This window comes from Eretmochelys imbricata, chromosome 3, assembly GCF_965152235.1.
Source record: "Eretmochelys imbricata isolate rEreImb1 chromosome 3, rEreImb1.hap1, whole genome shotgun sequence".
In the NCBI taxonomy this organism is placed as follows: domain Eukaryota; kingdom Metazoa; phylum Chordata; order Testudines; family Cheloniidae; genus Eretmochelys; species Eretmochelys imbricata.
The window spans coordinates 28,246,668-28,318,756 of NC_135574.1; positions in this window are offsets into that span (position 1 = coordinate 28,246,668).

Genomic DNA, 72,089 nt, shown 5'->3' on the forward strand with positions numbered 1-72,089 from the left:
TGTAAATAATCCTTTTGACTTCAGTGCAAGGTACACAAAAATCAATGATTTTTTAAAAAATAAAAAACACTTTTGTTATTTAAATCAGATTTATTTAAAATTTTAATTAAATAAAGGTTTGGGTTTTTTTTAATAAAACTATTTAAAATTAAATTTGAAATTGACAACCTATATATATATATATAAGCCTTAACATAGGTTGTTAACATAGATTATATATATATAATATACAAAACAACCTATTACAATTATTTAAATTAAATTTTAAAAAAATTGAGTCATATATATTGTTTGCCAAAGTTTTAAAGAGAGTCAAACCACTGAACTGGTGGAAGTCACTGGCTAAGCACCTGGAACCAGTTTGCTAAAGTGCTAAACCAGCTTTCAACAGCAATAGCCTCTTCTGCAGGTGCAGAGAGAATATTTCCTTCATTTCAGTTTATTCACCTAGTTCAGGTCAATGACTAGTTCATTCAAAGTTAAAAAACCAATTGGGACCTGAAAAACAGAAAAAGCTCATTTTCCTCTTTCGATCTATGAATATAATCTAGGTGTGAGAGGGTGAGATTGACCAGTTGTAAAATCTTGAAGGACATGGTGACCAACAGCAAAACATTCAATTTTTTAATACAGATAATACTTCATTTATTTAATAAATCAGTTTGTTTTAAATTTAAAACTTGTTTTGATATACTTTTTGATAAACTCCCCCCCCCACGTATCCAGAACATCTAAGTTAGTTTTATTTAATAAAAAAAGATAAAATGCTGTTTTGTGCATATTTAATTGATTTTTAATTTTAATCCAAAGATCTTGACAAATCACCAGTAAAAAATTAATCATCTAGTAAATAAGAAATGTATCATTCTCCATTTTTCTAATATAATAAAAATGCAAAAAATTAAGACTCTGAATAAATGCAAGTTAAGTTATATAATAGACATAGTGTATTCACCTGGTTAGAAAAAAGAAGCACCAAATTTAGCATCAAAGCTATTGTTAGTTGCAAATCAATATGTTTTAATGGTTACACCAATCAAAATCAACCTTTTTTTAGGAAAAAAAATACAAATACAAAACATAATTGAAATCAATGGTTTAAATCTAGATATCCTGCTTACTGATTTAAAAGCATGATTGAAATCTGTGACTCAGCTTGCTTTGATTGGTCCTGCTTTAATAAAGCAATTCAAATGGTGACGTGCTTTGCTGTATTAAAGCCTAAGAACGTATGAGGACCGATGTGTATGGTTGATGTCATCCAGGATACAGGCATCTATTAATGCTTCTTTTTCAGCATATTTGTGACCCTTTTTGAGGAGAGGGATTCAGCCATTTCCCCTTAGTCTATCAAAATAGCTTTTCATTTGTTATTCTTCTGTACTGAGACTTAGCTAAGACAGAACAAAAATAATATTGATTATCAATAGGGCTCCACCATTGCACATGGGCACCATGCTAAAGAAGCAACAGATCGCTGTCTTGGTAGAATTTGAAAACATGCCTGCATGTAGCATTTCAGTAGAGCTGGAGGAAAGCCACAAACCAAGTTTCAGTCATGTTGGGACCTGAACAGTTAGCTTTCAACCCATCTCTAAGTTCAGAAGCAAAGTTAGTTAATATTAGACAAACTACCCTAGCTATTTACAATGTAGTGCTTGTGTGGGCATATGGGTGATTGATGTTGCCCTCCAGTGGCTGACATAAAGAGAATAATGACAGGTTTCAGAGTAGCAGCCGTGTTAGTCCGTATTCGCAAAAAGAAAAGGAGGACTCGTGGCACCTTAGATGAAGTGAGCTGTAGCCCACGAAAGCTTATGCTCAAATAAATTTGTTAGTCTCTAAGGTGCCACAAGTCCTCCTGTTTTTTTATAAAGAGAATAAGGGACTTACTCCTCCTGCAAAGAAAAAGCTCAAATAATAGGAGCTTGTGCTTTGGAGAAAAATGGTTAGAGTTCTAGTCTCAGCTCCCTAAGAGATGTGTGAGAAATATATAGCACTCATCCCTGTTGTCTGAAGATGTACATTTACATTAATAGGAGGTACATCTTCTGAGAAAATACTGTCTGACATCTATACCAAAGGCAAATCATGCTCTTGCTCTGAAGCAGAAGGCAGATAACGTTCAAAATATAATACGAATAATCGCTCACGGTAAGGGAACAGTTTTGGGAGACTAACATAACTGGTGCAGACACAGATGTGCCTAACTAATCTCACAGGCAGTATAGCTGGATGGTATTGAAGCAAAAACATGCCCGGGTCAGCCAAAGAGTTGCTAAACACACACGGAACCCCAGGAAGTAAGTGCAAGACCATCACAGAAAGTACCAGCAGCAAGCAGTGACTCACAACTCTTTCTCTCAGCCCTACACATGGAATGATGCTTCTTTCTCCAGCTGGCGACATGAAACTACCATCCTGGATGGCATGCTGTCACCTGCAATTCTGGATGGCATCAGCACAATTCAGCAAGGAGGGGTATCAAGGTTCCTCCCCCACTCTGAACTCTAGAGTACAGGTGTCGGGACCTGCATGAAAAACCTCCTAAGCTTATCTTTACCAGCTTAGGTGAAAACTTCCCCAAGGTACAAAATATTCCCCCCGTTGTCCTTGGACTGGCCACTACCACCACCAAACTAATACTGGTTACTGGGGAAGAGCTGTTTGGACGCGTCCTTCCCCCCAAAATACTTCCCAAAACCTTGCACCCCACTTCCTGGACAAGGTTTGGTAAAAAGCCTCACCAATTTGCCTAGGTGACTACAGACCCAGACCCTTGGATCTTAAGAACAATGAACAATCCTCCCAACACTTGCACACCCCCTTTCCTGGGAAATGTTGGATAAAAAGCCTCACCAATTTGCATAGGTGACCACAGACCCAAACCCTTGGATCTGAGAACAATGAAAAAGCATTCAGTTTCTTACAAGAAGACTTTTAATAAAAATAGAAGTAAATAGAAATAAAGAAATCCCCCCTGTAAAATCAGGATGGTAGATATCTTACAGGGTAATTAGATTCAAAAACATAGAGAACCCCTCTAGGCAAAACCTTAAGTTACAAAAAAGATACACAGACAGAAATAGTTATTCTATTCAGCACAATCCTTTTCTCAGCCATTTAAAGAAATCATAATCTAACACATGCCTAGCTAGATTACTTACTAAAAGTTCTAAGACTCCATTCCTGGTCTATCCCCGGCAGAAACCAGCATATAGACAGACACACAGACCCTTTGTCTCTCTCCCTCCTCCCAGCTTTTGAAAGTATCTTGTCTCCTCATTGGTCATTTTGGTCAGGTGCCAGCGAGGTTACCTTTAGCTTCTTAACCCTTTACAGGTGAGAGGAGCTTTCCCCTGGCCAGGAGGGATTTCAAAGGGGTTTACCCTTCCCTTTATATTTATGACAAGGGGTCTGTATGTTACATGGAGTTTTACACTTATTGCAACCACAGTCAACTTCACCCACTTTAGTGGATTTAAATGTAGCTTTCCTGACAAGTGTTTATTTTCCCCCTTCACACTATGCAATTCTGAACAAATGCTGCCTTAAGCTCCTTTTTTTGTCAAAGCCAAAAAAAATTATGTGAGAGACTTCTCATGTGGTGTATGCAGCACTATCTGCCTTTACCCAGGAAAGTGAGGTTAGACACTTTATCAGGCAATGTCCTGGTAATAAAAGATGGCATGGAGCCCATATGCAATGCAGGCAAAGGTTATTTTCCAGAAATGCCCTATTACAGAACATGCTGACATTTTATGGATTTTATTAGAAATGCATAAATTGTGAACATGAAATGTCAGCTGAGACATTAAGAAAGAGCAACTATGTACTCTTTCTAAAAGTAAAATAAAAACTCTTTTATTATTCCTTGATCCAGCAATAGGCAGTATGTAGCTGGTTTGTTTTACTTAGTAGCCACCAATCTGTTCACTAAACAAATAAAACAAACAAACAAACAACTTTGATATTTCCCAACCAAATATATTCAAATGCCCTCCAAAGTGTAATAACGTATAGTTTGAAAACTCTAGCTCATACACAGTCATAGCTTTTGAATTTTAAACAGACTATGTATCAACCCAAAACCATTCTAAGAAAATAACATCTTCTTTCAGTTTGGGAATTGCTCCCAAAATAATTGCTGAGTAAGATTCACTGTGAAAAATGATGTGCAGATTTATGGGGGGGAAAAACAGTAAATTTTGTGTGTGACGGTATTAGAATTGTCTACATAATTATCCTAGCAGATATAATTGTTGGTGTATGTATATCTATAAACAGATTGTCAAATATATTCATACGCACAGTATTTGATATAATGTAAAAGCTTTTCATTAAAAAACATTTTACTTACCACAACTATATTTCACATAGAAAGGCGATATTTAAGGAATCATTAAGCATCTGTATTGTTAAGTACTGTGACAGGGCAAGGCCAGATGGCTATAGAAAAGGAGTGGGAGATAGATATATTAGCTCCAGGCTAAACAAAGCCCTTGTACCAGGTTAAGTGAAATGGAAGCTGCTCCAGGTCAATTAAGACACCTGGGGCCAATTAAGAACTTTCCAGAAGGTAGGGAGAATGCTAGGTTGATTGGTACATCTGAAGCCAATCAGGGGCTGGCTGAAACTAGTTAAAGCCTCCCAATCAGTCAGGTGGGTGGGCACATCAGGAGCTGTGGGAGGAAGTTGCGCTGTTGGAGAGGCTGAGTAGTACACACCATATCAGGCACAAGGAAAGAGGCCCTGAGGTAAGGGTGAAGTGGAGCTTGAGGAAGTGAGGGCTGCTGTGGGGGAAGTAGCCCAGGGAATTGTACATGTCATGTTTCTAAAAGGTCAGCTACCATAGCTGGTACTATTAGGGTCCCTGGGCTGGAGCCCGGAGTAAAGGGTGGGCCTGGGCTCCCCTCCCCCACCTTTGCCCCCTGATTAATCACTGAGACTGGGAGACAACAGAGACTGTGCAAGGAAGGATAACTTCTCCTCACCTCCCTCGCTGGCTTATGATGAAAATGGCTCAGTAGACTGTGACCCTTTTCTCTAGAGAGAGAAGGGTTACGTGGAGGGTCACAGTGAGTCTCTGAGGCTAGCGAAATCTGCCAGGAAACGTGGGACCCATGGAGGCAAGGACAGAGCTTTGTCACAGTACTCAAAAGTTAAAGAACTCCAAATTTAAAGTGGTATGCACATGCAACCTTAAATCTGTTCCTTGGCATATGCTTTGTGACATCAGGAACAAATTTTTAATGTGTTTATGTCCCAGGGGGGCTAAATCCCATTTTCAAAAGGGATTTAGGAACTCCAAAACCTATGACTCATTGAAAGTCTGTGGGACTTATGCTCATAAATCACTTTTGAAAACTTGATTTATGTTCCCAATGCTCTTTTGAAAATTTAACCCTTAGTTAATGGGGCTAGAGTGCCTAAATCATATAAGCACTTTTGAAAATGTCACCCTGTCTGTAATTTAGGATAACATATTTCTCAATTATACACTGTCTGATTTTTCCCTGCAGCTTTAGATATCTATGTGTAGTATGTTCTATTACTATGTGAATGAGAAGGAGAAGAAATCCTATGATTTGTTAATCTGTGTTGGAGAGATTTAAAATACTCTGATAGAAAAAAAAAGTAGAGGCATATTACAATATGTACGATGTGTATGTCACTCCAGAAACTAACCCATTATATGTGTGCTATAAATTTTATAATCAGACACAAGATTCAAGTGAAGCCACAGAATAATTTGTTACAACATTAAAATTGCTGGCCAAGGACTATTTAAGCCCCAGTCCAGCAAACAATTTAAGTGTTTGTTTAAACTTTATGTCCCAAGGATATCAACTGAACACACACACACACACACACACACACACACACACAGAGTATTTCACTGGGGTAGGACCCTACCAATATTAAAGATGCGCTGATTTGGAGCAGGATACCAATTGGAACATATTCATTTCAGAACCACTGAAGAGCTGAGAAACCGGTGACCTAACTCAATTTAACAATATACTTTGTTCAGTGTGATATAACACAATTCCAGCTAAAATCTATGTCAAAAGAGAAGGCAGTATATGGGGTAGCAGAGACTCGCTGTGCTTCCAGGCAACCACACCAATATAAAATACTGTATTGCATGCACATAAGCAGGCATATTACAAACCTAGACACAAAGGGAGATTCTATTTCAAATGTGGGAGAACACACAAGTCAGATGAACATCAAGCAACCCCACCCCGCACATATGTCACAGATATAAAAAAAGACAATTACATAGTCCAAATGGACAAACAACCAAAATAGAACACAGATGAGGTTTATGTGGAAGCAATCAATCATGCAAGGGCAGAGAGAAATTATTTCAGCTACCATGGCCTAAACAGATCAAACATTCACCAATGTTACCACTGGGGGGGGAGAGGGAGGGAAGACATAGAGTCACACTGGGAACTCATGTTCAGCTGATTATCCACAAGGACCCCCAATTTTTTTTGTCAGTTACTGCTTCTCTGGAGAGAGATTCCCCATCCTGTAAGTACAGTATGGCCTACATTCTTTGTTCCTAGATGTATACAAATAATGTTTTATAAATGTGAAGTACACTGCTTCTTGAGGTGAATTGGAGTTAATTTTACTCAGTTACTCAGTAGGTGCAGCTCTGACATTTGCAAATTATTTAAAAAATCTGAATATGTAAAATATACAGTATTTACCATATTACATATTCAATTACATTTGTGTGTGCTGCTTGCAAGTTTTGATTCAAGAGTGTGGGTTGTGTACCTGTGAATTTCTTTCAATGGGCTGACCTGCAAGAAGGGAATGAGCTACAGTTAGGGTTGCTGTGAGCATATTACTTTGCATTTTTGCCATTCTCGGTGGATTTCAGTTCTTGCTCTCATGAAAGAATCTGCTCAGGAGTATACACAACACGATCATAATGAATTTTAGAGCTAGGCTAGATTAGATTAGATGATGGTCTAATACATGGATAAGAGACGTGGCCATATTTATACTAGATTTCTTGGAGTTTAAAGCCAGAAGATACCATTAGAGCATCTGTAGTTTGATCTCTTGTATATCACAGGTCATTACATTTCACCCAGATACTTTATGCTGAGTGCAAGGAGATTAGACAAGATTCTCTGATCCACCTCAGAGCAATGACAATCCCTCCCTCTCTTCGGCACCCCATCGCTATCTGTGGCCAATCTCTGATGCTTCTGAAGCAGGTCAAAAAACAAACAAACTCATAATACATCTGGACAGTTGTGCCTGGTGCAGGAGAGGAATTCCTTCCTTGCCAATACAGTCAAATGGCTGAAGCTCTGTATCATGAGATTTTATTATAATCAGTGTCTTAATTCAGAGCATTACCAATGGATCTCTGTTGCTGTCAGTGCTTTTTTATCATGGACTGCTGCAATCCCACCCTAGAGATATTACAGTAGTTAATGTGAGATGGATTCAGTCCTTCCTGTCAGGCCATTCCCAGAATAATGACAGACAATTGCTCCTTTAACGCCATGTGCCAGAGGGCTGTATTCTCTCTCCCATCACATTTAACAGGTATATGAAGCCACTGGGGAGCACTTCCAGGCATCACCAATTCAAGACAAGACCCATCTGAACATCTCCTCCACATCTAATGCTCACAGAACTGTCTCCCAGTGTCTATACTAGTGTCTCACTAAGATCAGGGCACAGGTGACAAAGCAGTTAGCTGAAGCTGAACCCAGGCATCACTGAGTTGATTTGCAGGGAAGAAATGGCACTTTTCAACTTTAATTCAAAAGATAACAACAGATTTTTCATTAAATTCTGCAAACTTTTTGAGAGGAAGTTCCTAAAATTATAAAGTGGAACAAATACCATTTCATTTAATAAACACATAATGTACTTTCCTGAAAGATTATTTGTCTGATTTAATCATGCAAATGTTTCAACTGAATTTTAACTTCATAAATCCAGTGAACTTTCAAGAAAATTCAAGAAAATACATCACTCAGCTGCCACAAAAACATGCAGTAACACAAATGTAATGGCAGCAGTGCATAGCTGAACTGACTTGTGACATCAATGCCACTCAAGCCTCTACTGCAAAAAAAGGTCCAGTAGGGACATCAAAATCCACAGCAGACACTGAAGTATTAAAACCCGCTCATATCAAGTGTTACATTTGACTTCCAGCATCATTACAGCTGTCAGAGCCATATCTTATTTTGAGAACTCACCTGCATTTCTTGGTGCTTAGGAATGCCAGTGATTGCTCATAAAAAAACCCTCCACAACACTCAAACAGACAGAAAACAAAAAACAAAACAAAACAGCTGCATCTGAAAAATAAACTTGACTTTTCTTAGACTAGCCAACTTGCATCCAGATGCATTCTGCTTATGTACCAGCATTAATATCACTTTGCTAACAGGACTCTTTGTTCTGTTCCACTGAAGAGGCCTCCTTCATTACAACTGCCCCATTGAAGAATAGACAGTTTACTGCTATAGGAACATTCCCCTTAATGTTTTCTATTAAAATTTACTTTTAAATGGTTTTTAAGCATCAAGAAATAAAACTAAGATAAGCTACAAGTTATCAAGCCTGGATTGCATTTCTTACTTACAATGCTTTGGTGTAGCGAGTGAACTCACTCTACAGGATAGACCACGTAATCCAAGCAGCACACATTCCATTGCAGGGGAGTCCTCTAGGAAATGCATATTTTCTCCTCTCAGTTACTTCCCCCTGTAATTTGGTCTCCACAGTTCAACAATCGTCTGTCGACCGGCACGGCACAGGATGTAGCTCTGTTCAGAGCCACTGCTCCTTGCAGGAGTCACCTGAGAGGAAAGCAAAGCTTTCTTTGCCCTTTGCCATTCCATGGCATTTGGGATGGATTTTACACCTGGTCATCTACATGGTACCACAATGTTTATGCGCGAGCTCACAACGACAGCTGCTCAGAACCCCCACAAAATACAATGAAAGAGGCACCTAGTCTGGAGAGAGCCAATCAACTAGTCTAGAACCCTCAGTGGTTTCTCCAGCAATCATGCAGTAGGAAGTGAAACCCTATAATTCTTTATGTGACTTTTGGGATCACTACTTTCCCTTGTGATATAGCTCAGATATATCACAGCATATGAGGGAGTGGTCCCTTCCTATTGCCCTATTGTGATAGCAGTAGGTCGGCTACTTTAGGGGGAGCAAGAGACCTGCATAACACCTCACCCAGAATGAAGATAAAAGACGAGGGGAATAGTTATGCTATTCCCTTTGGCCCCAGGAAATGGCAGGAGAGGGAGAAGAACCACCAGCCTTCCTTTCTGAAAGCAGCTGGGGGTACCCAGGGTTTTTTTGAGGAAGAGGAGGAAAGAAGGCCATTGGCTAGTTGGCTCAGAAGAGGTTGCTGTAGTGAGATACATTTCTCTGTAACTGCTTTCATTCAGGTATGCAATGCATAACAAACCTCAAAGTCCAGTCTCCATTTCAGTGGTTTTAAGATTCACTGTAAACACATCAATGTCAGACCACAACCTTGCTAACCAGTACAAGGTACCCAATCATCCTTTGGTGGTTGTCTATATTTTGTTAAAATACATTCTATGTTCCAATTAAGTTTTCACCAGAGTGTGTCAGTATTTTTATCAGAAAGGGTTTTGGGTTCTTTTTCAAACTATACAATTATTTTCACAAAATTGTTTGGTTTTCTCAAAATTTTCTAATTTTTCATGAAAAAAATAAAATTGTGCCGATTCAATTCCAAATGAAAAATTTCAATTAGCTTTGAACAGAAAAGAAAAGTTTTCAATTTGCATTCCCTTCTACTTCTCTCTTTTCCAATTTTCTTTTCCCACTAACTCCTTTTCAGCTAAAATAAAACCCAAACCAAAAATGCTTTAATTTCAGTTCAAATCAAATCAAACTGTTGACATTTTTCCAAGGAAAATAATTGCCACTTTCATCCAGTTCTACTTTACTTAATTGCACCCTTCCCCCCACACTATATTTTTTCTTATTGTCCTTCTCAGAGGCTAGATTTTCCAATAATCTCTTTTGTAGGTGCTTGCTCATTTTGGTCCTGATTCTGTGAGGCATGGTGTAACTTTAATGGGAATTTGCAGAATCATGATGTTTGAGAAACGCATCCTGAAGTGAACTGGTCCATGTTACTTTTTTATGTTATGTTTTATTTATATTTTGTTTGATGTCTAGAGGTTGTCAGTCACAGGCAGGTGATAAAATACAGTAATATCTCCTCACATAGATTTTGATATTAAATGTTATATTTATTACTAATTGGCATATTCAACCTTTACATATGCAGTATGTTTTTTCTAAACAACAGTGTTCTCTCCATCTCTATTTTCCCAGCATTTTGCCAAATCTGATTGCTTTATTATATCCCACATTTCTTGAAAGTTTGCCATTTCCAAACTGAATGTCTTTCTCCTGCCACTTTTTAGCCTTTACATAGGACTGCTCACTGTTTCTGAAAACCTCCTCCAACTGTGTGTTCACCCTCTACTTCACTTAATACCAGTTCTGAGAATGATTCTTTGACAGTGGATGTAGCTATTAAATTAGAAAGCATGGTAGATCAGGTCCACAAATTTAATGCAATCCTTATTTCTTCCAATACATATGTTCTAGAAAATTGAAATATCATGTGACTGCTGTTCCCATTCCTACACAGGATTTCATTTTGTGGCTAAAATGTAATGCCACTGTATTGGGTATTACAGAATTCTAATTAAAATGAAGATTGTTGAAAAGCATGTCACTATTTCATTAAACTCCTTTGAGTCACACTTTGAAAGAATTGCAAATTATTTCAACAATACTTATCTCATTTCTATTCAAGGGAGTTGATGGGTGGACACACCAAAACATTACACAGACCAGTGGTTTTCAACCTTTTTACATGTTTGGACCCCTATAAAATTTCAAATGGAGGTGCAGACTCCTTTGGAAATCTAAGGTCTGGTTTGCACTGAGGAAAGTCGATCTAAGTTATGCCAGTTAAGTTACATTACCCCTGGTCTACGCTAGGAGTTGAGGTCATATTTAGCAGCGTTAAATTGATCTAATCCTGCACCTGTCCACACGACGAAGCCCTTTTTTTTCGACTTAAAGGCTCTTAAAATCAATTTCTTTATTCCACCCCCGACAAGGGGGTTAGTGCTGAAATCGGCCTTGCCGGGTCGAATTTGGGATACAGTGGATGCAATTAGACGGTATTGGCCTCCGGGAGCTATCCTAGAGTTCTCCATTGTGACAGCTCTGGACAGCACTCTCAACTCAGATGCACTGGCCAGGTAGACAGGAAAAGGCCCACAAACTTTTGAATTTCAATTTCCTGTTTGGCCAGCGTGGCAAGCTGCAGGTGACCATGCAGAGCTCATCAGCAGAGGTGACCATGATGGAGTCTCAGAATCGCAAAAGAGCTCCAGCATGGACTGAACGGGAGGTACGGGATCTGATCACTGTATGGGGAGAGGAATCCGTGCTATCAGAACTCCGTTCCAGTTTTCGAAATGCCAAAACATTTGTCAAAATCTCCCAGGGCATGAAGGACAGAGGCCATAAGAAGGACCTGAAGCAGTGCCGCATGAAACTTAAGGAGCTGAGGCAAGCCTACCAGAAAGCCAGAGAGGCAAACGGCCTCTCTGGGTCCAAGCCCCAAACATGCCACTTCTATGATGAGCTGCATGCCGTTTTAGGGGGTTCAGCCACCACTACCTCAGCCGTGTTGTTTGACTCCTTCAGTGGAGATGGAGGCAACATAGAAGCAGGTTTTGGGGAAGAAGAAGAAGATGATGATGAGGTTGTAGATAGCACACAGCAAGCAAGCAGAGAAACCAGTTTTCCCGACAGCCAGGAACTGTTTCTCACCCTGGACCTGGAGCCAGTACCCCACGAACCCACACACAACTGCCTCCTGGACCCGCCAGGCAGAGAAGGAACCTCTGGTGAGTGTACCTTTTAAAATAGTATACACGGTTTAAAACCAAGCATGTTTAATTATTGATTTGCCCTGGCATTTGCAGCTCTCCTGGATGTACTCCCAAAGCTTTTGCTAAAGGTTTCTGGGAAGGGCAGCCTTATCCCGTCCACCATGGTAGGACACAAACCACTCCAGGCCAGTAGCACATACTCTGGAATCACTGTAGAACAAACATTGCAGTGTATGTTTGCTGGTGTTCAAACAAAATCCGTTCTTTATCTCCCTGTGTTATCCTCAGGAGAGTGATACCATTCATGGTCACCTGGTTGAAATAGGGTGCTTTTCTTAAGGGGACATTCAGAGGTGCCTGTTCCTGCTGGACTGTTAGCCTGTGGCTGAACAGAAATGTTCCCCGCTGCTAGCCATGGGGAAGGGGGAGGAGGGAGGAGCCAGCCACGCGGTGGGGGGAAGCAAAATGCGACCTTGGAATGAAAGCACATGTGCTATGTATGTAATGTTAACAGCAAGGTTTACCGTGAAAGAGTGTACCTATTGTTCTATAAAATGTGTTTTTAAATACCACTGTCCCTTTTTTTTCTCCACCCAGCTGCATGTGTTTCAAGGATCACAGGATCTTCTCCTTCCCACAGGCTAGTGAAGATTAGAAGGCGAAAAAAACGCACTCACAATGAAATGTTCTCTGAGCTCATGCTGTCTTCCCATACTGACAGAGCACAGACGAATGCGGGGAGGCAGACAATGTCAGAGTGCAGGAAAGCACAAAATGATGGGGAGGAGAGGTGGCGGGCTGAAGCTGAAAGATGGCGGCAGTGTGATGAGAGGAGGCAGGATTCACTGCTGAGGCTGCTGGAGGATCAAACTAATATGCTCCAGCATATAGTTGAGTTGCAGGTAGCTGGAGCACAGATCGCCACTACAGCCCCTGTGTAACCAACCGCCCTCCTCCCCAAGTTCCATAGCCTCCTCACCCAGATGCCCAAGAAAGCGGTGGGGGGGGGGCCTCCAGCGACCCAGCCACTCCACCCCAGAGGATTGCCCAAGCAACAGAAGGCTGGCATTCAATAAGTTTTAAACTTTTAAACTTTTAAAGTGCTGTGTGGCCTTGTCCTTCCCTCCTCCATCACCCCTCCCAGTGCTTCTCTCCTCCACCACCCCTCCCCGGCTACCTTGGCAGTTATCCCCCTATTTGTGTGATGAGTTAGGAAAGAATGCATGAATGTGAAGCAACAGTGACTTTATTGCCTCTGCAAGTGATGATCGAAGGGAGGAGGAGAGGGTGGTTAGCTGACAGGGAAGTAGAGTGAACCAAGGGGTGGGGGTTTCATCAAGGAGAAACAAACAGAACTTTCACACCGTAGCCTGGCCAGTCATGAAACTGGTTTTCAAAGCTTCTCTGATATGCACGGCGCCCTCCTGTGCTCTTCTAACCGCCCTGGTGTCTGGCTGCGTGTAACCAGCAGCCAGGCGATTTGCCTCAACCTCCCACCCTGCCATAAATGTCTCCCCCTTACTCTCACAGATATTGTGGCGCACACAGCAAGCAGTAGTAACAGTGGGAATATTGGTTTCTCTGAGGTCTAAGCGAGTCAGTAAACTGCGCCAGTGTGCTTTTAAATGTCCAAATGCACATTCTACCACCATTCTGCACTTGTTCAACCTGTAGTTGAACAGCTCTTGACTACTGTCCAGTCTGCCTGTGTATGGCTTCATGAGCCATGGCATTAAGAGGTAGGCTCGGTCCCTCTATAGCAAGGATAACTATAGGCATTTCAACATCCCCAATGGTTATTTTTGAGTCTGGAAAGTAAGTCCCTTCCTGCAGTTGTTCATACAGACCAGAATTCCTGAAGATGCGAGCGTCATGTACCTTTCCCGGCCATTCCACATTGATGATGGTGAAACATCCCTGGTGATCCACCAGTGCTTGCAGCACTATTGAAAAGTGCCCCTTGTGGTTTATGTACTTGCCGGCTTGGTGCTCTGGTGCCAAGATAGGGATATGGGTTCCGTCTATGGCCCGACCACAGTTAGGGAATCCCATTGCAGCAAAACCATCCACTATGACCTGCACATTTCCCATGGCCACTACCCTTGATATCAGCAGATCTTTGATTGCATTGGCTACTTGCATCACAGCAGCCCCCACAGTAGATTTGCCCACTCCAGATTGACTCCCGAGTGACTGGTAGCTGTCTGTCATTGCAAGCTTCCACAGGGCTATTGCCACTCGCTTCTCAATTGTGAGGGCTGCTCTCCTCTTGGTATTCATGCACTTCAGGGAAGGGGAAAGCAAGTCACAAAGTTCCATGAAAGTGCCCTTACGCATGCAAAAGTTTCGCAGCCACTGGGAATCGTCCCAGATCTGGAACACTATGCGGTCCCATCAAGTGCTTGTGCTTGTTTCCCGGGCCCAGAATCTGCGTTCCACGGCATGAACCTGCCCCATTAGTACCATGATGCCCACATTGCCAGGGCCTGTGCTTTGAGAGAACTCTGTGTCCATGTCCTCATCACTCGCGTCACCGCGCTGACGTCGCCTACTCACCCGGTTTCGCTTTGCCAGGTTCTGGTGCTGCATATACTGCTGGATAATGCGTGTGGTGTTTAATGTGCTCCTAATTGCCAAAGTGATCTGAGCGGGCTCCATGCTTGCCATGGTATGGCGTCTGCACAGAAAAAAGGCGCGGAACGATTGTCTGCCTTTGATCTGACGGAAGGAGGTGCGACTGACAACATGGCTTACAGGGTTGGCTTACAGGGAATTAAAATCAACAAAGGGGGTGGCTTTACATCAAGGAGAAACAAAATCAGCTATCACACAGAACGGCTCCCTCAAGGATTGAACTCAAAACCCTGGGTTTAGCAGGCCAATGCTCAACCCACTAAGCTATCCCTCCCTCTTGTATTTCAGGCAGGACTGAATCTCCATTAAAGTTTTCAAGGTGCCCCGACAGACCTCACCAAAACGATTGTCAGCTGTTGATTTCATGGAGGGAGGGGGGAGCAAATGAATACAAAACAAATCTGGTCTATTTCTTGTTTTGATCCACTCCATCTATCTTTTACATCTTTGGCTGGCAGCAGACGGTGCAATAGGACAGCTAGCCATCCTCATCTCCTGCCTGCTCACCATAAGACGGTACAATAGGACTGCCTGCAGGACTAAAGAGAATGACCTGGTCGAGTCACTCCTAATTTAGTCCCTGCGCCCATGTCTGCCCAGGCGCTCCTGACTGACCTTACCGAGGCAGCCAGGAGCACCTCGGACACGATGACTTTGGTTTTCAGGCCTATTGCACCGTCTGCTGCCACAAGGCAATGGGTTGCTGCTGCTGTGTAGCAATGCAGTACCGCGTCTGCCAGCACCCAGGAGACATACAGTGACTGTGAGCTGAGCAGGCTCCGTGCTTGCCGTGGTATGGCGTCTGCACAGGTAACTCAGGAAAAAAGGCACGAAACAATTGTCTGCCATTGCTTTCACGGAGGGAGGGAGAGAGCGGGGGCCTGACAACATGTACCCAGAACCACCCGCGACAATGTTTTTTGCTCCATCAGGCATTGGGATCTCAACCCAGAATTCCATTAGGCGGCGGAGACTGCGGGAACTGTGGGATAGCTACCCACAGTGCAACACTCCGGAAGTCGACACTAGCCTCAGTACTGTGGAAGCACTCCACCGAGTTAATGCACTTAATGCACTTAGAGCATTTTGTATGGGGGGACACACAATCAACTATATAAAAATGATTTCTAAAAAAACAACTTCTATAAATTCAACCTAAGATGAGTAACATAATTTAAGTTGACATAGCTTAGATCGATTTACAGCAGTGTCTACACCACACTACATTGATGGGAGACCCTTTCCCCATAAAAGAGCAATAAAGAGGTCCTCCAAGCTGCCTAGGCAGCTGCAGGGAGCAGTCAACCAGGGCCCCGCAGGATTGTATAAAAGGAGCTGCAGGGTCAGACTGAGTTCATTCTGCTAGCAGGGACCAGGGGAGCAAGAGGTGCTCCTGGCTGGCTGCAGGAGCTGCAAGGGACAAAGCAGGCAGCTACTGGCAGGGTCTGGGGGAGCAAGGAAGGAGCTTCTGGCTGGCTGTTGGGACTCAACTAAGATGGGCAACAGGGAAGTGTCCCAGGGAAATGTACAGTGGCAATTAGTAAAGGGACACAGCACTATACTATACTGCTATACTCAAAGGGTCCCTGGGTTGGGACTTGGAGCAGTGGATTGGACCAAGTCCCCCCACCAGCCATGAGGGGAAAGTGGCTATGCCCTAAGGAAGGGTAGTAGACTTTGGCACCTAAGGCATGGTGGCTTCAGTGGGACTGACTCAGCAGGAAGCTGTGGTCAGTGAACTGAGTCCAAGAGGAGTGGCTCAGCAGGAAGTCGGGTCACTGAGGACTCAAGTAGAAGCAAGGAGTCTCCAGGGAAGAAGCCCTTGGGCACTGCTCAGTTCCAGAGTAGGAGCCTAGCTGGACCAAATGAGGGTATCATGATGGAACCTGATGGACTGTTTAAAGACTGAGCCCAGGGAGCGCTGTAGGACACTGGGGACATTTTGGATTGTGTATACCAGATGGGGTTTGTTTGGTTTGCACATGGACAGAGTGTGACTTGGCTGGAGGACTGAGTCACCAAAGACCCACCTGACAAGGACAGCAACCAACAGGGGTGCTGTGAGTGGAGAAAGTTGAGAAAAAACTGCAGGCACACACACACTTGACAGGGGTGCTCATGAGAGGTGAGTGCACCTCATTACACCTTGTTATTCCTAAACGCTTCCTGATAGCCTAAACTCTCATTTAATCAGTTTAATTCCATCATCTTTTAGTCAATACCATGCCATTTGTAACTATAATACAGCCCTTCCTCTTTCTTACTGAACTTGACTACTTATGATGTCAAAATTTCACAAGTTCTCTAATCACTATAGAATTTTCCAACATAAAGAAGAGCAGAATTATTCAGTGCAAAAAACAAAGGAAAATTTTTATTTTTAAATATGCACATGCACACCCATTGTAGAGAAGCCAAAAAGGGGCATAAACATTCCACCCACCCAACCACTTTTAGCTTTCTAGCTTTTCTCTTTTGGAGTCTGCAGGCTGAGACATTAGCATGAGGAAATGTGTGAACATCAACTTTCAGATGAAGAGTATGCTAATTCTCAAGTTTAGTTATGAACACAGAACAGAAGAGATTTCTTTGTATAATCTTGGTACCAGCAAAATTAATAAAATATCTGCAATCACAAGCAATGACTTCCACTCCAGCTTCTATTTGTTTTGTCTTTAAAAATAAAAGCCAGAAAACCATTACTCTGCACAGAAAGCTGCCTGTGTTTCCATTTCTGCTTGTTATTGGTACATCCCTGTCAAGGCTTATTGTCAGCCCTAGCTGTGTAAAGTCTAATTTAGACCATGATCCTGCAAACACATACTCACATGCTTAAATGTAAGCATGTGCATAGGTCCATTGAAGCCAAAAGAACCGCACATAAGCATATACTTAACTTAAGCCTAAGTATTTGCAGGATCACAGTTTCAGATTGTAAATTTTGTACCATTCAAGTGTATATAAAGCACAGTACAGAGCTTTGGCACTATGCAAATAATATTTCCACTTTATCACACATAAAGGCACAAATATACAAGCAGACAGCTGCTACATCAAAGATCTAACAATCTAAGGCAGTGGTTCTCAAACTGGGGGTCGGGATCCCTCAAGGGTCACAAGGTTATTACATGGGGGGTCGCAACCTGTCAACCTCCACCCGAAACCCTGCTTTGCCTCCAGCATTTATAATGGTGTTAATATATTTAAAAGTATTTTTAATTTATGGGGGGTCGCACTCAGAGGCTTGCCTTGTGAAAGGGGTCACCAGTACAGAAGTCTGAGAACCAATGATCTAAGGAAATGGGCAACATAGGAAGAATGGGAGACCAGGAAATACATTTCTGTCTGTGTGTTTATATATATACACACAGACACAAATGTATTTCCTGGTCTCCCATATATATATATGAGCTTCAAATTAGTCCTGTGCCTTGATTAACTTGTCCATTTAAACACCTGTTTTCAGATTCCATGGGCATAATTTTCAAAAGTCTCTTAAGCATTTAGGAATTTAAATCTCATTGAAAGTCAACGTGATTTAAGCATCTAAGTCTCTAAGACACTTTTGAACATTTTACCCAGTATCTTCTAAGGGAAGGAGTTCCATCTGGAAGCCAGGAAATCCTGGTGCTAATCACGATCCTGACTCTGGCACTGATTCATGGTGTGCCTTTGGGTAAGTCACTCAACCTTCTTCACCAGTGTCCCCATCAGTAGAAAGAGGACAATACTGCCTACTTGTTTCAGAGTGTTGTCGTGAAGATTCACTAGTTAATGTTTTAACTGCACTTAGAAAATGTCAACTGCTATAATTGATAAATATAGCCATTTGTACATAGCAATGTTATGGGGTTGAACTGATATGTTTCTAACACAGAAAATGATTTGGATCAGTTTAAATTAATTCTGTCTCATCAATGTCAGAGAGGAAAAGGGGACAAAATGGAAAGGAGGTATGGAAAAGAAAAGCAGATTCTGATGCTCTTTTTCTGGCAGCAATGCAATGCCACAGGCTAAGCCACTGAAGAGTGAGGTCTTGTCTACACGTAAAATGCTGCAGCTATGCACCTGCACTTCAGTGAGACACTACCCATGCTGATGAGAGGGCTTCTCCCATTGATGTACATACTCCACCTCCCGGGGAGGCTGTGGCTGTGACAATGAGAAAAGCTCTCCCATCAATGTAGCACTGTCTACACCAGGAGTTGGGTCAGTACAACTGCATTGCTCAGGGGTGTGGATTTTCCACAACTCTGAATGATGTAGTTATTCCAACCTAAGTTGCTAGGGTAGACCAAGCCTGAGTGACTATTTCACATCTCAAGCTACCACACTTTCCACAGACTTGAAAAGCAGAAGGAAGTTATGATGCACGTTTTCTGATCTTACAGGTACTTTCTGCAAAGAAATCTTTTTATTTTTCCTGCCATAGAGCAGCACAGTGAATGTTTATCATGTTCCCTGTAGTTTGCAATAATTTTCTTAGCTTAAAACTGTCATTAGTTAAAAAAAAGTGATGCTAAAGCAAGTAGATTATAAAGGAGAAAACCAGCTGTGACTTGCCTTATGTTATATTCACAAAGCAGAGATGTCTAGTAGGCACTACTTTGTAACTTCATATGAAATTATGAGTGCATCTGTCATACACTGAGTATGTTGTCACTTTACCACTATTCTGTAAGGTAGCCTGAGGGTATTGGCTATTGGCTTCTACTGTAAAAGTATAAAATATGGGTTGTCATTAATGATGAGGATGATAATTATGATATTAGTGGTGATTTATTTGTATGCATGGTGATGAAATGTGCACACTTTGTATTAGTGTCTTTCCTTTTACTTATTTGTATGTGCGATTGGATGTGGATTGACAGCTCTGGAATCATAAATCTTTATCTGCACTACAGCTATTGCACTTTGTCATACCTACGATTACGTACTATCCTTTTCTTTTATGACTTTTACATCTTGACAAGCCTACCCAACAAAAGGGAATTCTTCTCTCTTGTGTGAGGAATGTTCATGTAGAAAATTCATTCGGTTCCTATAATTCTAACCTTGTGATTTTCTAAATTGCTTTGATTTCTTGTAGCTGTACCTTGACAATAGCCTTTCATAGTAATAGAGTCCTGTCACAGCAATTAGTATAGTGAATTATTGCTGAATCGAATCAGATAGAGCTTGTGTTAGTAATGGGAGAATAGGAGTCGGGCTAGGCAGTGTAAAGATGTCTGTTGCCTGAATAGAACATTTTGTATCAAAGTGAAAAGTGAAAAGGTAGAAGATATTGCACAAACTGGATTTATTCAATGAAATCCTAGCTCCCGTGAAGTCAAAGGGAGTATTGCCATTGACTTTAAAGGGGCCAAGATTTCACCTATGGTATTCTGGTGGGCTATGGAAATACATAGGGCAGCCAGGGATGGCACAGTATAGGAATGGCCCAGCCACACTCCCCTTCTTACAACTGCATTTCCTATTCCAGCCATGGGTGTGGGGGAGGTCATGAGAGCACCTACAGGAGCCTTCTGTACTAAACCAACTTTTGTACAGCTTTGCAACAATGGAGTGGAGAAAATATCAGGAAATTCCTGTGACTGATAATTTCTCCATGTAACAGTAGAACAATAATGTTGATGTTGCAAAATTACACTATGAAAAAACTGAAGCTCTCATCAGTATTACTTATTTGTAATTTATATTGCACCATTGAACTGAATATTAAGAGCAAGGAGAATGGCACAATTTAGGTGTATCTAAATCAAATAATCATATTCATTACATTTCTATAGTAAAATTAAACTGTTTTCCCCATGCAAACTTTCCCCCCATGCATCGACATTAATCCCTGATTGAAATGAGTTAAAGTAGCACATTTTGGATCTGGAGAGATAAATTTCCCTAAATTTCAAGAAGATTGGGATCTGGTGTTCCAAGTTGGGTCCACTGTACTGTCTGCTCCAAAGTTCCCATTATTGCATCCCCTTTCTTCATGTATTCATTGCTTTACACTTCTACTTTTAACACATTGCCAATATTCAATTTTGTTTTTTGCATCCATTCTTACTTCAAGAGACTTTTATGTTTCTTTCACGTATCATTCTCCCCCACCCTCCTTTTGTACCTGCATGTTTTCTGATTGCTTTTTCTTTAAAGTAGTTCTGTAGTCAGGAGTCACAGGTGTTGCATCTACATCTTCCCATCTTATTCCATTTATGCATCACAAGGGGGGTTTTGTCTTTTAATGTACTTCTTGAATTATGTGACTAAGAAGTGTGAAAGTACATTCGTCAGATTACATCCCTTCTGATTTCTTCTGCCTGACCTCTCTCCTAGTTATCAGATTTTATACTCTTTGTTCTGTGCAGTCATCTTTCTGTCATCTCAGTGATGTATGACTTGGGTGTTTTACATTAAAAACACATTTGTTGCTTTCCATTCTTCTTTCCTCTGCTTTCCAAAATTGTTTTCTTCTTTCTCTTCCATGAGGGGTGAAGAAGACAGGAGGTTGTTTCATTCCTTTATATCATCACTTTGTAATGACCCCCAGAAAATAGCTAGAGCACTGTTTAAATTATCTGGGAATAAAATAAAATGTTAAACTGCTCATGCTGGGGAATGTTGAAAGAACCTTTGCAAAAAAACACCCCAACTAAAGAACACATTGGAATCTCATATAGCTATGTTACACTATACTTTAAAAAAGCCACACACATGCACTTAAAAGAATGGACATTGTGAAATCTTCACAACCATAACCACCTTAACCCTTCCTGTTAAAGAGAATAGCAAGAAACACTGAGACAGCCTCATCTGTCTATAATTTCATACATGGGAAGGCCAGAAGGGACCCATTGTGATCAGCTAATCTGATCTCCTGTATAACACAGCCCATAGAACATACCCAAAATAATTTCAAGAGCAGATCTTTTAGAAAAACATCCAGTTTCGATTTAAAAATTGCCAGTGATGGAGAATCTACCACGCCCTTTGGTAAATGGCTCCAATGTTAAGTTACCCTCACTGTCAAAAATGTACATCTTATTTCCAGTCTGAATCTGTCTAGCTTCATCTTCCAATCATTAGGTCATGTTATAACTTTCTCTGCTAGATTGAAGAGCCCATTATGAAATATTTGTTCTCTGTGTATATCTGTGAACACAAATTCAATCTCTTTGGTATTACTGAAACCTAATAAGATAATTCCCATTATTTGAATGTTAAAATCAACAATTATCACATATTTGGGAAGGATCAATTGAGCAAAAGGAGAGAGGGAGTGGCACTTTACATCAAAAATGGCATTACCTGTTTCCAAATAATTGATTTTGAATGTTTATGGGTCAATGTCCTAACAGATAAAGCACAAGTTGGATCACCAAAGCACATTAGGAAACAGGAGGAAAAAAAGATGTGTGTTCATGGTGGACTTCAGTTTGAGTGACATATGCTAGAGGTCTCATACTGCCAGTACTAAAACCTCCTTGGAATTGTTAAACATTATAGATGACAAGTTCCTAATTCAAAAAGTGTTGTATTCAACAAAGAGGAATTCTTTGTTCGACCTCATTTTAACAGAGGAGCTATCACAGAACTAAAAATTAATTGTTGCTTAGGTATAAGTGATTGTGATTTTGATCATATTTATAAAGTGCATACAAAATAAAGTCCAGATCTGTTGTTATATATATATATATATTATATATATATATGGTGTTTAAAAATATCTAATTTCACAAAGCTGAAAGCAATTACGAGTCAGATCAGCTGGGAGAAAGAATTCAATCCGAAAAATGTGAATGAGAACTGGGAATTGTTTTAGAACACTTTGCTAGATGCCCTGGAAGAAAACATAAAATCATCATCAAAGTTTACAGATGATACAAAAACTGGGGGGAGTGGTAAATAATGAAGAGAACAGGTCACTGACACAAAGTACTCTGTATCACTTGGTAAGCTAGACACAAGCAAATAGTATGCATTTTAAGATGGCTGAATCATAGAATCATAGAATATCAGGGTTGGAAGGGACCTCAGGAGGTCATCTTGTCCAACCCCCTGCTCAAAGCAGGACTGTAAGAGCATACTTCTAGGAATAAAGAATGTAGTCCATACTTAAAGGATGGGAGTCTCTATCCTGGGAAGCAGTGCCTCTGAAAAAGAATAGGGGGTCATGGTGGATAATCAGCTGAACAGGAGTTCTCAATGTGATACTGTGGCCAACAAGGCTAACACAATCCTTGGTGCATAAACAGGGGAATCTCAAGTAGGAGTAGAGATGTCAATTTACTCTGTATTTGGCACTGGTCCAACTGCTGCTGGAAAACTGTGTCCAGTTCTGGTATCCACAATATGAGAAGGATGTTGGTAAATTGGGGAGGTTTCAGAGAAGAGCTGTGAGAATGATTAAAAGATTAGAAAACATGCCTTTATAATGATAAACTCAAGGAGGTCAATCTATTTAGCTTAACAAAGAGAAGGTTAAGAGTTGACTTGATTACAGTCTGTAAGTACCTACATGGGTAACAAATATTTGATAATACAAAGGTGCTTATCACCAGAGTCAAGATAAAGAGAATATCTTACTCTCAATTATACAGAGTAATATTGTCAAAAGTGCCTACGTCATTCAAAAATTCCTCACTTCTTACTGCTTTATTCGTGTCTTTGGGGGTCTGTACCAATTCTTATTCAATCTCTTAAAGGTTTATGGTTATGGTTACCACTGAGTTCACTCAATTTTAGTTTCTTGCAGGCTTATTATCACTTTCAGTTTTTCCATTAAGTTTTTCACTGGGTCCCATAATGGTACCCATACCTTTCCTCAGCATATCAATTGCTGCTGCTGTTATTTCAGAGTTGATTGTTGTGGATATAGTTTCCTGGTCACCTCCACATCCCTTTAAACATATTCTGCTATCCTATAAGTTTCAGTATTCTTTTCATATTGACTCTTTGCTCTATGTGTACTTGTTATTGCTAGCAAACCCAAAATCATTTGCAAGTCAAACTCCACAACCTGAAGCTCTGCATTCTCTGTTGTCCTTATAAACACAAATCAAGTTGCATTGCCACATGTTTGCAGTTTTTCTACTGTTAGTCATCTAAAGCCAGAGCTTGTAAAAGATTCTACTTCTATTGCTTCTTGCAGAAATAACTGCCTGAATCATATATTTACTTTCCATTTCTTTTTAGTTTCTTTAATTTCTCCCTTTCAGTTGTGTATTTTGTCACATTTCCTTCAAAGCCTGATTTGCCTGGAGTTGGTCCATTTTTAAGTCTTTATTTAGATACCATGTCTTTGTTTCTGGTTTACCTAGCAGAGAAAAAGAAACTTTGGACTTGTTTTTTAATATATATTATTTTATCACATAAACAGAAGGAATAAACAGCCTCTGCCTTCCTGTATTTTTGTCTAGCAGGCCACATGGTAAACTACCCACATGACCACTAGATCTTCATCTGGTGTTCTAGTAAAATTGTCCCCCCTTTCCTTCCAAGTAGACTCTTTGCTAACTAGAGTACCTAATTTAAAGATCTTACCAGAGTGATGAAAAAGTAATGAGATTTTCTTTACATTTTTTATGAGAAATTGCACCATACTGATCTGGATCACAATCAAGAAAAGTACATTTTTTTAAAGTCAGAATGTCATTGAAATGGGAGCCTTCACACCAAAATAATGTAAAAACACAATTTCCACATGCTTATCATCCAACTCGATTATCAGCTAAAAGAAATTTCATAGCATTCATGTCGTGGCCCCTGTCAGATTCTCTGACTCTGCAAATCCTGCAGAACATCCACCACTATAATATGACCAAAGACTATATCTGTGCCTGCGGACTGATGCAATTGTTAACATAATTGACCAACTGTACTGGAACGTCAATGCAGTCATCAGTGACATTCAGATAGGTCCTCATCAGGGCTGGCACTGCAATAATATTAGCAAATAATATCATGGGTGCCAAATAAAATCTTATAGCCAAAAATATGCACTAACGACAATTGCCAGGTGTTATGACTCCAGGAGACACACAGAAGGATTAACAACAACTGCCCCAGATACTTGGGATGAACTTGGCCATCAAAAGACCACATGAGCAATACGTCAGCACTATTTTTTTTAATGTTGTCATCAACACAGCATCTATGACTGATAATAATGACATTGAAATCCTGACTGTAGACATTGGTGGCATTTCCATCATGTCTGTCTACAAAATTCCATTTGTTGTTAGTGGAAAACAGCTTTTCCTTTAGAAATGTAAGACAATTATAGTAGAAAAATCCAAACGATTCAAAACAAAAAAGCTGAAATTACATTGAAACTGTTCAGCTGGTCCCCCACCCCCAAACAGTCAGATTGTTGATTTTTTTGTGAACATTTTTGAAAATTTTGAATTTTTGTCCTGATTCAGGACAAAGGTGACAAGTGTTATTAAGATTTGATGGGAAATAGTGCTCTAACTGAGGCAAGAGGAGCAGAATCTTTCACAAGCTCTGGCTTTAGATGAAGAAGTTATTCAGCAGAAAATTCTGAAAACTAAAAAATGTTCCTGGGATGGAAAAATTATTTCCTGCCCAGCTCTGTTTCTGATCCACCTTTTCAGAAGCTGGAGTAAAACTGCTGAGTCATTGTAATTAGTGCAACTTGTTGACTCCACTTAGAATGTAAAGGAAATGGCAGTAGTTATCTAGATTGAAGGAGCTAGAACAAAGGTTGTCCTGGAGGGAACCCTAGGTTCAACTAGGGAAACTTAGGCTGAGGTTTATGGTTTTTTAAATCTTATAACTTTAGTATCTATGTATCCTTATAAAGAGTGGATAGGGACGCCATCATGTCTTAGGTATGTTGCAAATCTGAAATTTATATTGAGGAATGCAAATTGTGTTTTAATCCCTAGAAAATATTCCAATTGTTTGCATAAATCTAAGACAACTAACTTTTTATATTATTCTGATACAAATAACTTAGAATGTTTGAATTACAATTAACACTTATCTGGTTCTTCAAAACGTGCAAATATTCACTAAACAAGTAAAGTTAAAGGTGACATGGAAGAGGCAAACTGATTCTTTTTCAACATCTTAATGACAATGAAAATAGCCATCTTAATAGTTTAAGTAGCTTTATTTTCAGATATATTTCACAGGTTTGCAATAGTGAGAAGTGCTCCTCACTACATGTATTTCAGACCACTGTGCTGAGCCAAATCGACAGTTTCCTTCAAATCAAATGACTGTATCATAATGATCTGTGACTTTAATTTGATCTTAGATGAGGTGCTCTATAAAAGCTCTAAATATTGCGCAAGACATTTAAAAATGACAAGTGTTATTAAGGTTTGGTTGGAAACAATGCTCTAATTGATGTTTGTTCTCATCTCCAGTAAATTAGGCCATAAAGTAGACAGGGATTATGCATTTTATTTGGGGCTCATTAGCCTTGCTCACATATGGATTTCTTCACCCTTCAGTCTAAGACACGATAGAAGTAAAATACTAATTGGAAACAAGACTTTTATAGACTATTTTCCAATTTCTAGCATGTAATTTGGGAGATAGAAAGAAATGGCCAGCTAGACAGAAATTAACTGTTTCTATTTTTAGAGATTAACATTTTACAGCCATTTTAAAAATATTAAAATTTGGGGAGATTAATATAGGTTCAGTACAGTCATCTCTTACACTTTAGCATGTGATCAGATGTTTCATTTGGGCTAGATAAATTGGCCATATAACACTTTAAAAGAAGCTACCAAGGATATAGATCATTGAGTTTGATAGGGCAGTAAGGCATCTAGAGGAGTTATAGTAGTCATTGTCGGCTTCTTCTGACTAGCCAGAGTTAATCAAGTTAATATAAGGGAAATCCTTACACAAGTGGGATGCATTGTCTCTGCACAAGTTTTGTCTTAGAAGGACAGAGAGAGGCCAAAAAAGCACTTTTGTACCAAATGATTAAGTTAGGATATTAGAAGAAAGAACTATGCATAACAGTCATTAAAACTTAAACAAATTCTTGCCTCATTTTATCTGGTATCTTGTCCCAGAATATCCTATAGTAGGTGCATCAAAGAGTGATTCTTTGACAGTTCAGGGCCTCATTAGCAGAACCTCAACAATTCCACTGCACATGGGAGATGGGAATGGTTGAAGAACCGGAGGCCATTCAAAAAGTCCACATATCACACACAGAATGGAGCCCAGAGGATCAACTGCTTCACAGTTACATGAGTCAGATTCACCAATGGAATAATGTTACAGATATATTATCCTGTGATGCCACTCTGTTCAGCTTTCTTTTTTTCTTTCTTTGCCATTTTAAAGAAAGTCTTTGTGGTGGTGATGAGGTGACTGGATGGGGAAATGGATCCAAAAATAGCCTTGAGTAAGATTTGCCAAGAGATCATTCGCTCTTTTTCCTGAAATTGGCAGAAAATAATGTGTTCTTCTGTTTTTGTTGCTTAAAATACTTTGTGCTTGAAGGAGCACGCATGGCATTTAAAAAGAGCTCTTCATATCTCCTTTACTTATAAAATCTTTAATATTTGTTTCTGCATCTCTACATGCCTATAGACCAACATGTAAGAGAAATGAGAAAGCAGCACTTGTACTGTTAATTATTTCTTAACAAAAACATTTGTTAAAGTAAACAATGTTTTTGCAAGCTATTTCTGTTTAAAGCAAAAGATTCATATGTTGTATGAAGACTTTCAGAGATTACACTGCAAAATTGTTAGGGACACATAGTTTTGCAAATCTGGAATGACCAGTAGTGGTTTCAAAACTTCCAAATGAGGAAACAGACCTTTCATGGAACTGTCTGAGGAACTTGCACCATGCCTCCTGTGCCAGAACACTGGAGTCAGGAAAGCCCTACCAGAGTGCAGAAGAGGGTAACTATTGCCTTGTGGAAGCTAGCAACACAAGACAGCTGTCTGTCAGTTGCAAAGATGGAAATTCCACAGTTGGGGTTGTGGCTGTGCCGGTTTGTGAGGCGATTAACACTGTGATCTACCCACGTGAAGTTGGTATCAGAAAAGTTCCATAAATAATAGCTGGATTTGAGAGGATAGGGTTTCTGAATGATGCAGGGGCCACCAATGGAACCCATATCCCAATATTTTGCCCACCAAAAGGGATGAATGAGTATGTAAGCTAAAAAGGTTACTGTTCTCTCATTTTCCAAGGCTTGGTGGACAACAGAGGCAGATCCATCAATACCAACATGGAACACACACACAAGGGATTTGAGAAGATTAGGATTATACTGGAAAGGGGGAAGGAGAGACTTTATCCCCTAGAAATGATATGGTTCTCTACAGTGTGTCTGTGCCCACAGTTACTTTGGGAGACCCCACTTACCCATGGCTAACTTTGCTCATGAAACCATACCCCAGCATCAATGTCCCTGGAAAAAGGGAATTCAGTTATAAACTCAGTAGCTGCAGAATGATCAGTGGCTGCGTTTGGTAGGCTGAAAGCTCATGCGCACTACCTACGCACCCATCTGGATACCATCATGGCCAGTGCATCACATAAGCATTGCCTGCTGCGTGTTGCATACCATGTGTGAGGGTAAAGATGAGTGTTTCTGTCCAGAGGGGGCAGAGAACAAGTCGGGTTTACAGACTCTGTACAGGAAGCCAGATCTCACCCACATGCATGCTGGTCCTGGTTCCCAGCAGGCAAGGGAAATCAGAGAGGCCATATGACCACACATCTTGGAACAGCAGGGAGGCAGAGAGTGATATCTGCCTGTGCCGAGGGACACCTTCACAGCTGCTGGAAAAGCAGAGAAGTGAACACTGGCACATACTTGTGGGGGCTATATAGATTTGAGGGGTTTGTTCCCTTTTAGCCAAAGGGCATTCACTGTTTGTTCCTGTTCCTCCTCTGGGTAACACCTTACAGGCTGGGTTTATGCTGTGGAGGGTGATGGCTGAGCTGTACTGCAATCATTGTGCAATGCTTTTGTGTCAGTGCTCACACTTGTTTGCAAACATCTCATTGGAAGCACTCAGTCTGTCTTAGCAGCACTTGGTTTGTGGGGAGGAGGGTGTTTGCCCATTCTTTTTCCCCATTGTTCATTGGGGAGCTATTTGCACCTACGGGCTGTTATGGAACACTAAACCCAAGGTTGAAACTGGTCAAGTTTGGAGCGGGGGGAAGAGGGGCTGCTTAATCACTGAATACTGGCAGTTGCCTGTATTGTTACTTTAATTGTGTTTTGTTGTTCTGTATAGAACCAATGCATAAAGACATTTATCTACCTATTTTCTGTGTTGTGAGTTCTGCTGCTTTTAATACTGCTGGCGCTTTCTCAGCCCATAACCATGCATTTTCATCAGCCCTCCTGTGCATTTGTGGAATTTGGGGTTACGTGGGTACATGGCAGACAGAGAACATTTGCAGTGTGATGGCCCCAGACAGTTACACTATTTCAATTGATATGCTATGAATCATGAGGTCCAATGCTGAACCTGAAAACATCTTACGTTCATCATACTTAAGAAGGAGAGTCTACACACAAATCAAGGAAACTATAACATTTATTATAGCTGGTATACCAAATGTGAAATTGAAACTCTTAAAAGGAACTGTAAATCAGCAAAACACAGAGACTGAATCCATGAACAATGGCCAAATGTCAATGTCTTTGAACTTGTCTCCTTGCTCTTCCCCTCCCCCTGACAAGTGAGGTGAGGGGAAGTGTTCTGGGGGACAACTGGGCACATCTCCTGCACAGAGTTTGGGGTGAGGGGCAGGCACATAGTGGGCTTCAGGGACTCCCATGGCCTCATTGTTCCTTTCCTAGATGCTCAGTGGTGTCACTCTGTGAAGGGTTTCAGGTGCTGGTGGAGGATATTGTCCTAGGACTTCTGCAGACTTCTCAAGATCATTCAAGTGGTTTGAGTCCTCCGCCTCATTAGCACCCTGTACAGCAGAGGAGGAGGTGGTGGTTGTGTTGCTGGTTGCTGGAGAGGTGCAGTGGCTATTGCAATATGTGGAACTCATTTGGCCATCAGTTCAATGAGCCTCTCCATTAGGACATGCTCCCTTTCCCTATAGTATTTATCCTGCTCAGGAACTGGTTTATCAGTGTCTCTTCATGATGAAGAGACCCATCATCCCATTCTCTGTGGAATTGAAACTGCTCCTGGTTCTTCCTAGCCATGCAAACGGGAAGGTCCTCCAGGATCCTGCTATCTCTGGGGTGCTGCTCCTGCTCTCTATGTGGAATGGTTTCCCCCTCAGGAGCCAAAAGTCCTGCCAATTCAAAGAGAAGAGTAGCATTATTTTTTCCTTTGGAAGAAACCAAGAAATCCCCCTATATTACATAATTTTGCTGTGGAAAGCAACAATATTGATACCTTTCAGCATTCCAGGAAAACTGTTACACTACACTTGATTCCCTGACAACTTTTGTAGTCCCCAAGGAAGCAGCAGAGGCTAATAACAGTAAGATACATGTACTAATGTTTTTTAAAAAAATAAAGTTTGACAATTGTCTCAAGGTGGTAGAAGAGTCAATTCTTCCCAGGAGCTATTTTACCAGTTTGCAATTTATTCTTTTAAGGCTTTGGAGAACACACTGTTTTTTGAGGTAGCAGAATGGAAAAGAGAGGTGGCTTTCCAGTCCTGTGGAGTACAGCCAGTAATCTATGCTAGAGAAATATTTCTGCTAATGGTCACCCCTTTATATATTGCTGAATGCAGAGGTGTGGCCAGCTATGAAGGTGGACCAAGGATATTTGCACTGCCATTGAATCTCCAGACCCAGCAAGAACTCCAGCTAGACCAGAAGTTTGCTGAGATATCCTTACATGACTGGAAGGCAATTCTACTTGAAATTAACAATATTTTCAGCTAGCATACAGAATTTCCATAGAAAGGGAGAAGCAAACAACAAACGCTGCCTACTCTCCATCCCCCTGGCACCACCGGAAAATCCAGCATCTGTGCCTGGCTAACAACAATGAAATGAATAGGGAAAGAAAGAGACACATCGCAACATTATTTAATTCCCAGAAATTTCAGATCAGCACTGCAAGCCTCTCGCCTCTCCTCAGCAAAGGAACACAACACCAGACTGAATCCTTCTCCCACTCCTGTTTCCCCCAGTTCAGTGTGGGGTGAGTCCACGCACCATGGACAGTAACAATTTTTGTACTCTTCCAATGATAAATGACTGCTGTGATATTTCTCAGACAATTAAAGGGTTTCCTTCACAGACCCAGACCCCTGTCCCTCACCTCAACAATCCCCTGCCTCACAGCTCCCATTAGTAAGGGGATAGCAAGATTTGGGGGAAGAAGCACAGACATTATGTAGTCCTCCAAGAAAAAAACACAGCTGTTAATAACTTTTATAATCAACTATATGTTTCCTACAACTGCCCCTCCCCAACCAGGACCTTTCTAAACCTGCCCCCTACCTTCCCCCTGTCTGTGCAGCCCCTGGACCATCGCTGTCTGTGTGCTGGCCAAGAAATGCACAGTGAGGGGCACAATTAATATCCCTTAATAATCTGTTTTATAGCTTCTGCCAAATGTGTAATAGTGGTTCCTGGGAAATCAACAAAACCTTTGATTTATAGCCACATCTTCCTCAGGGACCATTTTGAGGTGCAGCAGCATGGGGCTGGGCTTAAAATCAGGAATGTAGCAAGAGGTTATATTTATGTGGAAGAGCGGGGCCCATTGTAATTTACCAGCTTTGGGTTATGGTTACTGCTGCTGCTTGGGGTGGTCCTCAGATTCATCAGGGGACTTGCTCTACTGCCTCCTCTGGATAAAGGTGCAAAATTACATGCTCCTCATCCTCCAGGTCTTCTGGGGCACTCTCCAAGGTCCCTGCTGCATCCTCACTCTGGCCCTCATTGGCATCCAATCCGACAGTGAGGCCAGCGGGGTTAAGGAAGGGGTCATGAGCCACCCTGTACTGGGAGCCCTTAACAGCACCTGGCCCAACTCCTCCTAGAACATCCATGTCCAAGGATCCCTCCAAGAGTGACTGTTCGAGCCTTTTGCCCTCCAGTACAGCTGCCTCAGATGCTTGATGCATTCTGGGCACTGTAGTGCAATCTGCTAGATACCTGCCTGCTCCAGCCTCTGTAAAATTTCCCAGTAGAGATGATTGTTCCTGCCAGTCCAGAAGTTGTGGAGCCTGGAGTATTCTGATCACCCACTGATCAGCAACTGGGTGTGGCAGCAGACTACGAGGCTGCTCACAGGAGAGGATCCATATTCTCCTGTATGGATCAAAAAAGGGCAGTGGAAAACTATTCTGATATGCTAAGTACAGCTCCCTTCTACCAGTGAAATCAGGGACACAGGGGCCTTTATAGATTGGGTAAGGGTCAGGCAGAAAAGAGTTCAGTGAACTGTGGCAATGGATGTGGGTGACTATTCAAACTTGAGACCTGGTACTGCCCATGTCCTCCATTTACATTATCTTTCATATGGGACCTACCACAGCCCAAGGCATGTACTAACCCACACCCCTCAAGCGTGCTAGCTTATTCACCCTGTATTCACCTTCAGATGCATCCATGGTGTTTAGACATGGACACCAGTCACATTTATGGCACAATTATGGACACATGCACAGTGCTAGTGTAGATATACCCTAAGAATGCTACTATTAGAGGCAGGCTGAGTTTGCTGGAGTACATAGACATTTTTAAAAAAGGATCTTGGAGGAAAAACAGCACTGTTCTGTTCATTGATAAAAGAGCCTGCACATTTAAAGTCATTTCCAGCATAAACACACAAAGACAGCATTAGTAGCAGCATATTCACATGAACTGGAAATTTAATGGAGCCGCTCACTAGACAATCCCTCAGTGCCAATACCAAGCGCTGAATTGTTGCTGCCTTTGGGTGAGATCACAAGTCCAGGGAGTGGGTGCAGAGTGTGAAATTGATAAATACTTTTCCCCAAGATATTGAGTCTAATAAATAAAATACTCAAATGTAATTTAAAACAAGCTTATTTAGAAGCTACCACCACGTGGAAGTCAGGCAAACACAGGAGATGAGTCATTATGGAGAGGAACATAGGCTGCACTCCTAAAAGGGTGGCAAGGCCCCCTCTCCAGAACCCTAGAAGTCTGAATTGTTGCCAAAGCTCCTGCTTTGCATCTACTCTGCCCACTTCATTTGCCATTGTAGTCAGTGACAAAGCCACAATCAGACTGTAGTGATGCTCTGTAAGCATATCCACAATGCACAGAACTTGCTGTAAACATCTCCAAAACCACTTTAAAATCTCTCCTTTGCCTACATAAAACTTAGGCTGATGGGCCGAGACCACTATCACAATGACAATATTGTCTCATTGTTTCCTTGTAATTGTCCACCTGTCTATATGCATCTGTTGTCTCTCGCCTTAAACTTAGACTATAAGCTCATTTGGGGCTGGGACAGTCTTTTAGTTCTGTATTTGTACAGTTGGGCCCTGGTCCATAACTAGGGCTATGGTACTCTGAACGATAACATTCACTCTTCTGATGTACTCACGTGGATTGGTTTGAGCTCCAAAACAGAAAGACCAACAAACAGAAAAAAGAAAGGTATGTAAATATCTCCCATAAGTTATTGATTCTAATCTTCAAAGCCCTTAAACGTAAACACATTTTAAAAATGAGCATACTGGAAACCATTACCATGTTGACACAAGTAAATGCAGGGTCACCCACAAGTCCCCACGCTCACTCAGACTTCAGCTTTGACAACAAACCATAAAGCCTAAATATGGTGTTTGTACAGTCACAAGTAACAGATAGTGTGGACCAAATCCTACTTTAGAGAGAACACCAAGAAGTAGAATGGCTACCTGAGCCCCCTGGCAGGCAGGGCAAGCATACACCCCTTTATGGAGTGTAGCCTGCTTTCCTAAAGTACAAGGTCTATACGTTTGCTTGGCCCTACCACAGGGCATACCAGGGCTGTAGGCTTTTTTTTCTTGATGGAAAAAAAAATAAAGGAAGTGATATTGATGAAGAACAAGTCAACATCTCTACACAGCCTGATGCCTTCAGTGCACTGAACATTACTTTCCAGTGTTTTTAAGATAATGCAGTGCACCATACAGCAATTTATGCACCAGACTTACTGTAATTTTGAGATATTCAATTCTATGGACTCCTCAATCCCAAATAGTTCATAAAATAAGGGTTCTACTGTATGTGTGTATATCTATCTATCTATATCCCCTATACACCTCCTACTGCATCACTAACATTTTGTTCAGGAAGCAGGTGTCCTGTCTGAGGTACAGACTCTGTTTAAGTTGTTATCTAGCTATAACAGGCTTACAGTATAAGATGAAAGGTCTACAGGCCAAAACACATTTCAAAAAGAATGGTCAGAAAAGTAAGCCCTTTGAATTCATATTGAATAGCAGCAGAATCCCAGATAACATTAAATGGAGTGCAAGATAAATAATAAAGCTATTACATCACTATAGGAATATTTTATGTACATTGCAGTAGCATCTAGAGACCCGCTAATCAAGGTGAGACCCTGAAGAAGGAGGTATGTGCTGGGGTAAACTACACGCCTTCTAGGTGTGGTGTTCTGTCCCATCTATTGGCACCGAGACCACTTAGCTAAGGCAGTTGGGCAGACTCATTTTATCTCTCTCTCTAACAGCCAGTTAGCTCTTAGCTCATGTGGTAGAGGCTCATGCACTGAGGTTCCAGGTTAAATCCCGCCAGTGACTGGGGTCTGTCGTTGTTTCACTGGTACAGTATAGCTGAATTAAATGTAAATCGCCTATTAATGTGACTTATTTTACCTCTCTCTTAATGGACTATTGCTGAGGAAGGATTCATGATGAACACATCTTGGTTAACTTAACTTCCCATTTTTCACAGTGTATTTGTGATAACCCATATGCAGTCCACATGCTAACATAGCACCCCCAATCTTTGTTCCATATACAGCAAATAGATGCTAACTTTATTTGTGGTTAATTTTATTTACTTCCTACTGATGTCTTTGATTTCATTACTACAATATAAATAAATCCTTCAACAGCACTGCTGCAATAACTGATTGCTGTATTATTTAAGTTCTGATCCAGGGAGGAAAAAAGAATGTAGCTCCCTCTTATTTTAAGCATAAGTGGGATAGAATTACTAATTTAATTAAATTTGTATTTCTAAAAAGCCTGAGTTTTTAATGTAAAATCTCCACTTTCTAAGAGAGACATATTAACCAAATAGATCTATGAGGTGCAAAGGTTGGGGAGGTGGGGGAAGGATAATTTTATTACATCCTAGTCTCAGGTAGGCAGTGGGGAGACAGGAAGGCAGAATCTGAGAAATTGCTGGCTTGCTAGAATTTAGGAGTTACACCTGCATGCTGGCCATGTCCAGAGGGAAATGTGATGTGCCCTGGAATAGGTGGAGAGGTGGGCTTGGGACGAAGAATGGCAGAAGTGAGCAAGAAGAGCAGACTGTACTAACAAGGATTGTAACACTGCGAGAGCACATTATTTTGATCTCCTAGTAGCATAATGGGATTACATGGTTGGGGGTTGAATTTTATTTTTTAGTAAACTTCACCCAAGATTTGGCATCTCCAAAGTCCCTCCCTCCAGACAACTCATCCCACATCTTACAATGTCTCTTCTGAGCCTGTGGCTTCCACCTCCTTTACCTCTAGGTGGGGTAATGAATCACCTGCCTCAGTGAGTCAGCAGTACCTATCTAATATTTCTCAACAAGCTCAACACTTGACAATATGATGCGTCAGGCAAAAAGCAAGATTCCATTTATAGAATCATAGATATGTAGGGCCAGATGGGACATCAAGAAGCCACCAAGTCTCACCTGCTATGCTCAGGCAGGATCAAGTAAACCTAGACCATCCCTAACAGGTGTTTGTCCACGCTATTTGTGAAAAGCTGCAACAATGGGGATTCCATAACCTTCCTTAGTATCCTAATCCAGAGTTTAACTACCCTTACAGTTAGAAAGTTTTGTCTGATATCTAACCTAAATCTTCCTTGCTTCAGATTAAGCACATTACTTCTTGTCCTACCTTCCGTGGACATGGAGAATAATGATCTGGGTTCTCTATATAACAGCCCTTAAAGTATTTGAAGACTTATTAGGGTCCCCCTCAATCTTTTTTTCTCCAGACTAAACATGCCCAGTTTTTTTAGCCTTTCATCACAAGTCTGGTTATCTAAACCTTTTATCATTTTTGTTGCTCCCCTCTGGACTCTCTCCAATTTTTTCACATCATTCCTGAAATGTGGCACCCAGAATCGGATGCAGTATTCCGGTTGAGGCCTCACCAGTCCTGAGTAAAGCAGGACAAATATCTCCCACGTTTTACATACAACATTCGTGTCAATACACCCCAGAATGATATTAGCCTTTTTCTCAACTGCATCACATTGTTGACTCATTCAGTTTGTGATCCACTCTAACCCACGATCCTTTTCAGCAGTACTGCCACCTAGCCAGTTATTCCCCACTTTGTAGTTGTGTGCTTGATTTTGCCTTCCTAAGTGCTGTACTTTGCCCTTATTTTTATTGAAATTTCATCTTGTTAAAGTCAGATCAACTCTCCAATTTATCTGGATCATTTTGAATTCTAATCCCCTCCCAGCTTGGTGTCATCTACACATATTATAAGCACACTCTCCACTCCATAATCTAAGTCATTAATGAAAATATTGTCTAGTACCAGACCTGGGACTGATCCCTATGGGACACCAGTAGATATGCCCTCCCCCACTAGAGATGCCAGTTTGACAGTGAACCACTGATAACTACTCTTTGAATACAATTTTTCAACAAGTAGTACATCCACCTTATAATAATTTCATCTAGAACACGTTTCCCTAGTTTGCTTATGAGAATGTCTTGTGGGACTGTGTCAAAAACCTTACTAAAATCAAAATAGATCATATCTACTGCTTCATCCATCCACTACACCAGTAATCCTGTCACAGAGGGAAATTAGGTTGGTTTAGCATGGTTTGTTCCTGACAAATCCATGTTGGCTATTCCTTATAACCCTATTATCCTCTACATGCTTACAAATTGATTGTGTAATAATTCGTTTGAGTATCTTTCCAGGAATTAAATATAACTGCTAACCGTTCTAAGATTGCGTTAGTCTTTTGAAGTCTTTATGTACTGTGACACTGTCTCAAAGTGTTGGCATATCTCCCCATGTTTATAAATAAGATTATTTGTAATGTCTGTTTGTAGTCTCGGACTGAGGCAGTCTTTCTTCTTATTGTTTATTTGTGTTAATAGTTAAACTTTAGACATAAGAATACCATCTGATTAGAGTGAGAGATCTACAAAGCTACCAGTGCACAATGAAATTCATATAACCTTATTCTGCACAACATCTAATGGTTCTAAAGAATGTGAACTTGCAGATCCCCATATCAAAGCTAAAGCTATAGTCCTGGATCAAGATCCTAACCATCAAATCACGATTCCTACCAAATAATTGACAAGACAATGATTGACAGGACAAGACAATGACAATCCTTCTTGCATCAACTCTAACATCTACCTTGGAATGGAGTGTCTTAGGTCTGAAGCTCCTCACAGTCTCAGAGCCTATATTCAGATAAAAGGCCCAAGGCCAGATCCTTATCCTTCTACCCTCCGTATGTTCAGTCCTGTAATACTTTGGCTTTAGCATGTTCATACTCAGCACAGAGCCCTTCTTAATATGACTTCTTCAATGCTACTTCCATAAATCTCTGCAGAAAGAAATAACTACAAGTATTTTTTCAACTGAGTAAAAGAAGCTGTATTTTGGGCAGGGTTTTTTCTTTTTGTTTTGTTTTTGCTACTGTAGAGTGCATTATTGCAATTTAACTGTTATATTCATTTGATTAACAAACTGTAATAATAATAAAAAAGTGCAAAAGTGTCTGAAACAAGCCTTTTCTACATTCCTATAATTCAAAAACAACCCAACATAGTTTTTGTTTTCCAAATTTGGCAGTAAAATGCTACTCTCAAGCTGCAGAACAAATTTCATAGACCAGTTTGTTGTAAACACCTTAAAATATTATTACCATAATGAAAGTTTATAAAGCTCAGGCACAAACTTCAGTAATGGCATTCTTCACATTGCAGTCATTGTGCCAGGAATAAATTCTGGCTGAGGCACTTTCTGGCTCTTTACAAGCATCTGTCATGGGAAGATGATATGTGGCAAACTTTGAATGCTTCATATGTTCTCTGAATTATTGCACTGTGAGAACCTATTCAATGCTCTCCCACTTTATTGACTGACTATTCCATTTCTTCCTTTGGAAGCCTCATCACTGGATAGAAATGTAGACTATAGAATAATCAGCCACTCAAAACAGAACACTGAGAAGTTCCAATGCAATTTGGTTATATTTCATAAGGATAGAGAAGCCATCATCCAATGATTATACATAGAGTCAGGGCCTAAAAATAAACTTTGTAAAGTTAATGGACCCAGTTCTGATCTTGTTTACATTAATACAAAACTGGTTTAACTTTATTGACTGATTTACACCAATACAAGTGACACCAGAACATGTCTACCACATGTTAAAAACAAAGGAAGGGTGGAGAGGGAAATACTGATCCCAGGCAGCAGCCACTGCCAGAGCAACATGTTGATCTATTTCACTAACATCCACATTCCATTATTTTTCCTTCCTAGCTAGTGTCAGTGTAGATCTAGTTCAGTCAGGGAGACTTACACCGATTTATCAAAAATAAATAAATGAAAATAATTTTCCTTTTTAATTTCAGTTGGCTTTCAAGTAAAGTGAGGTATAAGTTTTTGTTGTAGTTAAAGTTAAATTTATATTGAAGAGATTTTTTTTGTTAACCAACATCTACACATTTTTTTTTTACCAGCAAATCCCTTCCTCTATTTAAAAAGTAGTTTAATATTAACATAACATGTTTTCTTCTTTCCTCTCATTCATAGTTAATGTTTGCATGGGAATCTCTTGCATGAAGATATTCTAGTACAATAGTAACATCTAAAAATACATTTTTCTATATTTATTATTTAAAGCAAAGATAATTGTAAGTTGGCAACATCCAGGAACTCTTTGTAATTTGAATGAAGATTTGATTTGACCTCTTGGACAAACATAGGGAAGTCAAGTAATTTGCAGTTATATTGTGCAACATAGAAAATCTGATTGTAGACCTTCAGGGCTCAATTAATTGATACAAGTTTTCCTGATTAGTTTGTTGCTTTCCCTCCTCCCACAATAAACCTGTTTTTATCATAGTTTATAATAGAAAATGTTTGTGGTGATTCTAACAATTGGCCTTGACTCTGTCTATAATTTCTAGTTTATACAGAATAGAATGAATATTAACTATAAGAATATATAAGCCAGCCCTTTTAAAAAGCAGAATGCAATGGACAGTTAATATGTAAAAATATAAACATTATGTCCTTAGTGTGGCAAATGCCTTATTTGGAAAATAAGATGTCGGGGGGTAGGGTACAGTTATTTTGTAGATACACTTTTAAAGAGACTGTTTTAAGTTATGACAGGTTTCAGAGTAACAGCCGTGTTAGTCTGTATTCGCAAAAAGAAAAGGAGTACTTGTGGCACCTTAGAGACTAACCAATTTATTTGATCATGAGCTTTCGTGAGCTACAGCTCACTTCATCAGATGCATAAGTTATAAAAGCACAGGAAAAACAGGAACTTCAAATTATTTATTGAAGTCAGTGAATATAATCCTGAAAAGGTGTGGGAAATACACAATTGATAGTTTTCAGAGTAGCAGCCTTGTTAGTCTGTATCCCCAAAACGAAAAGGCGTACTTATGGCACCTTAGAGACTAACAAATTTATTTGAGCACAAGCGTTCGTGAGCTACAGCTCACTTCATCGGAAGCATTGATAGTGCATGACCTATCCACGGGGATGTGTGTGTGTGTGTGTTTAATATATATTTCAGAAGATTCTTGGGGTACATTACAAGTATGTGCATTGGGAAGAGATTTCTGGTAATAGAAGACACTTTAATCTAGCAGAAAAAAAGGCATAATTCAATGGTGGGAACCTGAAGTAGACAAATTCAAAACAAATTACAGTGAGAGTAATTAACCAATGGCAAAGTTTACTTAGGGACACGGTGGATTCTCCATCAACTAAATTATTTAAGTCAAGACTGGATATTTTTGTGAAATATACAGCTCAAACAGAAGTTATGGGCTTGGCGCAGAAATTACAGGGTTACTAACTTTGGCCTGTGTTATGCAGTAGGAAAATTCCCACACACAAGCCATTCTTTTTAGGGGACAAATCTGAGGAGCTATCCCAGATTGAGGAGTCAATAGAGGAGTTTCTGGGGGGAAATGATGAATTAAACATTAATAAAAATCACAGGACCAACTGGTATTCACTTGGAGTTCTGAAGGAACTCAAACATGAAACTGTAGAACTATTAACGGTGGCATGTAACCTATCAGTTTGGCCTCTGTACCAGATGCCCAGAGGATAGCTAATGTAATGCTAATTTATAAAAAAAGACTCCAGAAGCGATCCTGCCAATCACAGGCTGGTAAGTCTACATTCAGTGCCAGGCATATTGGTTGGAACTATCATAAAGAACAGAATTATCAGACACGTCGATAAACACGATTTGTTAGGAAGGAGTAAACATGGCTTTTGTAAAGGGAAATTATGCCTCACCAGTCCATAAGAAGGCTTTGAGGGGGTCAACAAGAATGTGGACATGGGTGATCCAGTCGATATAATGTACTTGGATTTTCACAAAGCCTTTGACAAGGTCCTTCATCAAAGGCTCTTAAGCAAAGTAAACAGTCATGGGATAAGAGGGAAGATCCTCTCATGGATCAATAACTGGTTAAAGATAGATAACAAAAGGTAGGAATAAATGTTCAGTTTTCAGAATGGAGAGAGGTAAATAGCAGGGTCCCCCACGGATCTCTACTGGGACCTGTGCTGTTCAACACATTCATAAATTATCTGGGAAAAGGGGGTGAACAGTGAGGTGCCAAAATTTGCAGACAATAGTAAATTATTCAACATAGTTAAGTCCAAGATGACTGCAATGAGTTACAAAGGGATCTCACAAAACTGGGTGACTAGGCAACAAAATGGCAGATGAAATTCAGTGTTGATTAAAGCAAAGTAATGAACATTGGAAAACATATCCCAACTATAGTACAAAATTATGGGGTTTAAATTTACTGTTACCACTCAAGAAAAAGATCTTTGAGTCCTCCTAAATAATTATCTGAAAATATCCACTCAGTGTGCAGTGGCAGTCAAAAAGGCAACAGAATGTTAAGAACGATTAGGAAAGGGATAGATGACATGATAGAAAATATCATAATGTCACCATATAAATCCATTGTATGCCCACACATTGAATATTTCATACCATTCTGGTCACCCTATCTCAAAAAAAGATATATTAGAACTGGAAAAAGTATAGAGAAGGTCAAAAAAATGATTAGGGATATTGAACAGCTTCCATAGAAGGAGATATTTAAAAAAGATCTGTTCATCTTAGAAAAGAGAAAACTATGATTCTTATAAAGGTCTATACAATCTCTAATGGTATAGAGAAAGTGAATGGGGAAGTGTAATGCAAGAACTAAGGGTTACCCAATGAAATTAATAGGCAACAGTTTTAAAACAAACATAAGGAAATACTTCTTCACAACATACTATTATCTGGTGGAACTCATTGCCAGAGGATGTTGTGAAGGCCAAAAGTATAACTTGGTTCAAAGAAAGTATTAAAGTTCACGGAGAATAGGTCCATCAATGGGTATTAGCCAAGATGGTCAGAAATGTAACCCCAGGCTGTGGGCATTCCTAAACCTCCAACTGCCAGAAGCTGAGACTGCACAACAGAGAATAGGTCACTCAAAATTGCCCTGCTCTGTTTATTCCCTTTGAATTATCTGGCACTGACCCCTGTCAGAAAACACAGTGGACCATTGGTCTGACCCAATATGGCCATTCTTATGTCAGAGTGAATCATCATAATGTTCCCATCTACCCATACAAATATAGGAATCTATATTCTAAAATAAGTAGATCTTGCCCCCCCTCCCAACCCCCCCAAGTCCTAAACCCTAAAATGGTCATCACCTATAACCACTATAACCATCAAAACTAATAATTTATGCAAATACACCTATTTTTATTGTTATGTTGTCCCTCTTTCCACCCTCATTTACCATTTTATTCACTGGTAGCACATGGTCATAATCCTACATCATAAACTCTTTGAGAAAGGGATTGTCCTTTGCTTAGTTGTGACCTAGCACAATGGGGCCCTAAGCAGGATCTACTACTGCACTAGAATCATTAATAATAATAAGCCCTGATCAGGAAGGCCTCTCTGCATCTCTAATTTCAAAGAGCTTGTGGAACACCGTCTGCTGGTTTGGAGGGGGGCCAAAATTAGGATGGATAATTTCTCTCTTGCTGTTCCTTTTCTGACAATGGATTTTTGTGATGTGTTTATTTTTTTGGGGGGGTCCCAATTCAAAATTTTTCCCTATTGGTATTTTCTCACTGCACAGTATGTCTGATTCATTTAATCAAGTAATTGTTCCTCTCTTTAGGAGAGAGTTTGCCAAGACTAATGTCCAGGGTTCAACTCTCTTGCATTTGGCAGCTGTATTTTCTCTCTCTCCTTATTTATTTATGGGGAGGGGGGAAAATCAATTAGTGTTTCTTGTTTGGGTTGTGTGTGTGTGTGTGTGTGAGAGAGAGAGAGAGAGAGAGAGCGCATTCCATGCTTGTTTCAGCAGGGAGAGAATATTCTTCAGCAAAAGTGCTTCCATTTTAACTTGCATTTCCATTAGAAAGTTAATCATCTGTGCAAAATGAAGAGCGGCTTTGTGAATAAACATACACCCCAAATTTTCAACTATGAATCTCTCTCTCTCTCTTTCCCCTCCCCCCCATCTTTTGTTAGAAGATATTCTATCAACGAGTAAAAGGCAACAGAACCACTTTTATGTCTTAGAATTACAAACTGGATACATTTACAGCAGTGCTACAACATAAATTGTGCCCATGGAGGAGACTGTTAATTGGACTGTTCACCACTAGACACATTAACTGGTGCTTGGCAATTCACCAGCTTCGCTTTCCTCATACATCATAAATGCTAACCCTTTTCAGTTATATTATTAATGGTCACAGTATAAAATAAATAATCTGTCAATTCTCCATAGATGTGGCAGATTTCAAAGACTCTTCCTGTGGTTTTAAGGATGGGCAAAAAATGAAAGCCATTTTGAAAAAATAGTAAAACTTGACTATATCCTCAGCTGGAGTAAATTGTTTACCTCCACTGAAATCAATGGTACTATGCCAATTGCCATTATCTGAGGATCTGACCAGAAGGTTTTATCTTCTTGTTGAAATTACAGATCCAGATTCTTTTCTGGTGTGAATGGACAAAGCTTAATAGACTTTGATGGAGTTTTGCTAATTTACACTAGCAAAGAATTTTTTCCATAACGTTAAGAAAGTATCTTTGTTATTTATATTCCAGTAGCACCTAGGGATACCAATAAAAGATCAGGGCATCATTGTGCCAGGCACTTTACAGACATGCAGTAAATAGTCTCGGCCTGCATCCACAATCTCTTAGTTACTACCACAGTGCCAGCAATTACTGCTTCTGAAACTGTATCATTATTCCAGGAAGTGCCACTTTTTCTCCCTGAGGTTACACTTCCAGGAATATCATCCAAATTTATTATGCCTGCTACAGTTCAGAAAGGAAGCAGAGAGCAGAAATGGTTCTGAACATGGGAATGTCATGTGATACCTGACATTTTCTGAACCAGTTTGGCATGTATCGATGTTTTCCTTTAAAAAATGTAAAGTAGATCAGACTTGATAGATTGGAGATGAAAGTAGGGTTTTTTTATTCTTCCTTTTGAAATTTCTTCCTCCACTGGGAAGATTTACTCATTGTGTGGCTCTTCTGTTTGTGAACAAAGCCTCATGTTTAGCCTGTGGTGAGATGGTACACTGAGAGAGAGAGAGAGAAACAAAAATTGTGACAAAGCTAAGTCATAACTTTGAGACCACAGTCTGCCAGAAGGTACTAAACTGCTCACACGATTCAGCTGTTGTGCATGCAGTAGATTGTAGAATGATTCCAGCAACGCAGTAATCCTAAAATGGTAATATCATTCTAATGGGATCTGGTAAAAATTACAACAGTTGTGGACAAAAAGTGAAGAAGAATACGGTATCTAATTGAGACTACAGCAGGAATTCTGTTGGCAGAATATATGGTGGTGTAAAATGGCCAGGCCACTTACTGCTAACATTCTGGTCCTATGAAAAATAGCTGTGGGATCTTTAAGAACTAGGGCACTGGTGATCTGCACAGGACATCAGTTTTACATATTATGCGGAAATACTCTAGCTAATAAAGACATGATCAGGTTATGAAATTTACTCTATTGGTTCATAAAGCCATAATATGATGGATCACTACAGTCAGACTTTAAAATTAAGAAAGACTAAAGAATAACTAGTTTCCCTGGTACATTTTAAGAACTAGAAAGACGAGGCTCTTGCAAATGGAATCTTTTCGTGCAGGGACATAATGAATTCATTTGTTTCAAAACTGCATGCAGTGATCTCAGTGCTGAACAGCATAACAGCTGGGAAGCTGTGCCTGGATATGTTGTTCAGAAGATATTCCAGAAGACTCTTGTGGGCCCAACTGTGATCTCTCACACCAGTATAAATCAGGAATAATCCCACCGAAGCTGGAGACACAAGGTGGGCAAGGTAATATCTTTTCTTGGACCAACTTCTGGAGGTGAAAGAGACAAGCTTCTGATGGAATTACTTGGTTATAAAGTTAGGCAAAATCTCTCTGCAGTCATTTTGGAATGAGTTTGACATGGGGGAGGATAAGCACACAGAAAGAAGGAGAGCACATGCATATGAAATGTGCTCTCTTATAAGAATACACCATCTGATTCCCCCTCCCATGGGTGGGCTGTAGAAGAAGGAAGTTTCCAATTTAATTCAATCTTTTTTCAACTGCTTATATACATTAATGCTAAGAGTCTGGGTAACAAGCAACAGGAATTGGACATTCTCATTGATGAGAAGAAATTTGATATAATTAGCATTACTGAAACCTGAGGGGATATTCTCATGCTTGGAATGTTAAACTCACTGGTTACAACTTGTTTAGGAAAGACAGGGCTGGTGAAAAAGGTGGACAGGCAACATTATACAGTAAATACACCAGTACCTGTTTTAGAGTTCTTGATAATTCAGAACTGCAGGACCTTGAATGTAAATGTGCTTACTAACAAAGCCCATAAGCAGGTATTGGTGGGGATCTGCTGCAGATCAACAAATCAAATCCGAGAACAGGATGAGTTGCTCAGAAAGCATCTATCTGTAACGTGTTGAAAGAAAAATTGTGTTGTTATGGCAAATGTCAGTTTGGGAGATATATGCTGGAGGTCTTGTCCAGCCAGTAGTAAAATATGATTAGATTATCATTATAGGTGATAATTTTTCTAACACAAAATATATTGTGCCCAACATGATATAACTATTTTGGACCTCATTATGGTTTATAAAGATGAATTAATCACCAGACCGCAAGTAGGTGATTGCCAAGAGACCAGTGATCATGATCTGATTATGTTTACTATGTATAGAGGACGGTCTAACAAGTAGTATTTATACTTGGTGCTTCAAAAGGTCTAATGTCCCAAAGCTGGAGGAAAATTATCAGTGAAATTGACTGGGAGCAAAAATTTAAACAGAAAAATGTGAATGAAAATTGGGAGTTCTTTAAGAAAACATATTAAATTGCCAAAAAGGCACAACTATACAATGAAGAATGAGGATAACTTAAGGTAAAAAGCTTGCCCAATGTATTGGCAAAGTGAAAGCAGTAATTAGAAAGAAAAAAATTATCCAGTACAGAACCAATACAAAAAAAGCATAGCAGGTAGAAATAAATATAAAATTAGAAACTAAGAAATATAGAAAATTGATAAGGGAAGCTAAAGATATCAAAGGAAAAATTGATGGCTGGCAGGGCTAAGGACATTAAAAAGGAGTTTCTTTAAAACTATCAGGAACAAAAGACATCGTAATGATGGTATAGGCCCATGCTAGATGAAATTGTTAACATTGTTAATATTGATGCAGAAAAGGCAGAAACTTTTAATAAATATTTCTATTCTGTATTCGAAAAGAAGCAAGATGACAACATATGAATATGAACTACTTTACCTACATTAATACGTAAGGATCATGTTAAACAGCATCTGCTAGTGATAAACATTTTTAAAATCACCAGGCCCAGATAGCTTACATCTCAAGAATCTTGAAAGAGTGGGCTGTTGTTGAATTTTAATAAATCTTGGAACACCAGGGAAATTCCAGAAGACTGGAAGTGTGCTAGTGTGATGCAAATATTCAGAAAGAACAAGTAGGATAACCCAGGTAATCCTGCGCAAAACAATAGAAAAGCTGATAGAGGATTAAATTGATAAAGAATTAAAGAATAGGACTATAACTTGTACCAGTCAATGTGGTTTTATGGAAAATAGGTCTTGTCAAATGAATCTGATTTCATTCTTGGAGGGGATTACAAATTTGGTTCATAAAAGGTAACTGCGAAGATGTACACTTAAATTTTTGTAAGGCATTTGACTTTGCACATATGACATTCTGATTAAAATGTTAGCTCTATATAATATCAAAACACGTTAAATAAATTAAGAACAAACTGGTTAATTGAGAGATCTCAAGTAGCTGTCAGAGGGGAATCATCATTGAATAGAAGTGTTTCTAGTGGGGTTCCACGGGGATCGATGCTAGGCCTGACACTGTTCAATATTATCATTGATCTGAAAGTAAATAAGAATAATGCGTGGTGATCAAATTTGTGGGTGACACAAAGATTGTTGAAATGGTAAATGATGAGGACAGGGCAGTCCAACAGAATGATTTGGATGGCTAGATAAGCTGGGGCCATTCAAACAAAGAGTATTTCAATATAGTCAAATGCAAGGAACCAAGAAGGCAGACCATACTTACAGGATGATTAATTGTATCTCCCAATGCAGTGACTCTGAAAGGACTTTAGGTAGCATAGTGGAAAAATAACTGCAACAGCTGTTTACTACATTAAAATTATATTTGGGGTTGGTGGGGAAAGTTTTGATTCTAAAATGATGCACAGCTTCCTTCCCCCACCTCCAAGTCCCCTGAAATGTAGGCAGAGCTGAATCTAATCTTGCTTTTTTCTTTTTCCTGCAAATAAAAAGAAATCTTCTTGACACACAGGTAATGGGAAATCAGGAAAGGAAGTTCAGATCCAAGCTGCGTTAGTTAAAGTAATACGGATGGACAATTCATTTAATATCACAGTGCTGCTACCATGGAAGGGGCTTCTTAGATGAGAAACTGGAAGTTAGATGTGGTATTATAGAAATAAGATTGAACTAGTTAGTAGCAAGCTGTGCTGTTATTCTGACTTGTGACGAGTTATAGTTGTCTTTCACAGGGTGTCTCACTTGTAAAATTAAATCACATGAGTGGGAGGACCAAGTGTCCTGTTTATGTCTACCTTTGAGTTAATATGCATTTTATATTACTTTATAAACAATTTATACTAACTTAGCATTTCTGCCTTTCCTCATCTGTTCTATTTGTGTAAATAACACCCATGCAAGCTGCTATAGGCTGCAATTCAGTACAGTGTCTCTATACTGGAATCAGGATAGTACTTAAGCACTTCTGAAACCTCATTAGCATCAATGCAAAATGTATGCAAAGTCCTGAATAAGGATGGTCTTCAGGACCCAAAGTGCCTTCCTGAATCACAGCATTGGGGCCAGATTTTAAAAGATTTTTAATTTTGAAAGCTTTTTGAAAATCCCACTAAATGCCTATCTGTATCATCAGGCACCTAAATATATCTTTGAAAGTCTAGGCAGTAGTGCTCACCCCTTAAATTTTAACTTAAATACTAAAGTCATTTGATTCTTACATTCCACAGTTATCTGGCAATATCTCACCATTCTGTTCTCATAAAAAAAATTGTATACCACATGGGAATTACCTACTTCCTCTGTTGTAAAGAACACAAATGCTCATTTCTCTACTTTTAAAATTCACAATTCATTCAGATGTCCCTGGTGCATAGTCTCCATCTATATAAAACTTAAGCTTTTATCTTTCTGACTCATGCTCATTATTATATGTCCAAAATTCTGTTTGACTTTTTGTACTTGCAGTAAACATTATACTGAAGATATTATTGTTTTATTCATAATAATCCCTAGATCCATTTCCTGATCAGTTTTGCCAAATATATTCTCTTTTCAGAGCATATTCTCTTTCAGGTGTTATATCCCTAGCTTTACCACCTTCCCCTTTTCCATGCTAAATCAAATAAGCCACTTATTTGTTCATGCTGCTAGTCTATTTTAGTCTTTTATGAATTTGGTTGCCCTTCTTCTTTGCAGTGACCTTTCCAGCCCTTCAAACATTTTGTGTGGTTATTATATAATTTAATCCTTTCTCCTGGTACAAATTGCTTCTATTCTGATCCTTGAACTCCATTTGCTTTTATCTATACTGAAGATCTATTGTTTTCTACTTTCAGGACACATCTTCAACCTTTAAAATAGATCAGCATATATAACATTTTTAATGGTCTGTTAGATTAGTCTTTTGCATGGTACCGAATAAAAAAAAATCCTCTCTTGAAGTTCAAATAAATTCTCTGCAGTTTCCTCTACTTGTATTATTCCTTGAGGGATACAAACACCGCAGTATTTTAAGAATCGCTCATGATACATAGTAAATCGTTCTTGTATTTCTGATTCCATTCATATCCTAAATTTAGGGCACTCACTGCACATTCATTCTATGGCACTCCTGCATATGGATCTAGTTTAGTTTTAATAAAGGTTATTGAAAATTTTTCATTATTTAACATATTAAAAAAGATGTTTGGTGGGGAGAAAACAGGTCCATCTGGGTGTGCCCCTGGGATCCACAAGTGGAAGAAATCTCCTGATATAGATGTCATCCCTGTTGTATGGGAAGGGATTCAGCTACTGCAACATTCCCCACTGTTCTAAGGGAGGACTTCTTGCAGGTCCAGGGAATTCAAGGGGCAGGATCCATGGATATGAGCAGAAGAGATTGGGACCAGGAAGATGTGCATAATCCTCTATAAATCCCAGGGGGATTTCAAAGAAAAGATAACAGAACAAGAAGTGATCTTCATTTTATCCAGACCACCCTCTACACTGGAATACATTGTAAAATAAACCATGAGAGTCTCTGTCTGGAAGAGTTTATGGTATAATTTATATATGTAAATTATAATCGGAAAGTGTCCCTTGAAAGCTTTGTGTATTTGTGTTTGCAATCTTATGATTTGAAGCTATACATTCAGGAACACTGTAATAATACAATATAGCAAAGACTTCAAACATAGAATCATAGAATATCACGGTTGAAGGGACCTCAGGAGGTCATCTCGTCCAACCCCCTGCTCAAAGCAGGACCAATTCCCAACTATCATATTCTGCTCCTACTGCCACAGTATTGTAGAAGGTCACTACAATGAGATGAATATTGTAATTCAAGTCACATTGATGTTCTTCTTTTTACTGCAAGGGAACAGAATATTCTGGACAGATCTCACATGTATGCCCTACAAATATGTAATTTGCTACTAGTTAGGCTAAACAATAAAATAGGATGGCAAGCAGGCGGAAACAAAACTACGGCTTTACAGGATATCAGATTATCCTAATCCTTGATACTGTTCATGACACAAAACAATAGCAAAAACACCTCCTGCTTCTCTGTTGCCTGAAAGGTTTTTCTCCTTACGCATAAAGTGCCTTATTCAGTAATGTTGCTTCTTGTCCACACAGGACCAGCTGGCATAAAGTGCCTTATTCAGTAATGTTGCTTCTTGTCCACACAGGACAGCTGACCTAAGCCAACATGGCTCCATTTCCTTCAATGGGACAACATCAGTTTACATCAGCTGAGGACCTGGTCACAGTCTGCATAGTTCTAAGCCACAGAACTGTATTCTTAATGTTTGGTTTTAATTAAATGTTCAGCATACTTCAACATGAGTCAGCTTTAAATGTTATGGCCGAGCTTTTTCTTTGATGCTCATGACATATTTACTTAGCAGTGTCAATTCTTTCTGACAACTCCACAATGTCCAGTATTGAATAACAAGTAATTATGAAACTAAATCCTCACAAAATGCAGGTCCTCTTAAATGGATTCAAATGCCAGTTAAGCAGTGCACCCCCGTCATTCTATTCAATAATGTTGGCTTGGTCCTTAACTGCTTCTTGAGTAACCATGAGATCAAACATCCCATGCAGTCTCCAGGTCACCCATTTATCATTTGAACAGCATTAGATACAGACGACTAATAGAGATGAGCACAGCTAAGCTCCACTGTCTGATAACTGTACCCTGAATATTTTGGAAGGAGTTTGGATACTGAAGTCCAAATCTGAATCACTCTGTGGGCTTTGTTTTGGAAGTGAACCCAAAACCAAATGGGGTTCTCAATTCTTTACTGACTCTTGGCTAGGTTAGACTGAGCCAGAAGAGATGGGGTCAGTCACTCCAACTGTGTTGAAATACACTGCCTCAGAGTACCAGTGAATCATGACTTCTGCTACACCTTTTTAAATGACATAGGGTGTGTGTTCTATTGCTTTACGCCTGCTCCCTTGGTTAGCGGAGAAGCTAGGTCAAGCCAAGCCTTCGCCTTACCTTTCCCCACTCTCCTTAGGATTTTCAAATCACCAGTGCTAGAAATTCCCAGTGCTTGCCCTAAAGGTAATGCATTTTTTGTTCCCTGACTGGATGACTTATATATAGACTTGGCAGAATTTAATGGAAATCAATTTTAAGCATTTTTTCTAATTTTTATCCATTTAAATGTTCAGTTATGGGAAATTATGGGAAATAATGACAGTACATCTTGAGATTCTAAAAGTTAAAGCTTTATAACTGTTAAAACATAAATTGTCAACATCATGTGTCAAAATGTACAAAGTCAATAGCCTTAAATCAAACTCTAAGTTGTCAAGTAGCATTTTTCTTACTTTGTCTATCTGTGCATTTCTATTACCATTAATGGAAATATTTTTTCGTGTGTGTGTGCACGCACGTGTGTGGTGAAACTGACATTTATCAACATTTACTGATAAAAATCTAATCCTTCCAAGTCTGTTTACATAACCAACCAGCAGAGTGTAATTTTCAGAATTATTATGTACAAATTGAAATCCTTTTCAGGACCAACCCCAATCGTTTGATCTACGAACTCACCTTTCATGCTGGCAAAGCCTGAACTTGTGAATATTTCTGGTGATGCAACATGAAGGGGTCACAAACATATCTGAATCATAAGCTTTTACTAGATTTAAGCTCTTTGGGACAACAGCTGCCCGTTGTATTTTTGTGTGTATGGTGCCTGACACAAAAGGAGTCCAAATCTTGACTGGGACATGTGGGCCTTTTTTGCAAAAAAAAGTAATGGTAGTTGTGGGAAACATTTGCTCAGTTCTTATATTTACCTTGGCATTTTTATGTATTTATTTTATTTATTTATTGAGGGTAAGTGGAATGGAAGTTTTAATTTTTCTTGCTTTGAAGCTATATAATTTTTTTTAAAAGAAGCAGTGAAAAAAGCAAGGTAGAAGGGGAATCTGTCTTTGTAGTCTGAACAACACGCTGCTGTTGGGACTCATTTATTTATAGCTTTCGCATTCTCACAGTTGAAAGTCAAATTAATTTAATTTATCCTAATGGATGTTTCAGATACCAGATTGCAGGAGTATTTGTTCAAACTCATATAATAAATGTTAATGAACTTTAACTGTGTTAACAAAATAATCATTTTGTCCCAGAACTGAGGAAGACATTCCTGAGTTGGACACTCCTAAATGTTGAAAGCAGCATCAAATAAATTTGCTAAGTAACCCATTGTGCACATTTTGTTTTCCCTGAGAAGAAATAGAGAAGGTTTCTATCCTATAATGGAAATGCTCTTTCCTCCCCCAGATGCCTGCAGAAGCTCTTCCATTGTGAATACTGTGTAGATAGTGCTCTATGGGTTTAGGGAATGGGGCAAAGGAAGCAACTGTTCTGTGACATACTAAATTAAATTGCATCAATATCAGCCTATTTAAGAATATCCAAAAAGTGTATTTATTAAATAGGTGCAATTTCTAGGGGTAGCCCATGTCTCAGTGTTTCAATGGCAGGAAACTTTTTTTAAAAACATTTTAAATCAGAATTTTTAAAAACAGAATCACTTCTATTGGTAACGGCTTTATAAAAGCATATTTTTACAAAATTTAAATTTTGGTCTAAACTGAATTTGACTTTATCCATTGGAAGGTACAAAGAACTACAGGGTTTGGTAACTATTCTTCTTGCTTTCTTTCCCTCTTTCCTTCTTTTTTTTAAGCAAATTTTATTTATATTTTCATTAAAACAAGACCAGTCTTTTTTTCCCTTTGGGGCCTTTTTATTCTTGGCTTTATTTCTCAGTTCTTCAATTAAGCTGATTATTTTACATGTTTGCGAAGATGGTGTCTCTCTATTTTACAAGCAATTTGAGACTTCAGCTGGTAGCACTAGAAGTAGCCAAAACAGAGATTGCTGCACTGGGCCAGGCAGCAGGTAAAATGGGGCCCGCCTCAGCACCCTCCTTGACTCAGAACTTTACAGGGGAGACACTCCCAACTCTTGGGGCACTAAGACCTGGGTGTCATCTCCCCTTTCAACACTCCCTCCACCACCCCCCCACACACACACAACATATGGCCTTGGGGAAAAATGCAAAGATGAGTCAGCCAGAGACTCCAGGTAGTAGGGGCAGAGGCAGCCAAAGCAGGTACCTCTGGACATTCAAAGAACTTCCTACAGTGTTCACTGGATTTTGTCTGCTCTGTGCTGATTGACTGTTGGCTCTTACTCTCTGCCTCCCTTAGTTTCTCCACCTCAGCTTCACTCCAATCCTGCCCCTCTTCCCCCTATCCTCTGCCCCTCACCCAATTCCTTTTTCTTTCCATTAAGCTGATCCTCTCTTATGTAACCCTCCTCCCCACAAAAATCTTGGCTAACGTGCCATTTACTGCCATCGCATTGTTCACTCCAGTTGCGTGTTCTGTCCCTTCCCCACCTGTGCCTGTCCTGCCTATTCAGATTGTAAGTTCTTTGGGACATGGACTGTCCAGTGCTCTTTGTTTGTACAGAAGCTAGCACAATGGGGCTCCACTCTTGGCTGGCTTAGGCCCCACCATAACAAACACGATTAATAATAATATTCTTACAGAAACCTCATCCTAGAATACTCAAAGAGCCGACTGAGGAGATATCTGAGCCACTAGCGATTACATTTAAAAAGTAATGGAAGACAGGAGAGATTCTAGAGGACTACAAAATGGCAAATATAGTGCCCATCTATAAAAAAGGAAAAAAGAACAACCCAGGGAATTACAGACCAGTCATCTTAACTTCAGTACCTGAAAAGATAATGGAGCAACTAATTAAACAATAGGTTTGCAAGCACCTAGAAGATAAAAAGGTGATAAGTAACAGTTATCATGCATTTATCAAGAACAAATCATGTCAAACCAACCTACTAGCTTTTTCTGACAGAGTAACAAGCCTTGTGGATGGGGAGAAGTGGTAGATGTTCTATATCTTGACTTTAGTACTGACTTGCATGACCTTCTCATAAACAAACTAGGGAAATATAACCTAGATGGAGCTACTATAAGATGGGTGCATAACTGGTTCAAAAACTATTCCCATAGAGTAGTTATCAGTGGTTCACAGTCACATTGGAAGGGCATAGCAAGTCGGGTCCCGCAAGGATCAGTTCTGGATCCAATTATGTTCAATATTTTCGTCAGTGATTTAGATAATGGCAGAGGGAATACACTTATAAAGTTTGTGGATGATACCAACCTAGGAGGGGTTGCAAGTGCTTTGGAGGGTAGGATTAAAATTTAAAATGATTTGGACAAACTGGAAAAATGATCTGAAGTAAATAAGATGAAATTCAATGAGGCCAAATGCAAAGTACTCCTCTCACAAAGGAACAATCAGCTGCACACATGCAAAATGGGAAATGACATCCTAGGAAGGAGTACTGTGGAAGGGATCTGGGGGTCATAATGGATCACAAGCTAAATATGAGCCAACAGTGTAACACCATTGCAAAAAAAGCAAGCATCCTTCTCAGATGTATTAGCAGGAGTGTTGTAAGCAAGACACGAGAAGTAGTTTTTCTGCTCCACTATGCGCTGATTAGGCCTCATTTGGAGTCTTGTGTCCAGTTCTGGGTGCCACATTTCAGGAAAAATGTGGCCAAATTGGAGAAAGTCCAGAGAAGAGCAACAAAAATCATTAAAGGTCTAGAAAACATGACCTATGAGTGAAGATTGAAAAAATTGGGTTTATTTAGTCTGGAAAAGAGAAGACTGAGAGGGGACATGATAACAGTTTTCAAGTGCATAAAATGTTGTTACAAGGAGGAGGGAGAATAATGGTTTTCCTTAATCTCTGAGTATTGGACAAGAAACAATGGGCTTAAATTGCAGCAAGGGTAGTTTAGGTTGGACATTAGGAAAAACTTCCTAACTGCCAGGGTAGTTAAACCCTGTAATAAACTGCCTAGGGAGGTTGTGGAATCTCCATCATTGGAGATTTTTAAGAGCAGGTTAGACAAACACCTGTCAGGGATGGTCTAGATAATACTTAGTCCTGAGAGAAAGAGAGTGCTATGAACATGCATGTGCTGCACCCAAGAGTTAAGATGTTAAGATCAGAGGGAGACCCACTTTTTGGAAAGTTCTACCCTTCCTCCAAGACCACCTCAGTGGTGGCTTTGAAGTGGAGAGTCAATAGACTATTAAGAGGTAGAAAGATGCCATGTTTTGGGGTGCAGTCCAGACCAGTGAGGAGTTGTGTCACTGCCTGCCCTGTAACCCTGTGTACCTTAAATTGCTCTGCTGCTATAGCTCCCTTGTCGGGGTGCTCACAGTCAGCATAAAATCATGTATTGATTGTCTGTGTGATAAGCAGTTCTGGATCAGCAACTCTGACTCCAGCAGCCTGCCTGTTATAGCCCACCACACTCTGGTATCCACCAGCTTTTGGTTACACCTGCCAAGATGACCCCAACATCCCCCATTCCCAAATTTTCCTAAAACTGTGTACCAACAATGTCCAGTCCTCTGCTGGACCATTCAGAGGAATCATAAGGTTTGTTTGCTCCACTAAAGAGACAAAATGCCCAGCTGATCACTTTAACTAGAGTTAATGATCACTTTAATTAGCACTGGGGTAGTTTAGTTAAAAGTAAAACAAGTATTTTTATTAACAAAAGAAGATGGGATTTTAAGGGAGTTCAAATACGAAGGATAGAGTCAGAAATGGTTACGAGGAAATTAAAGTGAACAATGCTTTCTGAAAACTAAGACTTAACAAAACTACAGTCTTGGTTCAAGGTAAGATTCTTACCACACTACCTACTATCAAGATGGCTAGCCACCACCTTGGTCAGAATCTCCCAAAAGTCCAAAGTGCTCAGTTTCTTCATCTTCTTAGGTGAAAGATAGCTTGGGGTTCTTTGCCCCTCTCTTCCATAGTCCACTGAGCCTTTGAAATGGATTCTTCTGAATGTTACTCCCCCCCGAATACTCAAGCTATGAGGAAGGAGATATGGAGTTTGATGGTGAAGGAAGTTCCATGCTGGTTTCTTCCCCAACTAATATTTGCTAAAATGCAAATTGATCTGTTCCTGCAATTTCTTCCCCCTGCCGTGATGCTGAGTTATCTCCTCCCCTTGTCAACTTGATGGCTTAGTTTATCTATTACGTAAATACATTCCCATTGTTTCTTAATGTACCTTGGAGGTACCTTCAAGGTGGCAGAACCACATTCCTTTGTCTAGGGTAACTTCAGTCCCGCCAGGCAGATACATTTTTAAAACATAATTCCCGATATGTTTGTAATTTTGCATTTGTCTTCTACATACCGCAGGCAATAATATTAATGACTGGTATGTTATTAGCTGTCTATTGATATCTTACCTGACATGATACCTTTTAGACACAGTGAATGACAGTGAGTTGTAGTATACCTAACGGGTCAGGCTTGGTGAAACTCGCTACCAGATACCAGTGTGTCTCTTGCCCTCTTTCACCAGGATGCTGTTAGAGTCACAAATGGAAATCTGCATGTCAGCACCATCTGCTGCTCACTTGGTGTGACATCAAGACAGAATTCTCAAAACCCCTGTCTACCTATGCTGGCAGCCATGTGGAATCAGAGTTTAATGCTAGAAGGGAGGTCACTAGTCTGATCTCCTGCACATGCCACTAAACCCCAGCCAGTTACCCATTGAGCCCAATAACCTGAATTAGATTTAAGTACCACAGCCCTCAGGAGACTAAACTATTGTGTGCCACAAGCACAGAACAGGAGAGACTGAGGTGCATCCGTGACCAAGGCCACTGCAGTGACAGGGAGTTGATTTGATGAGATATAGCCAGATGAACCTAGCAAATGACCTACCTCCCATGATGCAGAAGAAGGCAAAACCCTACTGTGGTCCCTGCTAATCTGACCTGAGAGAAAATTCCTTTCCAACCCCGAAAATGGACAGCAGATTGATCCTGACCATGTGATCAAGACACACCATCAAAGCATCTAAGAAAAAATTGTCTGTACCTATTCAGAATACCAGCCCATCTGACCCGGTGTCCCCTCTCCAGCTGTGGCCATTTCTGATGCTTCAGAGGAAGGGGAGCAAGCAAAACAAACAAACAAAAACACACAACCCAGAATACATAAGGGTCAATATATTACTTCCAGACTCCTTCAAGAGCCTAGCTGAAGCTCGAGATTTCAGACCATATGACATAATGGGGGATCCATTCCGGTCCTGAGCCACCTCCCACACTGCTGAGAGCAAACTGTAGCCATTCACTTTACCATCACCTCGTTTCTAGTACTTATCACCCACATTTGGGTCTTCAGTCACTGTAGAGATATGTTTATGAAAGATTGTGATTTGGAGTTACTCTCTTATAAGGGGCTGTGTTGTGAGCGTGGGAATTTGGAAATATGGCCCAGAGGCGGGGTTTGGGAACACGGCAGGGCTGTGTGCAGCAGTTCACCAGAGGCATAGGTGCTGCCACACCCCGTGGCTTGAAGTGGTTTCCATTAGATACAGGGTTTACAGTTTGGTTCAATGGCTCTCAGCACCCCCATTATACAAATTGTTCCAACGCCCTTGACCAGGGATGCTCTTCACTTTGTTTTATTGAAGTTTTATTCCTCTCTCATTCACTGGTTTGTTATTCAATGAACCCCAACATTGTTACAGTCACCGCTTGCATATTTTCTAAATCCTAAATCATGAGCTCTCAGAAACAGTCTTGTAAAGGGCCTAATACAATGGGGCCCTAATAGCTGTTTGGGGTACTTAGAGACTACTGCAAGAGCAGTAATAATAATACCCTCCTTTGCATACATTTCTCCTGTGGTGCCTACAAAATACTGGCAGCCGATAAATGGCTAGGTAAGCAACAAGCTGAAATTACTGCTGCTGTTCTGCTTATTTTTCTCCATCACAAAAACAAAAAAACAAAAATCAAATTTTCCATGAACAATTTGTAATTGTAGAGTATTTGTTTTTCTGCTACCCCATCCTTCCCACCCCTTTACATAGGTGCCTAAATAAAGCTGAGTTATTAAAAAAAAAATCTGTTCCCAAACATCTTAAGGGCATTGTCAAATTGCAATAGTAGAAAGGATGGATGGTCTTGTGGTTACTGTACAGGAGAGAGATCCAAGAGATCTAGATTCCATTCTCAGTTCTGCCACAGATATCCTATTTGACCTTTGGCAACTGATTTAACTTCAAATGTACCTCAGTTTCCCCATCTGTAAATTGAGACTACTTACTGCCTACATGTTATAGATGTGTTGGACGGCACAGTTAATTAATATTTGAAAGATGATTGGAGAGCCTCAGATGGAAGTGGAATGTAAGTACCGAGTACTATTATAATTATTAACTCAGAATACATCTGAGAACATCTGCACCAGCCTTTTAACACATCAAGACATAATTTATAAGGACTATAAACAAATGTATTTGGAGGACTGTTTCAAAGAACCTTAAGAAACAACTTTGCTAAAAACAACTTAATATTTAATGATAATGGGATGCTGAACCTCACAGGCAAGAAAGAAATAATTAAAAAGAATAATTAAAAACAGTGAAACAAGGAGACAGATTAGCATTGAAATAGCCACAGAGAGAGAAAGGAAAGAGCACTTATCCTTAACCCCTGGAGGTGTGGTTTCGTATAAAGAGTGTATGGCATAGAAGTGTAGAAAGCTAGCTCTGTACAAGTTATAAAAGATCATCTGTTTTCCACTGTGCCTGCCGTTTCACACAAGCTTCCATGGACCATTTTTATTGAATCAGACCCTAGGGCAGGGATAAAAAAGTTTCAAGAGGTTGTTTTCTCGGATGAGGTCAATGTCCTGAATATTCTTGTTTGGTTTAGCAGCAATCAGAGCTTTTGGCAATATAATACAATCGGGAAAATATTTTTTAACACCATAAATTATCTGCAAGACATCTTTTCCTCTTCCTTCAAAAGCAATACACAGATTGTTACATTTATGAACTATTTCTTATAAATGAAAAAATGATTCATTCTTGTTTCTCCTGCTTGAACTTTCTGTTTGCGGTTTTATGGTCCTATTTCTATTTGTGTCTGTTTTGCATTAGTAATAGTAGTATTTATATTGTAGGAGCATCTAGGAGCCCAAGCAATAGACCAGGACCCCATTGTGCTAGGGCTGTACAAACACAGGAAAAAAAGTGTCCCAACCCCAAAGAGCTTATTGCTTAAGTCCATCTCTTTACAGACTTTTCAGCATTTTCTTGGTCATATTTTAAATAAAAAGAGTGGATTTTTTTTTCTGAGAGATCTACTCTAGGAATCATTTTGTGGAAGTTCTATGGCCTGTGTTATACAGGAGGTCAGACTAGATTGGGGTGAGCAAACGTTTTGGCCAGAGGGCCACATCTGGATGTGGAAATTGTATGGCAGGCAATGAATGCCCGGTGAGGGAGCGGGACTCTTTGGGGTGTAGCATGAGGGGAGGCTCTATAAGGGATGTTACCGAGGTGGGGGTAGGGAGACTCATGGAGTGTGGCATGGGGTGGGGGCTCTACAGGGGCAGTACCAAGGACTCCTAGGGGCCCTGCCGGCAGTGGCACCACAGTGGCCGTATCAGGCACCGCCATGGGCGGAGGCACCCCAGCTGAGACAGGTGCGGCCCCTGTGCGGTTTTGAGGCTTTTGAGGGTGGGGCCGTATGAGACCGGGATGGGATTGGGCATGCTGCTGCGTAGGGAGGGCAGGTGTTGGGAACACTGGGGCATGGCCACTAGGTAACTCGAGGGGATGGAAGACCACGAGTGTCGATGAAGCCCCCTCGCACTAGGCCCCGGTGTCCTTGGCCCCTCCCGCCTGGAGGCACACACAGCAGTTATGCTAAGAATCTGCAACAGTATGTTGCAGAGTCAGACTGCCTGAAACTAAGCAAGGCCAAACAGGGGAGATATGGAAGAACAATGCTGAATAAAGCAGCTTTATGTATAGTTTAACAAATGATACAGAGAATCAGGGAACTAGCTGGGAACTGGATTGGCTGGCTATATGGATACTTGGGGCAGCTTGCTATTGGATAAGTATGCTGGGAAAAAGGATGTATAAAAGCCTGTGTAACTTCCTGCTCTGTTGTGCAGGATTTGAGATTTTATTCTCCCTGTACCTTTTTGCAGATGCAAATAAACTTTTCTGCTTCTCCACCCCGTTGTGATTATTGGGTGTAGCACACCGGGTAACGAACCACTCAAGCTGTTGTTCAGCCTCTCGGCACTGGGTGCCGGCAACACAGGGTTCTGATCCCGGAAACAGCGCGGTGAAGTCGCCCCTGCGCAGTGTGGCTCTGTGAGTGCCGGAAGATTGTGGAATTGTGAGTAGGGGGCTGGGGAGCACTGGGCAGGCAGGGCAAGCCCCTGACCCCGCTCCTTGGCCAGAGCTCGAGGGCCACATAAAAACATCTGATGGGCCAGAAGCAGCCTTCGGGCCATAGTCTGCCCACCCAGAAACTAGAAGATCACAATGGTCCCTTCCAGTCTTGGAATCTGACTCTATGAGTTTGAGGGCTGTTGGTGGTGTTTGTTTGTTTTGTCTTCATATTATTTATTTATTTCCCTTCTTTCCTTCAGCTGCCAGATCAGACCAGTCTATTGAGCCCTGTAAACTGATTCTGACAACGGCTGCTACCAGATACTTTGAAGCAAATCCCATTACAGACAATTAGTAAATAACCTGTCTATAGGGGAAACTTCTTTATAATCCCTCATCAATGGCTGAGTGTAGGGAGCCAGGGTGGCTTCCCTCCGAACCAGAGGGTAAAGAGCCACCCTCTCAGCCTGAGTGGGCGGGGCCAGACCAAGCTTACGCCAATTCCCGAAAGGGGAGAGGTGGGACAGGAAGTACAAAGGCGGGGCCCTTTGCCCAGTGAGGAGAGCACCAGGGAGGGAGACAGGCACAGGCTGCTCCCTCGCGATCCTGCTGCCGACCCAGGGGAGGCCCTGGGCCAGGAGGAACCTGACCGGGAGGAAGGCCTGTGGCGACCAGGACTGCCAGCCGCTGAGTACCCGGAGGACCTGGAGGGGCCCGACTGTAGCCCAGGCCAGCGTGAGTCCGACACAGAGGGGGAGCTGGAGCTGCCAGCGGCGGAATATCCGGACGAGCTGGAGGGACCAGAGAGACCCGCCGGAGAGACCGGGTAGGAAGTAGCCCAGGGGCAGAACTGCACCTTGTGGGGGGGGTGTTTGGTCAGCGGGCGCGGATGGCCCCCCGCTGACTGAGCGGCAGGACCTTCGCCTCCTGCCACTGTCAGGGCCCTGGGCTGGAACGCAGGGGAGCTGGGTGGGCCTGCGTTCCCCTACCCCGGCCAACCGGCCTGAGGGGGCATGTGGCAGGCTCGGGCAGGCGCTCCCCCTGCCTGAGGGGCGCGCGGCAGGCTCGGGCCGGCGCACCTTCCCCGCTAATTCCCCGGCGCCCGAAAGGTGTGACTAAGGCCTGCCAGTGGGACCATAGCTCTCCATCGCCCCCTAGGGGATCGGAGGACCGACTGAAACCTGTCACACTGAATTATGCCTTGAAGCATGAGAATTTATATCCGACATATATATCCTACAATGAAACTAGGTATGTTCTCAATATATAAACATCTCTGATAGGGCTGGTCAAAAGTTTTCCAATGAAACTTACCTCCAATAGAAAAATTAGGTTTTTGACAAAACAAGAATTTTTCCAGAAGGTACCTCCACTCTCCCCTGTCTCCCACCTTGGAACACAAAGGTTTCTTGTTTGGTTGGTGGTGGTGGTTTTTTTATTTTTCTTTTTGTGGTTAGAAAACTAAAAATGCTAAAACAAAAACAAAATTTGTTTGGGGATTTTGGATTTAAAAATAAAATTAAAAAATGAACTTTACACGGGAGGGGAAAAAATAAGTCAACCAAAGCTCATTTCCCAATCCGTATCAGATTATTTTTGTCATCCTACTAAGCACTCAGCCTCAGAGAAAACTTGTAATGACAAATTCCACAGTTAATTCACTTTGTTTAAGTGCTTTTGTTTTTGCCTTTAAATGCCATTAAATATGCCCTTGTCCTTGTATTATGGGAAAAGGTAAGCACAAGTGCTCAGATTACCAACTCTGTATCTTCTGTTTTTCTATATGGCTCTATCACATCCCTTCTTAATTGCTTTGTCTCTAAACTAAACTGGCTTCTCTCTCAATCTCTCCTGTTGAAGCCGTTCTACTTTGTATTAAAATAAATAAATATTAATTTAACTAGACAAAGTGACTGGCTCTAAGTCCAATAGTTAGGGCACTTACCTGAGAGGTGTTCAAATCCCTTCTCCATCAAACAGAGGGGGAGTTGAACCACATCCTGGATGAGTACAGTAATCACCAGCCTAATCTTCTCCTCCACACTAGAATGGCTTTGGCGCCTGATTCAGGGACAAGATCTCTCTGTGGATCTCAAGCAGAGACTAAGCATTCCCCAGCAAGCTGGATGTAGGCATTTAACTCTGACAGAGGGGTGGGGTTTTGCATCTCCCCTCTTGTTGGCACCTTCCACTGACTGGTTTAGGTGGCTCCCTACCTAGCTTGCTGGCTTTTATGAATCCCATTATTAGGCATCTCTCTGCCCTAATGTGTTGGATAGGGTGCCTAAGCACCTAATTCAGGGCTTCTGGATTCCAGTGATTTTAAGGCACTCAGTACTGCAACATCTAAATCCCTTTGTGGACCTGGCCTTTGCACCTCTTAGAGAAATGATCTCTAGACGGATGACTGAAAATGATTTCAGCTTTTTTGGGGGGACAGGGTGAGCAGAATTCCATGTAAACATACATTATATTTTTAACCCATTCTTTATAAATCTTAACCAGTCATTTGCTTTTGACCACTGCTAAACATTGAGCAGAAATTTTCATTCTTCTATCTACAATGCTGACTAGATCTTCCCCTCTCCCTGTGTGGTTAACTCTTCCTTTTCACACCTTAACTTTTCATTTTTTCCTCTACCCCACCCCCATTTACCCTCTTCCCTCCCCCATTCCCCCCATGTAGCCAAATAAAATACTTGTGGCTCTCTAAATTCTTTAGTGTCCAGCAGTGTAGCATCTAAGAGCAAATGGACTTGTCTCTGATCAACAACAGAGATGGCCAATCCCACTTCTTTGTCCACTAAACAGAATCATCACAATAAAAACTGTTAAAACTCACCATATTTCTCCCCAATGTGTCTCAATTTTTACATCTAGGGAAAAGTGATAGTTTCATCTCTATGAATATTCAACTCCTATCTTTGCTACTTGTTAACTTGTTTATAAATGGACCCTTAATAATATATGTTAATAATTTATCAACACATTATAAGCTATTTATAAATGGAACTTCAATAGAAAGTATAGGCAAGTAGCTGGTGTAATAAATACTTTTCCAATCGGAAGTGATTTTTTAAAAGTGATCTATTTTAAATGATATTTCCATTTTTTTGTCAAGTGTAAGTTTACAGGTTACAGATTTCAGCATTTATTTGTATAGACTAAATGGGGCACAATCTACATTTCCTGAATCTAATTATTCATCTCAATAATATATCTGTTTTTGATGCATAAACACTGTATAATACACTAAATTACAGGCAAAGTCACTGGCTGAGTGTTTGATTATTAAAACCAATTATCTTATATTTATTTTATACAGCACTTTTGATACTAACAGAGGCTGACATTTTTCACATTACTCCTCGAGATGATCAGAGAAAGTTATACATATTCATTATTTAGTTCCCTGAAATGTAGGGCTCCAAGGGACCTCGAGAAGTCATCAAGTCCCAAGCCTGTGGCAGGACCAGATAAACCAAGACCATCCCTGACCGCTGTTTGTTTACCTATTCTTAAAAACCTCCAATGAAATGGGATTCCACAAGCTCCCTATTCCAGAGCTTAACTACCCTTATAATTAGTTTTTCCTAATACCTAACCTAAATCACCCTTGCTGTTGATTAAGCCCATTACTTCTTGTGCTACCTTCAGTAGACATAGAGAACAATTGACAACCATCCTCTTTATAGCAGACCTTAACATATTTGAAGACCTGTTATCAGGTCCCCGCTCAGTCTTCCTTTCTCAAGACTAAACTTTACCAAGATTTTTTTTCCATTTACCCTCATTGGTCAGGTTTACTAAACTTTTACTAAACCGACTTCTGTTGCTCTCCTCTGGATTCTCTCCAATTTGTCCACATTCTTTCTAAAGCAAGATGCCCAGAACTGGACACAGCACTCCAGCTGAGGCCTCATTAATACTGGGTAGAACAGGACAATTACCTCCCAGGTCTTCTTAGATAGGACACTCCTGTTAATACACCCAAGAATAATATTAGCTGTTTTTGCAGATGTATCGCATTGTTGGTTCATATTCAATTTGTGATCTACCATGGACGCCCATCCTTTTCAGTAATACCATCACCTAGCCACTTATTACCCATTTTGAAGTCGTGCATTTGATTTTTTCCATCATAAGTGAAGTATTTTGCACTTGTCCTTTTCAAATTTCATTTTCCTGAATCTGGACCAATTTGTCAAGGTCGCACTAAAAACTGCAGTGTAGCCACGGCAGTATGGGCACAGTGAATGGCAGCATGGGTTTACCAGAAGCTGGGAATGGGGGACAGGGGATGGATCACTTGATGATTACCTGTTCTGTTCATTCCCTCTGGGGCACCAGGCATTTGCCACTGTCAGAAGACAGGGTACTAGTCTAGATGGACTAGTATGGACCTTTGGTCTGATCCAGTAAGGCCTTTCTTATGGGTTAGCTGCCCCAAGAACAAACCCACCTGGACCCCTACGGTTCTTAATCAGGGTAACTAGCCCACGCCACTGCTTGCTGCTAGCATGGCTGCACTACTATTTTAGTGCACGAGCTTGATGACAGCCAATGCATGTCTGCTTGAGCTGGGAATCATACCCTCAGCTCCAAGTGTAGACATAGCCTAAAGCCGCTTTGAGCAGTGCTAGAGGACGTAAGGTTGAGGACTCCTGCTTTCCCATCCATCCCCAAACATAGCCATTCTAGTGAACCTAGGTAAAGCTGGGACTGGAGCACAACAGGAGACACAGGTGTGTCTACACTACAATCAGAGGTGTGACTGCAGCACAATTTGGCATTCCCACTCTATCTTTAACCTAGCTTTAACCTCGCTAGCACAGCTAAAAGAGCAATGAAAAGGTGGTGGCCTGGTCTTCAGGGAAGGCTATCCAAGTATGCTGGGACCCTGGATACTTAGTCACATTGCTAGCCTATACAGAAGCCTGTTCTGCCACATCTTCACTGCTATTTTTAGCTGTGCTAGCTAGATTAAAGCTAACATGGACATACCAACATGTGCTACTACCCGTGCAATTACAGTGCAGACTAACAGAGGAGACAAAGTGGGAGAAAAATGAAGTGGGCAAACATGATCCCCAATGGAGGAAGCACAAGAAATTAAATAGGAGCCAAACAAGAGGGGATGGGACAATAGGAAGAGTGCTGCAGGGGAAACAGGAGATCCCCAAATGAAGGAGGGCTAAGAAAAGCAGAGTATTACAGCAACCACGGAACACTTGTACATAGGTGCTGGAACTAAGGGTGCTAGGGTGCTGCCACACAGTCTGGCTTCCAGTGGTTTCCATCAGATACAGGGTTTATGGTTTGGTTCAATGGTTATCAGCACCCCCACTATACAAATTGTTCCAGCACCCCTGCACTTGTAATACTTGCTTAAAGAATCACAGGTATTTATTGGAACCTTGCAAGTACCAATCCCAGCACACACAGACAGGCCTGAACTTCCTCCTAAATGCCCCAGATGAGATAGACTATAACATACAAGATGAAGACACAGCACTATCTACCAGTGGAGGTGCTGTCCACATGCATCATTTCAACTCCCTACCCCATCCCAGTTGGTTATGAATTTAAAGAGTAACTCCCAAGAATCCAGGTCATCTGCCGTCCATGCAGGGCTCCATATTGGTCTGCCCACTTGAATCCTATATTCCATCATGAAGCTATCACTCTGTGATGAAGCAGAAAAACTGCCAGTAAGCACAGCAGGGGTTAAGGAGAGTCTTTGGGCCAAGGTAGCCCTGCCCCCCTATACCTGCAGCCAATGCCAGCCCTGGAGTGGGGAGAAAAGAAGTACCTGATTCTATTTGGGATTGACTGGCAAAGAGACCAGAGCTAGCTGTTTCCCTACCTGAAAGGAATGAGTACTAGCCTGCCAGCCAGGGCAGCCATCTGGGAGTAAGCATTGTCTCCCCAGCCAAGGGAGCCTGCCAAGGAGCCTCCAATACCTGAAATGAATGACTGAGCAGACCCCAGAGACATTGTGGAGCTCACCCTTAATAACTGGCAGCTGCTCCACCCGAAGGAGCCGGTGACTGCAGCAGGATGCCACCCAGACTCAAGAGGGAACCCTATGGAAAGCAAGCTACCCAGGAAACTGGAATGGCAGGGCCATGCCCAGGGGTGCTGGAAAATTTTGATGGTGGGGGTGCTGAGAGCCACTGAACCGAACTCTAAGCCCGGTATATAAGGGAAACCACTTCAAGCCATGGGGTGCGGTACCCCCACGCTTCTAGTTCCAAGACCTATGACCATATGCCCCAAACTGAATGGACTGCTAGGAAGAAGCCCAGGGCAGCAGATTCTGACTCAATGCTGGGAGGATCCCCCCTACCCCCGATTCAGGGGTTGACATACACAGGGCCCTGAGAGGGAGGGTGTACCACTCTGTGCCTCAAAGCAACACCCTGAAACCCCCATAATCACCCTTGTCATATAATTATGATAGGTTCCATACAAAGCATGCCATGAGAAGTCCTGATCTACAAAACACATTGTTCTGTCCAATCATACATATTGTTAATGTGAATGAAGATATGGCATTTTGCTGTATGGTTGTTATTGAAATATGTTGTAAGTTTGAGAATCTCTACTGCCAGGTGGGTGCTAACCAACCATTAATCAACTCTATGACTCAGTTGCACAAGTCCACACAATGGGGGTTTACTCAATCACTGTGACTCAACAAAGACTACCAGGCATGTGATCACTGTGACTCAGCAAAGCCCACTGGGACATGTCTGGAAGCAACAAGAACACTTCAACAAACAAACTTCAAACAACAAACTTCATCTGAGAAGACTGGTCCAGGCTTCAGGGAGAAGTCTATGTGTTAAGAACTGCAACATCCAGTGGAGTGAGAAAGTTGCTGATCTAAATACTGCCTAGTGTAATAAGGTTTAAGATTTAGATTGTGCACTTATCTTTTATAACTATCTATGACCTTTTGTGCCTACCACTTATAATCACTTAAAATCTATCTTTGTGTAATTAATAAATCTGTTTTATGTGTAGCATTCATACAAGGTTCATGCACTTGGCAACATTCAGGGCACACCCAGAGTGTTGTGTAGGAGCAGTGCACACACGGCTCCTCTCAAGGGCATGAACCTTGGAATCTCGCCCAGATGACATGAACCGTGGGAAGCCTCCCAGGACTGGGCTCAAGGCCCGAGAGCAAGGAATGCGGTAGATAGAAATTGGTAAATAATAATGTTAAACAAAGCCAGTGTATTCCGTTTATCTGTTAGAGAATGTAATGTGCGGGGGGAGAGAAAGAATAAAGGAGAGGGTGGAAAGCTGACAGGGGCAGCCCGTCGGCAGACCAGCCTGCTTGCTTGCTTAAAGCTTTGTGCTGTCTTGTATCTGGACCGCAACATTTATGCTCTACCTAAAACAGTGTATTTTGCTTGAAGTACTTGGGAAACCTCAGCTGAGTTTACAAAAGCTGGTGCATGTCCTCTCTGCATTGAGGGAGGAATGAACTTGGTAAAAAATGTAGAGCGGTCATGCTTCTGATCAGGGCAAGATGGTACAGCTCTGGGGTATAAGGCTAGGGACCTGGGGATAATTGGCTAGTGCCTTTCTCTGTGTGATTCATGAGAGACTTTGGGAGCCTTCATGCAATCTAGCTGGGTGTTTTGCTGCTTGTCATTGTGCCCAGGCTGGAGAGTTAAGGAGGCACAACAGTACCCCATTTACAGGTTGTACCCTGGGGATCCCATCACAGAGGGCCTGGGTCCCCCTACTACTCCCAGGCTTAAAGACTAAGGCTACTCAACCATGCAGGGGGCTGAGAGCCAGGCGCTGTAAAGCTGCCCGGCCCTCCAAGCTACCTTTCACACACTCACTTATGGAATCACAGGGATTTACTGGAACACTGAAAATAGCAACTCCAGCACACACAGGCAAGACTGACTGTCCTGCTAACTGCCCTACAGGTCAGATCAACAGCATAACAAAATACAACACAGCAACATAATGTTAAGATAAAGTTACAGCACCATCTATCGGTGAAGATGCTGTATACACTAATCATTATACTCTCTGATTTCTCAGTTTGTTCCTCAGAGCTGCTGTGTCTCTCATTCATTCATGCCCTCATTCTAGTTGTAATGTAGGGGATTAATTTGAACAGAAGAGGAGGGGTTATGCAAAGGAAATGTAATGCTAATATGGGAGTGACTATGCTAATTTCTGTGTCAAGCTTCTGAGCATGCCCAATGTAAGCTAGACATTTCCAGAAAGAAATCTGAGCCTTTTCAGACTGAGAGCTCACACAATTCATGAAAGATTTTCTCCAGACAAATCTGACTCCTGAGTGGTTACTAAACATTCTACCGTGTTTCCAAACAATGAATTTAAAACCTGATTGTAGCATTGGTTGAGAAAGGAAATAGTATATATAGGGTGAAGATTTATTGAAGAATTAGTCAACTTGCATATTTTAAAAAAAAAAACTAGAATTGTCTTAAAATTTCTGTCACATGCTTTCCTGTGTCAAAGGAATAAATGTGATTTTCTTTTAATGGCAATGCAATGAAATTCCAACTGCATCCTGGAGTTGTAATCGCTTTGCGGAATTTTTTCATTAAAACAGGTGTCTGTTCCTCAGAACTGCAGTACCTACCTTCATTCTGAATAACTATTACAAAGAGGGTTTTAATCCTCATTTCTTTAAGTAGAGGTAGCCTTACATGTAGGACAGGTAGACTTGATCAATGTGGTGAATGATTTCGCTCCACAATATTTAACTGAAGGAGCCTTTATATACGACTTCAATTTATAGATATAAATGAAAGCTATTTCAGACTCATGGAAGAGAAGCAAAAGGACTAAATGAATCCATTAAATATTGGCTAATCTGTGACAGAGTATGATGGAGAAGCACTGAACACTTATTGGAACAGGAATAAGCAATGAAAGCTAATCAGTCAACTATTTCTCTTCCAAGTTTTCTGCCTCCCTACATCCAAAGCCTGTGAATTAGACCATGTATGAGTATGGTGTAAAATGTTTTCACAAGGAGATCATCAAGTTGTTGGGTTCCACCATCAGCTAATAATACAATTTTGGGTAGTTGTTGACCTTTTTCATATTGCAGTCTGCATGTAATAGAGCAGCACTACCAAGTGAAGCAGGGCAAAACCTCCTGGGCCTTACATACATCATCCCCGTTTGTATATCCCAGAATGATATCAGCCTTTTTCACAACTACATCACATTTTTGATTCATTCCATTTATGATGCACTATAACCCCCTCTGCAGCAGTACTTCCACCTAGCCAGGTATTCCTCATTTTGTAGTTGATTTTTTCCTTTCTCTTGTCTCTAGTAAATTTCATCTTGTTGAATTCAGACCAATTATCCAGTTTCTCAAAGTCATTTTGAATTGTAATCCTGTCCTACAAAACGCTTGCAACCTCCCCCAGCTTGGTGTCAACTGCAAATTTTATAAACACACTCTCCACTCCATTATCCAAGTCATTACTGAAAATTTTGAAATACTTCCTCCACTCTCTGCAATAAAAAGTTGTCCCCAGTACAGTTCAAGGACTTATTGGAAATTGTGTTTTGCCTTCACCTATCAAAACCCTGTAAATGTGGTGATTAACTAGGTAGTCTCACTGGTCTTGAACTTGACTCTGATATATGAAGACAAAATCGTTGCATTAAATAAGTTAAAAATATAACATGCCATACTTTTCCATAACAGTTTTCACACAGCTCTGCCATGTATCATGATCTATGATGAAAGGATTGCAATCTTCTAAAGGTGAAAATGAGTGTGCAAAGTTTTAGTCAAAGCTGGTATTGTTGATCAGTTATAGAAAAAGCAGCAAGCATAAAACATTGTATTCAACAAGGCACTGAGAGAGAATTCAACTGTGGATATTCATTAATACCCCAATTTATACATAAGGCACACTTCAGGCTATCCCTATGCTTACAGGAGAATTTTTATACTTTCCATCTATTTTCAAATCTCATCTGAAAACATCTCTATTCTCCCTTGACACTACTTCTTAATTTATGTGCCTCTGCGTTTATTTCTTCCTGATTTCATGTTTGTTACTGTAACTTTACTATAGAGTGCTAAAGGAGTTGGCGGAAGTGATTGCAGAGCCATTAGCCATTATCTTTGAAATCTCATGGCGATCAGGGGAGGTCTTGGATGACTGGAAAAGGCTAATGTAGTGCCCATCTTTTAAAAAGGGAAGGAGGAGGATCCAGGGAACTACAGGCCAGTCAGCCTCACCTCAGCCCCTGGAAAAATCATAGAGCAGGCCCTCAAGGAATTAATTCTGAAGCACTTAGAGGAGAGGAAAGTGATCAGGAACAGTCAGCATGGATTCACCAAGGGCAAGTCATGCCTGACTAATCTAATTGCCTTCTATGATGAGATAACTGACTCTGTGGATGAGGGGAAAGCAGTGGACATGTTATTCCTTAACTTTAGCAAAGCTTTTGACACCGTCTCCCACAGTACTCTTGCCAGCAAGATAAAGAAGTATGGGCTGGATGAATGGACTATAAGGTGGATAGAAAGCTGGCTAGATCACTGGGCTCAACTGGTAGTGATCAATGGCTCCATGTCTAGCTGGCAGCTGGTATCAAGCGGAGTGCCCCAAGGGTAGGTCCTGGGGTCAGTTATGTTCAATATCTTCATTAATGATCTGGAGGATGGCGTGGACTGCACCCTCAGCAAGTTTGCAGATGACGCAAAACTGGGAGGAGTGGTAGATATGCTGGAGGGTAGGGATAGGATATAGAGGGCCCTAGACAAATTAGAGGATTGGGCCAGAAGCAATCTGATGAAGTTCAACAAGGACAAGTGCAGAGTCCTGCACTTAGGACGGAAGAATCCCATGCACCGCTACAGACTAGGGACCAAATGGCTAGGCAGCAGTTCTGCAGAAAAGGACCTAGAGGTTACAGTGGACGAGAAGCTGCATATGAGTCAACAGTGTGCCCTTGTGTCCAAGAAGGCTAACGGCATTTTGGGCTGTATAAGTAGGGGCATTGCCAGCAGATCAAGGGACGTGATCGTTCCCCTCTATTCGACATTGGTGAGGCCTCATCTGGAGGACTGTGTCCAGTTTTGGGCCCCACACTACAAGAAGAATGTGGAAAAATTGGAAAGAGTCCAGCGGAGGGCAACAAAACTGATTAGGGGACTGGAACACATGACTTATGAGGAGAGGTTGAGGGAACTGGAATTGTTTAGTCTGCGGAAGAGAAGAATGAGGGGGGATTTGATAGCTGCTTTCAACTACATGAAAGGGGGTTCCAAAGAGGATGGATCTAGACTGTTCTCAGTGGTAGCAGATGAGGGAACAAGGAGTAATGGTCTCATGTTGCAGTGGGGGAGGTTTATGTTGGATATTAGGAAAAACTTTTTCACTAGGAGGGTGGTGAAGCACTGCAATGCATTACCTCGGGAGGTGGTGGAATCTCCTTCCTTTTAAGTTTTTAAGGTCAGGCTTGACAAAGTCCTGACTTGGATGATTTAGTTGGGGATTGGTCCTGCTTTGAGCAGGGGTTTGGATTAGATGACCTCCTGAGGTCCCTTCCAACCCTGATATTCTATGATTTTTTGAAAATTGTGATACTGTAAAAGCACTTTGAAATACAGTTTAGATGAAAGACCCAGTGCAAAATAATGGTGTATTGTGTATATATAGCTGATATTCCTAAAAAAAATACATATATATTTAATAAAAGTAAACAGCATTACAATCATATTTGGTTTATACATTTAAGGCATGATTTCACATTTATGTTGAATAGCATTTACATATGACTAGTTCCACTGGAGGTTTGCTGAATTAAAGGACTACAGCATTTGGCCCAAGTTTAGCTTGTTTACATGCAGAGTACTTCAGGAATTTATATTATCTTCCATTGCCTTCTCGCCAGAGGGAGTAGAACCAAATTACATATCACATAAGTAGCAGTAGTATAGATCCTTATGGGTAAAATTCTCCTCAGCTGCGTATGATAATATTCAGCTTTGATATACCACTCCTCAGCCCTTAGTGTTCCTTAAACGATTCAAGGGAAAGAAAATGCTTTCTTTCTGTAACTATATACTGCTAGAGGGCATGAATGGCATTTGGTTCCATTGAATACAGCCAAATTCTAGCATTCTTATTATTGTATCTAGATTACCATGTAAACTAAATCTTGGTTAACATCACCTCTATGATGAGGTGGTGAGAAATTTTGCCTAAGTTGCCTGAAATGCCTTATCATACTTTAAATTGAAGGTCTGCAGAAAAATCTCGGGAAGGGGTTTAAATTCATGAAAATTGTAACTTGCTTAAT